This window comes from Pagrus major, chromosome 5 (genome assembly GCF_040436345.1).
Source record: "Pagrus major chromosome 5, Pma_NU_1.0".
Classification (NCBI taxonomy): Eukaryota; Metazoa; Chordata; class Actinopteri; order Spariformes; family Sparidae; genus Pagrus; species Pagrus major.
The window spans coordinates 42018277-42088238 of NC_133219.1; the positions used below are offsets into that span (position 1 = coordinate 42018277).

At 46.8% G+C, this 69962-nt stretch overlaps 6 protein-coding genes across 11 annotated transcripts in view; 4 read left to right on the plus strand and 2 right to left on the minus strand.

Moving 5' to 3' along the window:
• plekho1b (pleckstrin homology domain containing, family O member 1b) overlaps positions 1-1080 on the minus strand; it is a 17040-nt gene extending 15960 nt beyond the window's left edge. The window contains exon 1 of the mRNA XM_073466821.1: positions 796-1080. Coding sequence (XP_073322922.1) covers positions 796-822 — 27 coding nt within the window. The 5' untranslated portion in view covers positions 823-1080. The remainder of the gene's footprint in view (positions 1-795) is intronic.
• A 4395-nt stretch (positions 1081-5475) lies between these two features.
• Positions 5476-11413, minus strand: LOC140996423 (retinol dehydrogenase 13). 2 transcript variants are annotated; one of them, XM_073466830.1, is made up of 8 exons: positions 11357-11413; positions 10230-10500; positions 8390-8524; positions 7673-7864; positions 7387-7548; positions 6875-6994; positions 6575-6779; positions 5476-6359 (listed from the first exon to the last, which is right to left on the minus strand). In XM_073466830.1, the coding sequence occupies exons 2-8, from the start codon at positions 10378-10380 to the stop codon at positions 6251-6253; spliced, it is 1074 nt and encodes a 357-aa protein (XP_073322931.1). In that variant the 5' UTR covers positions 10381-10500; positions 11357-11413; the 3' UTR covers positions 5476-6250. The 2 variants fall into 2 exon arrangements, with proteins under 2 accessions (XP_073322931.1, XP_073322930.1); XM_073466829.1 differs by having other exon boundaries at positions 10230-11413.
• A 230-nt stretch (positions 11414-11643) lies between these two features.
• On the plus strand, positions 11644-30663 carry pogzb (pogo transposable element derived with ZNF domain b). Of its 3 annotated transcripts, none has more exons than XR_012178802.1 (20): positions 11644-11716; positions 15167-15285; positions 17913-17993; positions 18129-18340; positions 18480-18564; positions 18646-18837; positions 19184-19324; positions 19589-19796; positions 19972-20126; positions 20216-20316; positions 20399-20545; positions 20643-20777; positions 20859-21052; positions 21230-21379; positions 21870-21929; positions 22423-22535; positions 23604-25232; positions 25500-25536; positions 25746-29129; positions 29192-30663. XR_012178802.1 is itself a non-coding variant. In XM_073466782.1 (19 exons), exons 2-19 carry the CDS (start codon positions 15171-15173, stop codon positions 27682-27684), a joined length of 5694 nt encoding a protein of 1897 aa, XP_073322883.1. In that variant the 5' UTR covers positions 11644-11716; positions 15167-15170; the 3' UTR covers positions 27685-30663. The 3 variants fall into 3 exon arrangements, 1 of the variants encoding a protein (XP_073322883.1); XR_012178801.1 differs by having other exon boundaries at positions 25746-29117; XM_073466782.1 differs by having other exon boundaries at positions 25746-30663.
• Positions 30664-32448: 1785 nt separating this feature from the next.
• selenbp1 (selenium binding protein 1) lies at positions 32449-43013 on the plus strand. Its single transcript, XM_073466816.1, has 12 exons — positions 32449-32501; positions 34434-34487; positions 34685-34797; positions 34921-35106; positions 36779-36899; positions 37114-37296; positions 37960-38141; positions 38602-38680; positions 38827-38948; positions 39029-39121; positions 39442-39560; positions 41988-43013. The coding sequence occupies exons 1-12, from the start codon at positions 32498-32500 to the stop codon at positions 42148-42150; spliced, it is 1419 nt and encodes a 472-aa protein (XP_073322917.1). The 5' UTR covers positions 32449-32497; the 3' UTR covers positions 42151-43013.
• Positions 43014-44461: 1448 nt separating this feature from the next.
• pi4kb (phosphatidylinositol 4-kinase, catalytic, beta) lies at positions 44462-60989 on the plus strand. Of its 3 annotated transcripts, none has more exons than XM_073466793.1 (12): positions 44462-44647; positions 47526-48198; positions 48329-48694; positions 51080-51307; positions 55572-55799; positions 56708-56817; positions 57457-57561; positions 58934-59057; positions 59155-59420; positions 59497-59629; positions 59967-60087; positions 60186-60989. In XM_073466793.1, the coding sequence occupies exons 2-12, from the start codon at positions 47545-47547 to the stop codon at positions 60365-60367; spliced, it is 2517 nt and encodes an 838-aa protein (XP_073322894.1). In that variant the 5' UTR covers positions 44462-44647; positions 47526-47544; the 3' UTR covers positions 60368-60989. The 3 variants fall into 3 exon arrangements, with proteins under 3 accessions (XP_073322894.1, XP_073322895.1, XP_073322893.1); XM_073466794.1 differs by having other exon boundaries at positions 47529-48198; XM_073466792.1 differs by lacking the exon at positions 44462-44647 and having other exon boundaries at positions 46588-48198.
• A 3952-nt stretch (positions 60990-64941) lies between these two features.
• myo1eb (myosin IEb) overlaps positions 64942-69962 on the plus strand; it is a 21633-nt gene continuing 16612 nt past the window's right edge. The window contains exons 1-7 of the mRNA XM_073466791.1: positions 64942-65138; positions 66817-66954; positions 67305-67394; positions 67517-67611; positions 67725-67812; positions 68122-68211; positions 68315-68446. Of these exons, the coding sequence (XP_073322892.1) occupies positions 65136-65138; positions 66817-66954; positions 67305-67394; positions 67517-67611; positions 67725-67812; positions 68122-68211; positions 68315-68446 (636 nt within the window). The 5' untranslated portion in view covers positions 64942-65135. The remainder of the gene's footprint in view (positions 65139-66816; positions 66955-67304; positions 67395-67516; positions 67612-67724; positions 67813-68121; positions 68212-68314; positions 68447-69962) is intronic.

Genomic DNA, 69962 nt, shown 5'->3' on the forward strand with positions numbered 1-69962 from the left:
CTCCTTTAAACTACAGACGGCTCCTTTAAACTACAGACTGCTCCTTTAAACTACAGACTGCTCCTTTAAACTACAGACTGCTCCTTTAAACTACAGACTGCTCCTTTAAACTACAGACTGCTCCTTTAAACTACAGACTGCTCCTTTAACACTTTATACTTTACTTCATTTTGTGGTTCAAACATTAATATTTAGTCTTACAACACTTGAAGGTATAAATCATATTATTGATATATTTATATGTGTCTGTTAATAAGTTGATACAATCTGAGACGACGTGTAATTAACATGGTTCAGATGAGTTTAATAAAGATAAACTTTAATAAGTCTACAGATCAGCTGTGACCCAGAAATCACCTGCACATCCATGAATCCACCAGAACCATCAGCATGTACACGTTATATAAGTGGTGTGTGTGTGTGTGTGTGTGTGTGTGTGTGTGTGTGTGTGTGCGTGTGTGCGTGTGTGTGTGTGCGTGTGTGTGTGCGTGTGTGTGTGCGCGTGTGTGTGTGCAGATTCCCGCTCATCGTTTCGTCCTTTAATTCTCAGGATGACGTCACACTCCTTCATCTTATTATTTATTATTTCATGTTTTTAAATCAACTTCACGCTTTTATTGTGAAACCCGGAAGTGGAGTCTTAAACCAGCTCGCGGCTTGTGTTGCCTTCAAAATAAAGGCTTAAAACTAATCCTTGAGGCTTTTGTTCCTCGAGCTTCTCTTTAACGTCATGAACCGGACCGACCCGGACCGCCGCTGGCCCGGCTCGACCCGGCTCGGTCCGCTCTCACTCACCCGTTTCCCGGAGTTGTTCTTCTTCATGCTGAGCGTCGGGCTGCGGCCGGACGCGACTTCACGGTAACTCCGTTATCCGGCGGACCGGCGGAGGAGCGCAGACTTCAGCCGCTCAACACTGTTCAAGTCCGGCAGGGAGGACCGGAGCCTCCGCCGCAGCTCCGCCGCTCCTCAGCTGTTGATCCTCGGCGTGTCTCTGCTCGTCGCCCCGCTCCTCGCTGCTGCTGCTGCTGCTGCTGCTGCCGGGCTCCGCTGCGCTGTGACCGGCCAGGAGCCGCTCTGTGGGTCGGTGTCCGGTTACTCCTCCCCCCCACCCCCATCTCCTCCCCCTCCTCCGGACTCCCTGCTGCTCAGCGGCTCCTCGGCAGCCCTGCAGCGCCCCCCACAGGCGGACCCCGGCCTGCTGCTCAGCGGCTCCTCGGCAGCCCTGCAGCGCCCCCCACAGGCGGACCCCGCCTGCTGTCTCCTTTCTTCTATTCTCATGTATCTTAGTACTGATTCAGACCGTCACAGTGAAGTACTCGAGTATCCTGTGATCACGTGTTTAAAGGACCAGTTCACTCTGAGGACTGCTGCTGCAACTGGATACATGACAGGTAAGACCTTATTGTTGTTGTTGTTGTTATTGTTGTTATTGTTATTATTGTCATTGTTGTTCTTAAAGCAGCTGAGGAGAAGTGTGAAGTGATGAGTCATTTTAGTTGATTGTCTGACTGTGTGTGTGTGTGTGTGTGTGTCTGTGTGTGTGTGTGTGTGTCTGTGTGTCTGTGTGTGTGTGTGTTAATCTGGATGTGGGCAGATGTTTCAGTCTGATCTGATCTGGAGTCAGTTTCACTCTGAGCTCAGATCATCAAACTGGGTCAGACTGAGAGAGAGGCTGATCTGCAGATTATCTACTGACGCGCTCCATGAAAGGCCCGACACGGCCCGAAATACACAGTGAGGACGACAGCGACGACAACACAACAACAACAACGACACAACAGCAGCAGCAGCAGCAGCAACAACAACAACAACGACAACAACACAATGACATCACAGCAGCAGCAGGTGAGTCCTGCAGGTGACGTCTAAATGTGATCCAGGTCCAAACACAGACCCAGTTCCCATGTTCACATCACTGTTCTTTCATTCTTCACACTTTGTGCTTCTGTCTTTGATCTAAAGTCTCTTTATGTTCATTAATTCAACCCTCATTAACGGCTCCACACTGGCTCATAACCCACAATAACACAACAATAACACAATAACACAACAGTAACACAATAATAACACAACAATAACACAATAACACGACAATAACACAATAACACAACAATAACATAATAACACAACAATAACACAACAATAACATAATAACACAATAATAACACAATAACACAACAATAACATAATAACAATAATAACACAACAGTAACACAATAATAACACAATAACACAACAATAACATAATAACAATAATAACACAACAGTAACACAATAATAACACAATAACACAACAATAACATAATAACACAATAACACAATAATAACACAACAATAACATAATAACACAATAATAACACAACAATAACACAATTATAACACAATAACACAACAATAACACAATAATAACAATACTAACACAATAACAACAATAACACAATAATAACACAATAACACAATAATAACACAACAATAACATAATAACACAATAATAACACAACAGTAACACAATAATAACACAATAACACGACAATAACATAATAACACAATAATAACACAACAATAACACAATAATAACACAACAATAACATAATAATAACACAACAGTAACACAATAATAACACAATAACACAACAATAACACAACAATAACACAATAACAACACAACAATAACACAACAATAACACACCGTCGTCTCAATATAAACTCAATATAAAACAACCTCACACAGGCTTTGAAAAGAAACAAGGACAATTATTATTATTATATTCAGGGAAACTTGAAGTCTTGAAGGAGACACGTGCTCATGTTCAGGTCCATCAGGATGTTCAGGTCCATCAGGATGTTCTGGTCCATCAGGATGTTCAGGTCCATCAGGATGTTCAGGTCCATCAGGATGTTCTGGGTCACTTCTTCAGCACCGGTCCTCTGCTGCCTCCTGCTGGTCCGTCAGTAAACTGTGTGTTTGATGATGTTTGCAGCAGATCAGCTCTGTGAGTCTGTTCAGGTCCAGACAGACCACAGCTTTTATTTGTTCTGAAGAAATGTTTCCAGAGACAGATCTGATCCAATCGGATCAGATCCGGTCTGAGACAACCTTCAACTGGTTGTTGTCTCTGTGTACATTAAGCTGGTATCAGTAAACCTTCAGTCAGATTTTGGATGCAGGACTTGTACTTGTACAAGTGTAGTACAAGTACTCACTACTACTCTTACTGTGGTAGAGGATCACAATACCTCCTCTCATCTGTCCTCACCTCCTCTCCTCTCCTCTCCTCTCCTCCTCTCATCTGTCCTCCTCTCCTCTCCTCTCCTCTCCTCTCCTCTCCTCTCCTCTCCTCTTCTCCTCTCCTCTCCTCTCCTCCTCCTCTCCTCTCCTCTCCTCTCCTCTCCTCCTCCTCTCCCCTCCTCTCCTCTCCTCTCATCTGTCCTCCTCTCCTCTCTCCTCCTCCTCTCCTCTCCTCTCCTCTCCTCTCCTCTCCTCTCATCTGTCCTCCTCTCCTCTCTCCTCCTCCTCTCCTCCTCTCATCTCCTCCTCTCCTCTCCTCTCCTCTCCTCTCCTCTCCTCTCCTCTCCTCTCCTCTCCTCTCCTCTCATCTGTCCTCCTCTCCTCTCCTCTCCTCCTCCTCTCCTCTCCTCTCCTCTCCTCTCCTCTCCTCTCCTCTCCTCATCTGTCCTCCTCTCCTCTCCTCTCCTCTCCTCCTCTCATCTCCTCCTCTCCTCTCCTCTCCTCTCCTCTCCTCCTCTCCTCCTCCTCTCCTCTCCTCCTCTCCTCTCCTCTCCTCCTCTCATCTCCTCCTCTCCTCTCCTCTCCTCTCCTCTCCTCTCCTCTCCTCTCCTCTCCTCTCCTCTCCTCCTCCTCTCCTCCTCTCCTCTCCTCCTCCTCTCATCTCCTCTCCTCCTCCTCTCCTCTCCTCCTCCTCTCCTCCTCCTCCTCTCCTCTCCTCCTCTCCTCCTCTCCTCTCCTCCTCCTCTCCTCCTCTCATCTCCTCCTCTCCTCTCCTCCTCCTCTCCTCCTCTCCTCTCCTCTCCTCCTCCTCTCCTCCTCTCATCTCCTCCTCTCCTCTCCTCTCCTCTCCTCTCCTCCTCTCATCTCCTCCTCTCCTCTCCTCTCCTCACCTCTCCTCTCCTCCTCTCATCTCCTCCTCTCCTCTCCTCCTCCTCTCCTGTCCTCTCCTCTCCTCTCCTCCTTTCATCTGTCCTCACCTCCTCTCCTCTCCTCTCCTCTCCTCCTCTCATCTCCTCACCTCCTCTCCTCACCTCCTCTCCTCCTCTCATCTCCTCCTCTCATCTCTCATCTCCTCCTTTCATCTCTCCTCTCCTCCTCTCATCTCCTCCTCTCATCTCTCCTCTCCTCCTCTCATCTCCTCCTCTCATCTCTCCTCTCCTCACCTCCTCTCATCTCTCCTCACCTCCTCTCATCTCTCCTCTCTCCTCTACTCTCCTCACCTCCTCTCATCTCTCCTCTCTACTCTCCTCACCTCCTCTCCTCTCTCCTCTCCTCCTCTCCTCACCTCCTCTCTCCTCTCCTCCCCTCCTCTCATCTCTCCTCTCTCCTCTCCTCTCTCCTCTCCTCCCCTCCTCTCTCCTCTCCTCCCCTCCTCTCATCTCTCCTCTCTCCTCTCCTCTCTCCTCTCCTCCTCTCCTCACCTCCTCTCTCCTCTCTCCTCTCCTCCCCTCCTCTCATCTCTCCTCTCTCCTCTCTCCTCTCCTCTCTCCTCACCTCCTCTCCTCACCTCCTCTCATCTCTCCTCCCCTCCTCTCATCTCTCCTCTCTCCTCTCCTCTCTCCTCACCTCCTCTCCTCACCTCCTCTCATCTCTCCTCTCCTCACTTTTTCAACACAAAAGATAAAACACATTATTATCATATATTATATATAAACATCTGGCCGCTCATACGGAACAGAACCTTCTATCGCTCATATAGAACCTTATATCGCTCATATAGAACCTTATATCGCTCATATAGAACCTTATATCGCTCATATAGAACCTTATATCGCTCATACAGAACCTTATATCGCTCATACAGAACCTTATATCGCTCATACAGAACCTTATATCGCTCATACAGAACCTTATATCGCTCATATGGAACAGAACCTTCTATCGCTCATATCGAACAGAACCTTATATCGCTCATATAGAACCTTATATCGCTCATACAGAACCTTATATCGCTCATATATAATGATTATCTTTTTTTCTCCTTGTAATAAGCAAACTATCCAGTCTGATCTCAATTTTGTGAAAGACACAGTTATATTGTCAAGCACTTTCAAGCACTTAAACTAAAATCTTCCTTTTCAGACCTTGAAAACACAACATTGAAATTCACTCACTTTCAAGGATTTCAAGCACCCGTACGAACCCTGCTTATATGGCTCGTACAGAACCTGTGGACAGTCTTGGTCTAAAGCTTAAACATGTGAATATCACTGCTGATGAGGAAATAAGAGACTTTATATGAAACATAAATCAAACCTTTTATTCAGAAAATAAAATAATATCATCTCCATCACAGTACAAACTAAAACATCACACTTTGTTTCATTAAAGCAAAACTAACCTTTAATTAACTGTAATCTGATTACCTGAGAACAAAACAACAAACTGTCATTCATCTTCTGTCTTTCATTAATAAACCATCATACAGCAAACATATAGCAAACATACAGCAAACATACAGAAAACATACAGCTGAAGACAAACATCCTCAAATATCAACCACTGAGGAGGAGGAGACAGAACGGAGAAGACAGAAAGGACCTCGTTATAGAAACATTAAGGAAACACAAAGGGAACATCCCAGAAATGTAAAGGGAACTGAAGATAAAACATAAATGGAACATTAAAGGAACATGTTGATATTTCTCTGGAGGAAACGGTTAACCAATAAAAAGCAGGTGTGACATCACTGCAGGTCAAAGGTCAACAGTGAAACAGCGTCCAATCAGAAACAGTGTTGTTCAAACGAGCACCATGGTTTATTTTTTGTCACGTCCTGTTTTACAAACTTCACTTCCTGTTCTCATGAAACAAACTGACCTCCAGCTGAAAAACTAAATGATCATTCATTATTATCTTAATGTTTTTTTCATCCACTCTGAACTCTGATTGGCTCCTGTCAGCTGTCAATCACCCTGAGTTTGTCAATGATGCTCATCCGTCTGACCTGATGGGGGCGCTACAGCCTGTGGACTGGACTTCACTTCCTGTTTCTGCCTCACACAGACATCAGGGCTGAGGTCAGAGGTCAGTATCCTTTAGTCCGACCAATCGGGTGCTCTCCTCCCACAGCTTCCTCGCCACCTCGTCGTCCCGCCCCTCTGGAGCCGCCTCCTTCTCAGCACAGTCACTGAAAACAAACACGTCATGATTTAAATGACAGCAGCTGAAGTGAAGTGAGTCATGAGCCCAGTGAGCGGCGTGTTGATGTCACCTCATGAAGACTCATGAACCACCTTCATGACGTCTGTGAGACAACCAGCAAACTTCAACTGACAGTATAAAGAGTTTAACAGGAAGTGGCATGAGATCCAGAACATCCACAGCCCGCCCTCCTCCCCATACCTGAAGTATTGCCCCGATCGATCCTCCAGGCCGGGCGTCAGGGCGCAGTACAGCGTCGTCTGACTGCCCTGAGTTGGAGTCTTCATCAGCAGCAGAGAGGGGAGGCTCAGCAGCGCCCCCAGCAGGGGGAACCAGCCCTGAACATGGCGACCCAACTCAGTCCGGATCACACCCGGGTGGAGACAGAACGCCGACACACCGGAGCCTGAAAGAGACACTGAGGTCAGGACCGGCAGGTGGGAACAACAGGTGTGTGTTTACTACAGTCATCTGACCAGCCAATCACAGCCCAGCTCTGACCTCTGAGTCGTCGGGCAAGTTCTCTGGAGAACAGGACGTTGGCCAGTTTGCTCTGTCTGTAGCTCTCCAGAGAACTATACGACCTCCTGCTGAAGAACAGGTCGTCCAGGTCGATCCGTCCTGAAGAGTCACAGACGCAACAACACCAATCAGAACATCATCATCAACAGAGGCCAGGGGTCAGAGGACAGGGGGTAGAGGTCAGAGGAGGACAGGGTCAGAGGACAGGGGTCAGAGGACAAGGGTCAGGGTCAGAGGAGGACAGGGTCAGAGGACAAGGGTCAGAGGACAAGGGTCAGGGTCAGAGGACAAGGGTCAGAGGACAGGGGGTAGAGGTCAGAGGAGGACAGGGTCAGAAGACAGGGGTCAGAGGACAAGGGTCAGAGGACAGGGGGTAGAGGTCAGAGGAGGACAGGGTCAGAGGACAGGGGTCAGAGGACAAGGGTCAGGGTCAGAGGACAGGGATCATGGTCAGAGGACAGAGGTCAGAGGACAGGGGTCAGAGGTCGTACCCCCACGGTGGGCGATGGACGACACGGTGACCACTCGGCTGGGGACGGAGCTCTTCAGCTTCGGCAGCAGCAGATTGGTCAACAGGAAGTGACCCAGATGATTGACAGCCAGCTGAGTCTCAAAGCCGTCCTCTGTCAGCCATCTTGGACACATCATCACTCCTGCAGACAGACAGGTGAAGGGAGAGAGACAGGTGATCAGACAGACAGGTGGAGGGAGAGAGATAGGTGCAGTGACAGACGGGTGAGCAGACTGACAGGTACAGAGACAGACAGGTGAGCTCACCTGCGTTGTTGATGAGGATGTCCAGTCTGTCTTCACTGTCCAGGAAGTCTTTGGCGAACTGTTTGACGGAGTAAACGGAGGCGAGGTCCAGGTGTCTGATCACCACGTTACCGTTTCCTGTCGACTGCCGGATCTCCTCCGCCGCCTGCTCCGCCCGGGTCAGGTCCCTGCACGCCATCACCACCCGGGCCCCTGCAATGAAGCAAACACACCCATCACTACCCGAGTGCCTAAAGCTACAAATCAAACACACCCTGTCTCCACCCGGGCCCCAAGAACTACAAATCAAACACACCCTGTCTCCACCTGGGCCACTAGAACTACAAATCAAACATGGCTGGGGCTCCTAGAACAGCAAAACAAACGCACCTTGTTTCAGTGGCCCGGGTGGTGACAGGGTGCGTTTGATTTAACACACACAGGAAGTATTAATCCTTGTAATCGGCTCAGATGGTTTGAGCCTTTCTGAGCATTACTATGACCTCTGACCCCTGGTGATGTCACCACGATGTCAAAGTGTGTGTGTGCGTGTGTGCGTGCATGTGTGCGTGCGTGTGTGTGATCTAGAATCAGTAGATTTTTGGGTTAAGTTGGTGGAGATGTTCTGTACTGGCTCAGAAAACACAAACATCAACTAACAATAAAGAACTGACCCACACACACACACACACACACACACACACACACACACACACACACACACACACACACACTGACCTCTGCGTGCCAGGTCTCTGCTCGTCTCTTTGCCGATGCCGGTGTTGGCTCCGGTGATCAGAACCGTCTTCCCGTCCAGACGAACAGAACAGCGACACACTCCACCTGAAATCCACTTCCTCAACACTGCCAGACCTACACACACACACACACACACACACACACACACACACACACACACACACACACACACACACACACACAATCACTGTCATCAGAGATGTTTACAGATGAAAAACAGTACTAGAGTAAATGTACTTAGTTACATCTCATGCTGCAGATATCTGAATATTGTGTGTGTGTGTGTGTGTGTAAATATGACAGTAAATCAAACAGTTACTAAACAAGGCTGAGAGAAAAGAGACGAGTCAGCAGAACACAGGAATGTTAATCAGCTGTAACACACTGCACTGTGTGTGTGTGTGTGTGTGTTCAGGCTGTGGCTCAGGGCCAGCGTCTTGTTATCGGAAGGTCGCTGGTTCGATTCCCCTGGTCTGCATGTCGAAGTGTTCCAAACTGCTCCTGATGTGTTGGTTGGCACCTTGAATGGCATCACGCTGTCATCACACTGTCATCACGCTGACATCACGCTGACATCACGCCGTCATCACGCCGACATCACGCTGACATCACGCTGACATCACGCTGACATCACGCCGACATCACGCCGTCATCACGCCGACATCACGCTGACATCACGCTGTCATCACGCTGTCATCACGCTGACATCACGCTGTCATCACGCTGTCATCACGCTGACATCACGCCGTCATCACACTGTCATCACGCCGTCATCACGCTGACATCACGCTGACATCACGCCGTCATCACACTGTCATCACGCTGACATCACGCTGACATCACGCTGACATCACGCCGTCATCACGCTGACATCACGCCGACATCACGCCGTCATCACGCCGACATCACGCCGACGTCACGCTGACGTCACGCTGTCATCACGCTGACATCACGCTGTCATCACGCTGACATTACGCTGTCATCACGCTGTCGTCACGCTGACATCACGCTGTCATCAGTGTATGAATGAATTACTGTAAGTCACTTTGGACAAAAGTGTGTGTGTGTGTGTGTGTGTGTGTGTGTGTGTGTGTGTGTGTGTGTGTGTGTTCATTGATCTTCTGTTTGGTTTCAACTGAACACACTTCCTGTAATCCTGCACATTACAAGTACATTTACTCTTGTAATGTTCTTTAGTACAATTTTGAGGTACTTGTACTTGTTGAGTATTTCCATCTCCGATTACTTTATACTTCCACTACATTTATCTGATTACTGTGGTTACTAGTTACTTTACAGATTACATGCTGAATCATTTTTTAATAGATAAAAACAGATTGATGATGATCAGCTGACTCAGTTTATACATGTAATATATGGATCAGTTCCTTCACTGATACTTTGAAACTTCAGTACATTTAACATACTTTATTTACAGTGTAATATTTAACACTATCTTTACTTTTACTTCAGTATGACTGTTGAGTACTTGTAATCCTGGAGAACCAGTGTGATGAACACGACCTTTTGTAATGGATTACATTACATCTCACACACACATGAACACAGTGTGTACACAGTCATTAACACACACACACACACACACACATGAACACACACACACATGAACACACACACACATGAACACACACACAGTTAATGATGAAGTTAAATATAAAAGCAGGACTGGAGCTGATCAGCCAATCAGACCACACCAGTGCTCCACCTGCTGATGGAGCTATAAACACTGTGTTCTGTGCAGATGATAAGTTATTGATCATGATAAGTTATTGATTATGAATCAGAGGTAAAGTCTTACAGATCAGAGCGACTCCCAGCAGAGCTCCGGCTCTCAGCAGCAGACCCCCCCGGCCCTCCTCCTCCGGCCCCTGCTCCGTCTCTGGCTCCGAGCTGACGCCGCCGCCGGGCCACGGCAGCACCAGGAATCCTCCTGGAGCTACGTCTCTCATCCCTGCAGGTCAGAGCAGACTGAAGACAAAGTGGGCCGAGCCGAGCGGAGCCAGGACAGACAGCGGGGGGAGGGGACAGATTAAGTGAGATTAGAGCAGATTATGAGCACAGAGCTGCTCCTGGATCAGTTAGAGAACACAGACAGGAGGGATCAGTGCAGCCCAACAACACGTCACAGCCCAGCACAGCCCAGCCCAGCACGCACACACACACACACACACACACACACACACACACACACACACACAACATGGTTCTGACTGCAGGATTAATGTCTGATCACCAGTTATTGATTATAGATCATCTGATAGAAGGAATGCAGCCAGCTGCAGCAGACATGACAGAGAGGCTGAAGGCAGCAATGTAACAAGTACTCAACAGTCATACTCGAGTAAAAGTAAAGATATGCTGTTAAAATATTACTTTGGCCAAAGTAAAAGTCACCCATATGAATATTACTCGAGGAGAAGTCTTAAAGTATGAGTATTTAATGTACTTAAGTATGAAAAGAGCTGACTATTACATTAATGATGAACATGTAATCAGCAGAGTAATCAGTAATCAGTAAAGTAATCGGTAATCAGTAAAGTAATCAGTAAAGTAATCAGTAATCAGTAAAGTAATCAGTAATCAGTAAAGTAATCAGTAGTCAGGAGGGTAATCAGTAAAGTAATCGGTAAAGTAATCAGTAATCAGTAAAGTAATCAGTAAAGTAATCGGTAAAGTAATCAGTAATCAGTAAAGTAATCAGTAAAGTAATCAGTAAAGTAATCAGTAATCAGTAAAGTAATCGGTAAAGTAATCGGTAAAGTAATCAGTAGTCAGGAGGGTAATCAGTAAAGTAATCGGTAAAGTAATCAGTAATCAGTAAAGTAATCAGTAATCAGTATGGCATTTTTGTGCCTCTGCTCCTGACGTCACTGTCTAGCCCCGCCCCTCTTAAACCAACAAAAACAAAATGGCGCCTGCCCTGACAGTGTGCTGCAGTTTTGGCGCCTCTCTGCCTCCATGTTGGCGCGTGTGTGTTTGTTAGTCTGGATGCGGGTGTAGTCTCGGTCGGGCCGGTTCACCGGAGCTCTCCAGCCTGAAGACCCGCAGGTCCCCGCAGGTCCCCGCAGATCCCCGCAGCTGGACGGACTCAAGTTCCTCCAGAAACATTTACACCAGCCAATCAGAGACAGCGTTGTCTCAGAGGGAAGTGACGTACAACCACTGTGGGCCAATCTGCTGCTCTGACACCGACAGCAGGAGGAAGACCCGCCCCCCGCGCGCCTGGAGAAGAACCGTACGAACCCGTCCGTGCTCCGCTGTCCCGCTCCGCAGCTCCAGAAGCAGGTAAGACCAGCACGGCTCGGTCCGGCTTGGCCCGGGTTAGCACGCAGGCCGGTCCCGCTGGCCCGGCAGCTACATTCAGGGAGCGCTCGGTGTGTTACTGCTGCCGGAGGGGCGGTGCAGACTCAGTTACCCAAACACACCGCGGCTGGTTGTGCGCGCGGCTGCGGGCTGAACTGGGTCTACAGTCCGGTTCTGGTTCCACAGTCACCTGAATGCAGAGTTAACTGGTTTAACTGGACTCTGTAGTGATCCTCTACCCGCCCGGACTGAAAGTTTCCTCCTGCGGGGAAAGAAACGAACAGTGCGGGGTGGAGGAGGTGCAGCAGCGCCCCCTGCGGCCGCAGCGGGGCGGTGCACGGCAGTGTTTACTGTGCACTGCTGCACAACTTTATTTAAAACACAAACCGATAACAGACAGGATGTAAACATTACAATAACAACAACAATAATAATAATAATAATAATGAGTCATTACAGTGTTTATTTTAATGAGTTGGAGCTCTAATAAACAGCTGTTTACAGTCTGTCTCTCAAATTCAATTCAAAGGAGCTTTATTGGCATGAAAGTTTAACAACAATGTTGCCAAAGCATCAAAACACAACTCGTCCAAACACTCGGACAGAACACAACAAATAACAACACAAACACAACACCAAGATTGATTTACATCAATTATATATACAGTATATACAGTGTGTGTGTGTGTGTGTGCGTGTGTGTGTGTGTGTCTCAGGTGTGCATGGTGACACATATTGGGCAGCAGGTTGCCCTGTCTCCTTCTCCCAGGAGTATTTTAATGTTGAGAGGTGGTTCAGCTCTTTGAACTCTGAGATTACAGAGTTGAACTTGTTAAAATAAATGTTCCTGCTTTCGTTGATGCTTTACATTGTAGGAGAAAGTGCATCTCTGTCTCAGCCTCACCTGTCCAGCAGTGACCACATGTTGTGTTGTCTTTTGGTTGCCGTGATTGTTTGTGTCTTCCTGTTTGGATGGTCAGTTTGTGGTCACTGAGCCTGTACTTGGTGAGCATCTGTCTCTGCTTCCTATCTCTGACAGCAGAGAGATGTTCTGCTCTTCATCGTCTCTTTTTAGGGCGAGATAACGTTCTGATCCACTTTGGCTTTTAGTTTCTTCTTCCCAATGTTCCAGGCAGGTTTCTTTACATTGTGTTATAATGTGCTTTACTCTGATTGGTGTTTGGAGAGCAGTGTTGTTGTGAGGCTGGTCAGACTGTCTGAGAGGGGGCAGTCAGCCTCAGTACCAGCTGACATAGGGGCTCTTTTCTGGGCTCAGCTCTTGAGTGTGGAGGGCTTTGGAGTGGAGGGCGTCTCTGGCTGGATTTCAGCTGGTTAAAAGTTGAGCGTTGTCTGTTGGATGTTAATTATCAGCGGGTATCTGCCTCATTCTGCTCTACATGCATTTGTTGGTGTGTTTCTGTGTGTGTAAAATGTGTCTGCTGAACTCTGCATGTAAAGACTCTGCTGGATGTTTGTCCCAGCGGGTTCAGCTCTGATGACTGAGTGGACCCAGACTTCACTACCGTACAGCGCAGTGGGCTGGATGACACTATCAAATATGTGAAGCCAGATTTGGACTGGAATTTGGAAATGATAAAATGTTCTCTTAATTGCATGTAGGGCTCTTCCAGCTGTTTCTTTTAGTGCGTTCACTGCCATGTTGAAACTCCTGATGCTGTAATGGTTTTACCAAGGTAGCTATAACTCATGCTGCGTTCAATGATACGATTATTTATGGTAAATTGGTGTTTGTTCTCCTGACTCTGGGGCGTTTTTGAAAGATCATGACATTAGTTTTCTTCATGTTTACTGCCAGGGCCCAGTTCTGACAGTACTTTCCTACTATGTCCAGCTGCTGCTGTAGTCCTTGTTCAGTAGGAGACAGTAGAACAAGGTCATCAGCATAAAACAGAGACTTCACCTCTCTATCTAGGAGGGAGAGGCCAGGAGCAGCACATGGATCCAGCTCACCAGCAAGTTCATTTATATACACGTTAAATAAAGTCGGACTTATATTGCAGCCCTGGCGTACTCCTCTTCTCTGGGTGAAGAGTTCAGTCTGTTTGTCTTAAATTTTAACAGCACACATATTTTCCAAACACACTGATGTAACCAGATGGTTCATGTTGCCCCCTGTACCACAGTGCAGGAGCCTGTAGTAGAGCCCTTCATGCCAAACAGAGTCCAAAGCTTTCTTGAAATCAATGAAACAAGTGAATATTTTACCACTTTTTGTTTGGTGAACATGTTTGTTAATTAAAGTGTGAAGGGTATATACATGGCGGTGGTGCGGTGTTTTGGGAGGAAGCCAGTTTGACTTTTACTCAAGATGGAGTGTTCGTCAAGGAAATCCAGTTTCCTTTTATTCAGAATACTCCAGAATAATTCACCTGGAGCTGCTGACACAGAGGCCACGGTAGTTATCAGGGTCTGATGTGTCCCCACTCTTATGAATGGGGGAAATGAGCCCTTTGCACCAGATGTCAGGAAACATCCCGACTGTAACACAGTATTGAACAGCTTTAACACTGCACCCTGCAGCTCTGGGCTGCTGCATCTGAGCATTTGGTTTTTAATGCTGTCTGGACCACAAGCTTTCCTCGGCTGGAGACATTTTGTCTGTGTGGTCAATTCTTCCCAAGTAATTGGGAAATCAAGCGGGTTTTGGTTGTCTTTAATTGTTTCTTCTAATGTTTGGAGTTTTTCTTGTATAATACACTGATCTGAATTGATTTGATTTATTGGCGTGTCTTTGTACAGATTTTCAAAGTGTGCTCTCCAGATGTCTCCATTTTGGATGAGTAGTGTCTGTTGCTTTGTGTTGAGCTTGTTCCACATATCCCAGAATTGATTTTGATTAATGGCATTCTCAATATCTTCAAGTTTCATGTGGGCATCATTTTGTTTTTTGTTCCTAATTGTACATTTATATTTCTTTAAAATGTAATTGTATCTAATGCGTAGGGCTGGGTTGTTTGGTTGGCGATGTTTTTCATTTGTTATATTTCTCAGGTCTTTTCTGATGGTCCTGCATTCTGGATCAAACCATTTGTCAGCGTTTTGCCTTTTAACAGGCTTCTGTTTTTGTTTGATGAGGTCAGCTTCAATAGCTGCCCTATGAAATATGACATATATATATTATATATATGTGTATATATATATATATCCCTCTCTGTCTGTCTCTCTGTCTGATGAATCTGTCTTCACTTCCTGTTGACACGTGTTTACATATGTATATTGATAACTATATAAAGCTTTACAATCATAAACTCTATCAGAATAATGTAAATGTAAACATTTTGGATTGACAGCTGAGCAGCTCTGTTCAACCATAAACGGTCATGATGATGATGATGAAGATGAAGATGGGTGAAGGTCAGAGGTCAAACACATATCATGTTGATGCTGACATTTTTTTTCTGGTTTCCATAGCAACATGGATACAGAGTTGTTTATGGAGTGTGAGGAGGAGGAGCTGGAGCCATGGCAACAGGTGGACGACAGCGTGGAGGAGGACGAGATGGACTTCATCGACAACTACTGTGAACCAGGTGAGAACCACACACACACACACACACACACACACACACACACACACACACACACAGAGGCCCTGTTCACACCTGGTATCAACATCAATCAATCAATCAATCAATCAAAGCTTTATTGTCATTTAGCTGTACCAACAAAAGCAGTGCAGCAAAAATGAGATTGTGTTTCTCCAGGATCAATAACACAAACACAATAAGTAACTATAATAACTTAAAACTAAAACTATGACTGAGGCTCATGAAGTGCAGCAGTGCTCATGCTCCTGATCAGCTGTTCAACAATCTAACAGCTTGTGTTAGGAAGCTGTTGATTAGTCTGTTTGTTTGACTTTTTAGACTCCAGAACCGTTTTCCTGATGGGAGCAGTTCACAGAATGTGTGGAGAGGGTGGAAGGTCCCTGACGATGTTCAGGTCCCTGCTCCTGCAGAGGGGAGGGAAACTCCGATGACCCTTTCAGCTCCTCTAACTTTTCTCTGCAGGGCGTTTTTTTGTCTTACATACTGCAGCTGGAGTACCATGTCGAGTATAATATGTCAGAGCGCTCTCCACCACACCACTATAGAAGGTCCTGAGGATGCTGATGGGGAGAGAGGCTTGTTTCAGCTTCCTCAGGAAGTACAGTCTCTGCTGGGCCCATTTCGTGATCCCTGAGGTGTTTTTATTCCAGCTTAGGTCCTGTGAGATCTGCACTCCGAGGAACTTGATGTTCTCCACTCTCTCCACTGTGCGGCCACTGATGCTGAGAGGAGCGTGCTCGGGCTGAGACTTCCGGAAGTCGATAATCATCTCCTTCGTTTTGTCCGCATTGAGCATCAGATTATTTTCTCTGCACCAACCCTCTAGGTGTTTAACTTCTTCTCTGTACATTGATTCCTCATTTCTATGAATTAGTCCCACCACTGTGGTGTCATCCACGAACTTGATGATCTGGTTCCCCTCGTGTCTGGATGCACAGTCGTGAGTTAGCAGTGTAAACAACAATGGACTGAGTACACAGCCTTGAGGAGATCCAGTGCTCAGCGTGATGAGTTGGAGGTGTTATTTCCGACACGGACAGACTGAGGTCTCTCCGTCAGAAAGTCCCGGATCCAGAGACATGTGGCGGTGTTCAGGCCGAGTAGGAGGAGTTTCCCCATTAGTCTCTGGGGGATGATGGTATTAAATGCTGAGCTGAAGTCAATGTACAGGATTCTGGCATAGGTGTCTTTCTGGTCCAGATGGGTGATGACTGAGTACAAAGTGGTGGATATTGCATCCTCTGTTGAGCGGTTGGGACGATAAGCAAACTGCTGTGGGTCATGTGATGCAGGGAGGCTGGCTGTGATGTGTGGTTTGACAAGCCGCTCAAAACACTTCATCACAATTGGTGTCAGTGCGACAGGGCGGTAGTCGATCAGACAGGATACAACTGATTTCTTTGCTACTGGTATTATAGTGGATGTTTTAAAGCATCTAGGGATGATGGCCCGACTGAGGGAGATGTTGAAGATGTCAGTCAGGACATCTGCCAGCTCACCAGCGCAGGTTCTGAGCACACGTCCCAGGATGTTATCCGGGCCTCCCGCTTTCCTTGGGTTGACCCTGGTTAGGGTCCTGCGTGTGTCTGCTGCGTTGATGGTGAGGGCTGGCCCGATAGATGGTAGAGAAGGACCAGCCCACCCTCTGTCGGGTTCGGTGCTTCAAAGCGTGCAAAGAAGTTGTTGAGCCTGTCTGGAAGAGAAGCATCGTCGTCGTTGACCCCCTGCCTGGACTTGTAATCCCTCAGCGCTTGGACTCCCTGCCACATCGCCTGGTGTTTCCTGTGTTGCAGAGGTGTCCCTGGATTTTCTCTGCATAGGTGCCTTTCACAGCCTTGATTCCCTTTGAGAGCGCAGACCTGGCTGAGCAGAGAGCAGTCATATCCCCGTCCTGAAGGCTGCATCTCGGGCTGTCAGCAGCAAGCGCACCTCCGTAGTCATACAGGGTTTTCAGTTGCCATGTGCAGTGAAGGTCTTAATTACAGAGACATCCTATGTGCACTTTGCAATGTAGCTGGTTACAGCCTCAGCATACTCTTCCATGTCTATCTGATCTCCCTGTGAGGCTGCTGTCTTAAAAACCTCCCAGTCGGTGTGCATGAAACAGTCCTGAAGTGCTGAGTCTGCCCCCTCAGGCCAGGTCCGTATTTGTTTTTTCACTGGCCTGCTGCGCTTCAGTAGTGGTTTGTAAGCAGGCACCAGCATAACAGATACATGAATCTGTTGAAACATGAATCTGTCCTGAGTGATCTGATCACACCTGTACAGCTCTCAGTACAGGTGTGAACGGACACATTCACTGTGATGTAAATGACATGTTTGCTCTCTGAACCTGATGATGTCAGCAGTGAACACAGCGTCTGTTAAACTGATCCAACCACTGAACCAGTAACACAACACACCAGACTCCCTTTACAAATGTAATGATTTTAAGAGTTGTTGAGTTCAAACAAACTTTATAACCTCTGTGAAACTCTGACTGTGGCAGATTTTAAATCACTGGAGCTTCTTGTAAATTCAGCAAATGCTCCACATGAACTTCTTTCTGTCTCTGTCCGTCTCTCTGTCTGTCTCTCTGTCTGTCTCTGTCTGTCTCTGTCTGTCTCTAGTTGAGGATTCTATGTCACCTCTTCCAGCCTCTGAGACTCCGCCCCCACAGATTCCCCAATCCATCACACCTGCCCGACCAGGTAACAGAACTAAAATAAATCTATCGTCAGACATTAATCCCAGAGGCCTGAGGGTCACAGTCTCTGTTTGAAACGTCTCTTAACGTTTCTTTGGACTCATCAAAAGTTCTGATTTCAGTGTCTCTTGTCTCTCAGCTTCCTCTCCTGTACAGATCATCTCCTCTGTGATTCGTCCTCCTCCCTGCGTCATCACCACCTCCTCCTCTGTCTCTCGTCTCCCCGCCACAGCCCCGCCCATGATGGCTCAGGCCCAGCCCCTCATCCTGACACAGACAGCGAGTGGAACGTTTCTCCTCCCAGCAGCCACCGGGACAGGCAACGCCCCGCCCATCCTCCTCACCACACAGGTACAGAAAACAAACACACCCTCTGCTAATGTGAGGGGTGAACTGTTCCTTTAAGATGTTTGCTTCACTCTGCTCGTGCCTCTGCTCAGTGTCTGTGTTGTCACTGTGATGTCACTGTGATGTCATGTGTTTACTTCAGGGTTTCCCGATGATGAACCACGGCGCTCCTCTGCTGCTGAACCTGCAGCCCGGTCAGACAGTGCAGCCGCTCACTCTGATCCAGTGTAAGACGACTCATCAATCAATAATAAGTAAGAGATCCAATCAGATTATTGATCCCAGCTCACTGCTTCCTGTCCCCACAGCCCCGTCGTTGGGTCAGTTAGTACGGCCCAGTGTGGGCGTGTCCCCCGTCCTCCCCCAGGGCCAAGCCAGACCAGGCCCCGCCCCCTCAAGAGGCCCCACCCAGCCTGGTTCCGCCTTCACCGCCATGCAGCTTCCTGCCACACTGACCATCCGCACCAGCACGCCAGGACCTGGTCAGTCCCCCTGCACAGGTACATCTGATCAGAAGGGAGCTGATTGACTGACTGATTGATTGATTGATTCATCTCATCTCATTATCTGCCACTTTTTCCGTGAGGGTCGAGGGGATGTTACCCCCCTCTTATCCCCCTTTCAGGGGGTTGCGGAGGTTACTGGAGCCAATCCCAGTTACTCTATGGGCGAAGGCCAGGGTACTCCCCTGGACGAGTCGCCAGCTCATCACAGATTGTTAATTCACTGATTGATTAATTCACTGATTGATTTATTCACTGATTGATTTATTCACTGATTGATTGATTCACTGATTGATTGATCTGTTTTTATTTTTTTATTTTCTTGTTTGTTTGTTTTTCCCAGTTAACCTACAGATGACCCAGGTGGGCGGGGCTAACTCCCTGAAGCTGGCAGGTTCCCCCGCCCTCCCCTCCGGCTCGGCTAACGGAGTCACCAGAATCCCTTCGTTCAGCAGCAGCTCGGGTCGATCAGTTATCAATACTGGTACCAATCCTTCCTATCAATACTTATTTAATCAAAATGGTTGTCCGAGCGAATGGAGCATGTCGGTCACGTGATGCCAGCGTGTGACCCGCCTCTTTCTGCAGCGCTGCTCTAAAATCAGAAGCTTTTAGTTCATTATGAGCTGCTGGACTTTTATTGTGAAGGAGCAGCAGGAAGTCTTGAGTTTAGAACATGAAGGTGTGACTAAATTGTGTTGCCATGGTTACTGCACTGTGTGTTTCTTTGTGTCACCTGGTCTGGCAGCTCCTGGCCACTCCCCCTCTGTCGTCATGATGCCCAGTGTGACCTCGGCGCCGACCTCCGACCCCACGAGGGTGGTGATGAGCGTGGAGGAGTTTTACTACGGCACGTATGACGGCGACCTGAGCCTGAGGAAGCCACAGCCACTGGGCATCAAAACATCCACCTTCACCTGTCAGATCTGCTCTCACCTGGCCGAGAACAACCTGAGGTGGGATCACGAGCACCTGAACACACCTGAACACACCTGAGAATACCTGAACACACGAAAACACCTGAACACACCTGAACACACGTGAACACCTGATTTGTGTGGATACATGTGCAGTGGTGAGTATGTTTACCTGTGTGTGTGTGTGCGTGTGTGTGTGTGTGTGCGCACGCAGGTTGATGCAGCATATGCTCCAGCACTCGGAGCTGATTGGAGGAGGAGGAACAGGTGACGACAGGAAGTTCTGTAAGTTCTGTTACCGACAGTTCTCGTCTCCGGCTCAGCTGCAGAGTCACCAGGAGCAGGTGCACGGCCCCGTCCTGTCCTCCTGTAAGAGTCTCACCTCACACACACCTGGAGCACATAGAACTGATGTGTCCTCCTGGACTCACCTGGACTCACCTGTCTCTGACTCTCAGGTATGTGTCGTATCTGTGAGTGGGCGTTTGAGAACGAGCCGGCGTTCCTCAACCACATGAAGTCCAACCACAAACCAGGAGAGATGCCCTACATCTGCCAGGTGAGTGTGACCCCTGACCCCTGACCCCTGACCCGGCTGAGTGTGTGTCCTCAGGCCTCGTTAACTCAGGTGTGACTTGCAGGTGTGTTCATATCGCTCGTCCTTCTACTCGGACGTCCTGCAGCACTTCGCCAGCTTCCACAGAGACTCTCGCTTCCTGCTGTGTGTCTTCTGCTTGAAGGTTACCAGAAACCCAGCCAGCTACCAGCAGCACCTGCTGCGACACCAGGTAACACACACACCTGTCTGATGGATGCCATGGATCAGGTGAGCTAACGAGCTAACACGTACGTGTTAAGACTGTTAATCTTCTCCTGTCCTCTCAGATCAGTCAGGCCTTCCACTGTAACAGGTGTCGTCTTCAGTTCGTCTTCCTCAAAGACAAGATGCAGCACAAACTGGAGAACCACCGCAGCTTCCGGCGCCCTGTCCGTCTGGAGGGCCTGCCCCCGGGGTCAAAGGTCAGACCACTTCCTGTCCCTCACACTGTGAGTCTGCGTCATATCTCTGCCTCGTCACTTCTTATTGATCCGTGTCTCCAGGTGACCATCAGGACCTACGGCAAGTTCAGGCCGCTGATGACATCATCAGGAAGTCGGCTGCTCCAGAGCCCCTCCTCCCACATCCAGCCAATCATCATCAAGACCGAGCCCAGGACTCAGAGCCAGAGGAGCCCCATGAAGTCCCTGCGGTCCCCAACAAAGAAGCCCGTCAGCCGCAGAGTCCACGTCAGCAGGTCAGACTGAAGACATGAAGTTTTTTCTGAAGGTGGAGACGCTTCAGTTCTCATCATGTCTGTCCTCTCCTGTCTCCTGTCTCCTCATCTCCTGTCCTCATCACCTGTCTCCTTGTCTCACGTCCTTGTCTCCTGTTCTCACCTCCTGTCCTTGTCTCCTGTCCTCCTGTCCTGCAGGATGTCCTCGTCTGACGGAGACCGGTTGGTGTGTCTTGAGTGTGGGACGGACGCCTCAGACTTTGCGGCTCACTACCCGACTCACGTCCACTGTCTGCTGTGTCCCTACAGCAGCTGCTGCTCCAGAGCCTACGCTGCCCACATGATCCAGTAAGAGTACTGCATCACAGTAAGAGTACTGCGTCAGTACTGAGTCACAGCAAGAGTACTGCGTCAGTACTGAGTCACAGCAAGAGTACTGCATCAGTACTGAGTCACAGCAAGAGTACTGCGTCAGTACTGAGTCACAGCAAGAGTACTGCGTCAGTACTGAGTCACAGCAAGAGTACTGCGTCAAAGTAAGAGTACTGCGTCACAGTAAGAGTACTGCATCAGTACTGAGTCACAGTAAGAGTACTGAGTCAGTACTGAGTCACAGTAAGAGTACTTCGTCACATAAGAGTACTGCGTCAGTACTGCGTCACAGTAAGAGCATTGCGTCACAGTAAGAGTACTGCATCAGTACTGAGTCACAGTAAGAGTACTGCTCAGTACTGCGTCACAGTAAGAGTACTGCGTCACAGTAAAAGTACTGCATCAGAACTGCGTCAGTGCTGCGGTGCTGCTCTGTTGATCATTGTTTGTGTGTTTGTGTTTACAGCCACCACGTGCCGCGCTCCTCGGACACAGCGGTTCCTCTGCACAGACTTCCTCCTCCCTGGTGAGACTCAGCTGACTGATGAAGTTACTGTAATAGTGCTGCAAAGTAACTGAGTACATTTATCTGACGGCTTTAGTTACTAGTTACATTACAAATAAAGCTTATTACACACAAACATGTGAAGAGTTTATTATTAAACAGCTGAACAACAGACTCCATCACAGAGTGTACAGTAGATCTGACCAGAGGACAGCAGAGATGTTTGTGTGCTGCAGTAAGTGTGTCTGACCTGCAGGTGTCGCTCTTCATCATCACAACTGATGAAGATGAATACTTGATGTGAAGTGACTCACATGTTTTTATGAACATTAAAACGTGTGCAGCAGCAGATCATCAACAATATTTCACCCAATCAGAATGTACTCAGTTTACAATTGATTTATCGTTGGACTGATCGATCAATAGACTGATAGTTGGAGCTCACAGAAACATCACAGCTGTCTTAACGTATTTAATTGATCCTGTTAACGACTCCGTCCTCGTGTCTCCTCAGTGTCTTCCTGCTGCGCTGCTCTCACTGTGACTTCAAGCCTCAGTCTGCTGATCAGATGGCCGATCACCTGCTGATGAACCCCGAGCACCACAGCGCCACCTGTCGCACCAGGAGTAAGAGCTCAACACACACACACACAAATGTTTCTATAAAGACGTTGTTATGAAGATATAACAGACCTGTGGACCTGTTTAACTTTTTATAAGGACCATATGAAGTAATTAAAACACCAAAATTCATGTTGTGGTCGGATCCTTCATGAACCCAGATACGCTTCCATATTTAACCTTTATCATATCTCATTCAGAACATTTCCTGTTTCCTGATCCGATCCTGATCCATTTTATTTCAGTCCTGATCATCAGACTGAACGTTCAGGTCCACTCCTCTGTCTGGTGTTCAGTCTCTCTGTTCTGGAGCTTTAACAACCTGGAGTCAACTGTGAGCCAAGCTGTTAGCGTTTAGCTCATGAGGTCAAAGTCAACCTGTTACTCTTATGTCTATTTGTTGTCATTGCATTATGCTCCTGTAAAGTGATGTTTGACTTAATCCACAGATATGAAACCGACACAAACCTGTTCAGCTCTGGAGCTTTATCACCAGTAAATATGTGAACCAGTAGCTAATGTTAGATGGGACCTGCTGTTACAGTTTCACTGCTGCTCTGATAAAACCAGCACAGATAAAATCTGCAGATATGAATCAGTGAACTGAACTTTGTGTTGGGTCACAGCTTGTCTGTCAGTTCCAGCTTTTCTTTGTGTTCATTGTGTAAATAAAGTAACAGCTGTCGTCTCCTCCTCATAAATCAAACTTTTCTCAAGGAGGTCCGGAGGTTTCCACAGATCTGTTGCTCCACTGGTTCTGGCTCCACCCGCAGCCAAAGAAAACAAAACTGACTCAACTGACGGTTCACAGTCTGCACTAGCTTCCTGACAGCAGGAAGTAAAGTGTGTTTATCAGGAATTATGTGTTTACATGTCATGAAGTCTCCCTACACAATCTGTCCACAATATACGGAAGAATCAGCCTGTAAACTAGAAATGTTGAACAACTTTATAGCCTGACCTGTTTTTAACTGTTTTGTTTTGTTGAACTGAAGATCACTGTTTGATTTTGTTCTGATACTAATGTTTCTAGAAATTAAAGTAAATAACTATTTCATTGTCACTTCTTTTCAGCCTACACCGAACCTGACATCCAGTTCTGTCACAATGAAGAAGAGAAGGAACCAGCCCAGAACAAGGACTTGCCTGATCCTTCCTGGACGTCAGCTGATTGTTGGAAACATCCGACAGAGAATGACGGCACCTCCATCGTCACCTTCACGCAGGGCAGCGGTCCTCGTCACTGCCTGTCCAAAAACAGCGACGCCATCGACTTTTTCAACATGCTCTTTCCTGCAAAACTCGTGGAGCTGATCACCGAGGAGACCAACGCTCATGTCAAGACCTGCCAGTACCTGGGCTCCAGCTTCCCCGACTGGGTCCCCGTCACCAGCCATGAGATCAAAGGTTTCATGGGCCTGGTCATCCTGATGGGGATCCAGAACCTTCCCGACCCATCTCACTACTGGTCCTGGAGTCACTACGACAACAGCTACACCTTCTACAGGGCTATGAGCTTCAAACGCTTCAAGCAGATTGCTGCTAACATCCGCATGGGCAGCTTCACCACAGACGAGTACCGTGGCACCAGCAGGTCCAGTGACTCACTGCACATCTTCAGGCCGATGCTAGCCATGATGGGCAGAGCGATGTGGAACACCTACCTGCCGAACTGCTCCCTGTCCATCGACAGGGCGCTGCTTCCCTGCCTGGAGGAGGAGAGCGACCACGCCAAGGGCAGCCCAAAGACACAGCCTCAGGTGTGGCTGCTCTGTGACTCCAAATCCGGCTACTGCCACCGCCTCTTCATCCAGGTCGGGGCGAAGATGGGCGAGGAGCTGGGCTTCACCGTGGTGCCGGAGCTGGTGAAGGGTCTGGAGGACAAACGCCACCATCTTTACCTGGCCAGCTCGCTTACATCTGTCCCACTCATGCAGAAGCTTCTGGATCAGGGTATCTATGCCTCCAGCTCCTTCCCTCCACCCAACCCCATCCTGCCCAGAGAGCTGTGGGAGGAGGGCCAGCTGGAGAAACCCGGGGACTTCCTGCAGAGGCAGTATGGCCCTCTGCTGGCCACCAGGTGGAGGGACATGAAGGAGATGGGCTGCCTGTCAACTAATGCAGCTCCAGGTGAACGGGACACTGTTTGGAGGCGGTCTCAGACCAAAGTGGGAGAGCTGGACCCCATCGACCGCCCTCAGGCCTTCCGCCTCCTACAGGAGAACATGCGAGGGGTCGACATTTGCAAGCAGCTGCTGGCCTGCAACCCTCTGGGAGGAATCCCCCTGGACCGACACTGGCGCAGCCTCTTCTGGTTCCTGGTCAACCTGAGCATCGTCAATGCCTTCATTGTGCTGCGGGAGAGCCGCAAAGAGAACCCGCCTGCCTGGGTTCAAGATGGCCTCTTTACTCAGGTCAACTTTCGTAAGCGTTTGGGCAACCAGCTCGCCAAGTGTGCTCAGAAATACTTTGAGACGATGGAGATTGCCAGCTCCCGTGCTACAAGGACGGGGGTGGCAAACGAGCCAGTGAAACAAAGACACAGGATGGCGAAGATCAGCAGCATCTCCAAGAGGTGCAAGAACTGCAACTTAAAGAGCATCCGCCATGAGAGCGTGTACGGCTGCATCATCTGTAAAGTCAACCTGTGCAAACATCCAAACTGCTTCTGGGAATATCACAGCCTGTCGCCTCTGAACAAAGGTCAGTGTTTCACACGTTACTCAAAGGTTGTGGTCGGTTGTGTAACTGAGAAGTTGGTTTATTATTGTTAAACTTGGTAGCTGAATGGTAACGTTGTATGTTCAACACTATGTTACCGGTTTGATCCCAGTTTGTGATCTTTGTTGCATGTCACCCACGTCTCTCCCCTCTGTTTCCTGTCTGCCGCTACTGTCATATAAAGGAACATGTAAAAAAAATCTCTAAAAATCTGCACAGTTAAAGATTCATGTTTGATGTTTTTAACAGGGTCAGCAAAGGTCGGATTTCTCAAGGACAGAATAAGGTAATTATTTCAGATATATGTACGTTTTTTTTTTATCTCTAATTGTTTTAATGTTTAATTTTGGATTAATTTTGTCTTCTAGTTTTACATTTTTGTGTCTCATGTTAGTGGAAGACTAGTTGAGTTTATAAGTTGAGGTTGAAGCCTCCTCTGTTTTGTCAGATGTTGCTGCTGTGTTTGATTAACATATGTTTGTGTCTGTGCTGCAGCGGCGCTATTGAGGTGAATGAGGTGAAGGACACCGTGGACGGGGCGATGGCCCCCGTGGAGGACTTGGACTTCTCTGATGATGAGAGACTCGAGGATCTGGATGACATCGATGAAGAAACTGAAGATATTAAGGATGAATTTCTCAAAGAAGAAAAACGTCCAACGTCTCACCTGCCATCAACAACGAATGGCCACGCCCAATCAGAAACCATGTTGCCTGTGTCTAAAGATCGTGATGACTTCCTCAGTGCCCGTCAGTTGAGGATCACCCTGTTCGCTCTGTGTGACGGACTCCAGCAAGCCTCAAGGGTCTTTTCCACTGACACGCAGCTCATCCGGTCGTGGCTGAAGGAGGCCAGGAAGCGTTTGAAGCAAACTGAGCAGAAACAGAAGGTCCACTCTGACGGCGGCGACCGTATGGTGGCCTGGGTGATGTCCATGCGCGAGCAGCAGCTTCCGATCACGGAGAGCAACCTCTTCCACAAAGCCTCCATGCTGAAGAAGAAAGGTGCGTTCAGCGACTCCTTCCGCATCTCGTATGACTGGGCGGTGAGCTTCATGCTGCAGTATCGGCTGGGTGTAAGGAGCATCGGCAGGGAGGCCACACTATCTCGCACACTACCACCTTCCCTGGAGGCCAAGATCAAGTCCTTCAGGGAGTTTACCCACAAGGTTGTCCAGGCCAAAAAGCTATCAGAAAAAACTGTGGCTGCCATGGATGAGCTGTGTCTCTTTGTGGATCTGAGGTTAGTTCAGGACAAGTCTCGCCGCTCTGAGGCCCTGGAGCTCACAGGGTCTTTACCTCTGGTCACTGTGTACCTGACTGTGCTAGCTGATGGTGCCATGCTGCCATCTCTGGTGCTAGCCAACAGGCAGCTGGCTGAGAAAGTCCTACCGGAGTTTGTCCTGCTGGAGGCTGGCCCAGAGAGTCTGTTAGTAGAAGAAGCCTTGGATCTCTGGACCAACAAGGTTTGGCTCCAGCACGTGTCCAGTCTGGCTCAGCCCAGTAAGTCAATGCTGGTCCTGGACCGACACCGGGAACACTTAGGGGATCCGTTCCTGACTTCCATCAGCGGGTTGGGTACTCTCCCGGCCGTGATACCTGGAGGTTGCTCCCTCCATCTTCAGCCCCTGGAGGTTTGTGTGAAGCCAGTTCTGCAGCGCTTCCTGCTGTCACGCTGGGCGAAGTTCACCTCCGGAAACCCGGAGGAGCTGGAGGAGTCGTTACCTCAACGGCTCCAAGCAAATGTCGCCCAGCTGCTTGTTGATTGGGTGGTCGAAGCCCTGACACACCTGAACAAACTCCCACAGCTGTGGAAGAAGTCGTTCCACCTGACAGACCTTCTGCCCGAGGAGGGGGACGAGAAGGAGGGAGAGAAGATATGTCAGAAACCAGAGGAGATCCAGTCGGACCTCCTCAGGAACCTGACAGAGACCCTGCTGGGAACGGAAGCTTTGGAGGACAGTCCTCCTGAGCTGCTGGAGCTGGAGGAGGACACCGAGGAGGACCAGGAACAAGGAGAAGAAGAGAAACATGAGGACAAAGAAGAGGAAGAAAAGGGGTTGAACAAGGAGAGGGAAGAAACAGGGAAAGAGATGAGGGAGGACAGGAAGGAGATGGAGGAGGAAGGGAAGGAAACAAAGGAGGGAGGGAGGCTGGAGGACACAGACAAGGAAGGAAAAGACACAATCGAAGGTGTTGAAGACAGCAATGAGACAGAGGAGGACAGGAAAGACGAAGTTCAGAAGCTGGAGGAGGACAGCGAGGAGGAAGGAAAGGAGACAGAGGAGGACAGAAAGGAGGTGAGCAAGGAGAGACGAGAGACAAGGATAGTGATAGGAGAGGAGGTCGGTGATGAGTGGAAGATAACGGTGAAGAGCAGGACTGAAGGAGTGGAGGCTGATGGAGAGGATGCGGACAGGATGCACCAAAGCTGAACCAATGATGAAGACGTGGATGAAGGTCCATAGACTGTAAACACCTGAACGAGTCGTCTAAGTCGGCTCACCACCAGATATCATCCTGACATTTACTGAAAATACAGAAAGTCGTTCTCTTGGTGGAGGGTGGAGCAGTGGTGGTAAAGTCGAGCTCAGACGGGAGAAGCAGGACGCGACCAGCACAGCTGAGTGCGAACGACTGCATCACCTGTCAGTCAGAGCAGACTCACCCTTAAACATACCTGTCTTAGTGCGGACTCAAAGCTCCAGTCCACCACAGGTGAATTATACCATGTGATCTGGCTCAGACTGTGAGGTAAGCAGTGAAATTCAGAATCTGCCCTCAGACTGACACAGGAGCTGAACTGATTTTGTATTAGTATGGAGAAGCTGTAGGTTTTCCTATTCACGTCAATTCAGTAGCTACAGCAGCGTCTAGTGGACATGAGAGGAACTGCAGCTCAACACACTGCAACTGTGCTGGTTGCTGCTTGTTTGGGAGAAACCAGCTGGACTGAGTTGTCGTTGGTTTGTTCTGATTTCCAGATGAGGCCATGAACTCACCACTGGATGTAAAACCTGATTCGGTTCAGTCAACGAGTAAATTTCTGCCTAAACCCTGCAGAGACGCCATGTTTGATTTTTACAGATAAATTCAGAACCTGAAGACGGTCCTGTGGTTCAGGCTGCTTCACTGATCGCAGGATATTTACAGATGTCTTCAGTCTCGTGGTTTTTCACGGCCACATCAAAGTACTTCTCAACCTTCAAGTCCCTCCTTCCTCCAGACCAGCCAATCAGCTCAGATCCAGCTGTTAATTAGACATTCAGCGTCACATACAGTTATGAATAACATCATTTTCTGTGTGGGTCTGTAGAGATATTCATGAGCACAGTTCAACCATTAGATGTTTAATTCAACAGCCAAATTAAAACTTCTTCAAACAAACAGTTTCTGTTTATACCAAAGTGACTGAGTGAGTCGACGTTAATGGACTACAAACAAACATCGTCCTCAGACGATCCTCGTAGCTTAACACGTTTAATGAATTATCTGAGCTTTATGGTCCACTGTGTGTTTCAACTGATCCAACCATTGAGCTAGTAACCACAACATCCCCAGACTCCCTTAACAAATGTCTCAGTTTAGTGAGTTGTTGAGTTGGAGACACTTTATAAACTTTGTGAAACTCTGTCTCTGACTAATTCTTCATTATTTGTTCCTTCTTGTAAATTCAGCAAATTTTCTACATGAACTTCTTTCTGTCTTTGAGTAGAAACATGAGCCCCATTCACACTGCCGTTTGCATGCGGGGATCCTGCACCAATTCTCCGCATCCGCCTCTGCGTGAAAGTCTCAGATGCGGCAAGGGGTGAAATTTCCCTCCGCCTCTGATGCGCCTCCGGAGGTATCAGAGGTAGTGTCAGAGGTAGAGTCAGAGGTAGAGTCAGAGGCGTAGTATCAGAGGTAGTATCAGAGGTAGAGTCAGCGGTAGAGTCAGAGGCGTAGTATCAGAGGTAGTGTCAGAGGTAGAGTCAGAGGTAGAGTCAGAGGCGTAGTATTGGCAAACCGAACTAGTGTGAACGGATAAGCCGGCGGCGCGGAGCGAGGGCGTGTTGGTCTGATGGTGTTCACTGTCTGATAACTAAACAGGTCCATCACTCAACAAAATATAAAGAAATGTCCCACAAAGCAACGTTACAGGACCAAACAACAGTAACGTAGTAACCGGTCGTGTCTTTGCCAACTTATATGAGAAAAAAAATACTGCAGTTATAAGCGGAGAAGTGTCTGTCCCCGGCAAAAAACTTTAACTCACCAACTGTGTGTCGCGGTGAAAAAAATCACTGCGACGGTCAGTTACTGTTGTCATGGTGACAGTCAGCCCTCCACCGAGACTTCAGTGAACTTTCCCCCAGAAAACAGCCTCCCTCCCCGCGAGTGACAGAGTCAGACAGCGTCCAGTTTACTGATGGCGATTATGTAATTATGTAATTTAGAGAAAAACGTGACTTTGTCACTTTCCAGGGTGTTTGGTGGGTCAGGATCTCATCACAACACATTATAACTGCATCATATGATGATAAACAGTCAGCAGGTACATGTTTAGATTAACAGGAGGACACCGGGAAACACGTAGAAAAAAACACGTCATCACCATGACGCGTACCGTCACGCCTCTTTTGGATCCGCAGCGCCGGCTTGCTGTGTGTTTTACACACTGGTTCGTCTTTTACGCCGGAGCTGCTCGGTTCTGTGTGAACAACCAACGGCGGAGAATCGGCGAACCGCCGCTGCGGCGATAATGCGACGTCTCTGTGAAAAGGGCTTTGGAGTCTGTTCCCTGGTGCTGATGGTGACACTTGGTCTGAATATGAAACACTGTAGGGAACCACAGTGCAGACAGACTGAGTACAAACGCTTTAATAGATGTGCACATTATTTTTTATTATCTGTTGATTGTCTGTTGAAGAAACTTCCAACCAGTGAAAAATGTTCATCAGTTTCCTAAAAGCCGTCTCGACCTGCAGACAGATTCAGAGAACGCTGGAGAACCTTTTGAACCAGAAATTCATTTTAAAACTAGTTTCTGATGAATGTCCTTTAGTTGCAGACGAGATGTTGACCGACTGACTGTCTCTGAACGCTCTGCAGCAGCTTCCTGTTGTGACGGAGACGATCTCTGGAAGCTGATTGGCTGGTCTGAAGATGTGGACTAATTTGATGTGATTCAGTTTTCAGGACTGGAACAGACGTGTGTCATGAGAAGCTGGACCTGAGCAGACAATGAAGATGAATGTTGTGGGAGTTTTCTGTGTTTATTGAACTGTACAGATGATTTTTATTGTGTCCATCTGATAAAAGATGATTTCATGGTGTCTGAATCTGATCGTGATCCTGCAGAACTCATGTTATCTCGGTGCTGAAGACTTCAGATGATCTTCCTCAGAAATAAAATTAAAAAAACATCTTCACATCTGGTTTGTTTTTCTCTTTTAATGTTTATTTGTCAGAAACATTTATATGAATCTTTGTGTTTGATCAGCACGTTGCAGTGGAAATCCTCCTTTGTGAGGTTGAGTTACTAATTCTCAGAGGAATGTTACTCAGCGTGATAATCAGATCTTTAATACCTGCAGCTTGGAGAGAAGATGCAGTCTGTAAAATGTTTCTGACTTAAATACAGAGGTTACAAACTTCACGACAGTCATGAATCACTTCTTCCCAAAACAACGCCCCCTGGTGTTTGTGTTGATCGTGTCTTTCAGGACGGTGTAAATGTCATCATATGATCCTTCCTGTAACACCTGCACCTCATGACTTTCTGACACTTACACCTTAAAGGGGAATCTCCTCCTCTCACATCCTGACATGGACTTTACAGTTCATTGATCAATGAATGGAAAACTATTTAATTTCTCACAACATCTGAGATCAGTGAAACAAACAAGGTTTATCAGCGGACGTATTGATGAGGGAATTTCTTTACTCGATCGTTCCCACAAATCAAGTATCTGTCGGCTGTAAAGATTTTTTTTATAAAATCACAAACTAATCAGACATCATGAATTAAATGATGATGAGCTCCTGATCATGTTTCTTACTTTAGACCACAAAGATACTGAATGACTGACACACTGTATTTCTATATAAACTCATGGGATTGTTCGTGTTGAACACTGAGAATCAGAAGACGGTTTTTATCTGCGGATCATTTTCAGTCTAAATGATTTTCACTTCCTGTTTCTGACTCGAGAACTGGTGGAAAAACAAACGGTCTGACAGGAACATTTCTTCATTTCTTTCTTCATGTGTGAAACCAAGTAAAACACGTTTCCACAGATGTAAACAGTCAGGAAGCTGCTTACAGTCCGCGGTGTCTCCGCGTGTAGCAGCAGTCCAGATAAAGACAAAGTCGTGACGCCTTCACTCAGTTTAAACAGGTTAATGTGAGAAAATGAAGTCAGTGTTCAGACATTTTGTCCTTCAACAGTGGACTTTGTGTAGAATGGCTGTCAGGGAATCCTCCTCGTTGAGGTCGAGAGTTGCTAATTCTCTGAAGAATCGACTCAGTGATGAATCCGATCTTATTAAACACGGAGAGAAGAAGCGTGTCTGTCGTCTTCACGATGTTTCTGACTGAAATACAACAGATCAGAGGACACAAACTTTACGACAGTTGGTAATTACTCCTTCCCAAAACAACGCCCCTGATGTTTGTGTTGATGTCTTCAGGACAGAGACACTGATGTGTTGTTGGACAGTAAATATCCTGAGGGGAAGTTAATCTCCTCCTCTCACATCCTGACATGTTCTCTACATCACATTGATTACTGAATTCAGAACTATTTAATTTCTCACATTCCGTCTTCATCATGTAAATTGTCCAGTACTTGTTTCCTCCCACTGCTACCAAAGAATCCGTTTCCTCAAAAATTACACTCAGAATTACGAGAGGTCACGACTATAAACTGGATCTACGGACACGTCAGCATCACAACACAACCTGGAAATACACACCAACAATAAACTCTACAATCAAATATTAATTAAATAAGAAAAAAACATTAGTAACATGAATCTGAATGAACTGACTGAGAGCTTCACCCTCTAACTAAACATTTGTGGGTAAAGCAGATTTATATATATATAAAGGGTTAATATGTGGAATGTGTGGCCACAGTGTAAAAACTGCCCCTCGTCTCTGATTGGCTGTGTGCTGATATGAAGCAGTCAAACTCCGCCCTCTCAGTTCTGTTTAGTGGACCTGTTCTGAGAGAGTCCAGACCGTCAGGATCAGCCTCAGACATGGGTGAGCTCATTTTCATTATTTTCATTATTTTCTCCCCCCTCCCTCCCTCCCTCCTGTCACTCGGCCTCTCTTCAGCTTCTGTTTGTCTCAGCTGCTTAAATCTCACGTTTTTCTCATGAAGTCTGGTTGGAGCAGAGCTGCAGCTCTCAGCAGGTCTCTGCTGTTGACCTTTGCTCTGGTTCCTGAGCTCTGTGTGAGAGAGAAAAGGTGTTTCCTGCAGCTGCACAGTCTCAGTCAGCTCAGGAACACAAACTAAAGGTGCAGTGCGTGAAATCTAAAGGACAGTTAAAGATTTAACCGATGAACTTTTTTTTCTGTTATTTTTTTCTTTGTTGCCAATAAAAGCAGAGACTTTATTTACACGTCTGTCAGAATAAATATGAATTATCCTGCAGGAAATGTAACATTTACAAAATATCAAAGTGAAGTTGTTGATTTTTGGAAACTTTAATCATGTTCATCAGTTTGTGTGCAGAAACATTCACATCCTGCGTGAATCCAATGCACAGATGAAATATTGTTGCCACTGAGTTTGTTTCTGCAGGAAACATGAAATCACATGAAAATGAACATCTGGCTTCAGGTGCTTCAATCAATAACTGATCAGAGCCGCTCAGGGTCGATTCAGCTCAGCTGTTCTGGCTGCAGGAATATAATCTGCTCACTATCAATTGTGTTTGATTAATAACTCTTGTTTTAAATTAAATCTGTGGCGCTGCTTCTCCTCGTCACTGCCCTGAACCAGTTTGAGTTTATTTCAGTTAATGATTACATTTCAGCAGGTCAGTGGGCTCGTGTGGTGACTCTGTGTCTGCTGTCACAGTTTAATAAATCACTTATTATATATAATACACTTGATTTACAATTAAATCATTTCAGGAAAAAATTAAATAGAAACACAACAGAATAAAAAGAAGAAACAGTGAAATAATTAGCAGATGACACGTCAGAATACAGACTGCTGCAGTGATGTCAGAGGCTGGCCGAGTGTGTCGTCTCTTCTCATTGGATCATTTTCAGCTTCAGTCTCAGTAAACATTTGTTTTATTCTTTAAAAAGAGAAAGTTTGAGACAAAAAGACCTTTTAAATGCGGCTGTAGATCATTTTCCAACAGTGTTTTGTTCACATCTTCAAATAATTTAGTTTATGACTGAATTGAAATCATTTTTATGTTTTCCATATTTTGGTGTGTTCAAGGACTCTTTGACAAACAGGAGTTGAGACTTTTCTGTCTATAAACCAACTTCGAGCTGTGCAAAGGATCATGGGAACTCAAAACTGTTTCTGTCTCTCAAATATCCGACAGTCCTTAAATGCAGCTTCAGGGAGGGTTTTCAAAATAAAAGATGGTTCTGCCAAAAATTAATAATTCAAATAGTTTTTGATTAATTTTTTTATCCAAACTGAACTGAGAGCAGAAAAAACAGCAGTCTCCTTAAACTGGCAGTCAGAGAGAGAGAAAGAGTGTGTGTGTGTGTGTGTGTGTGTGTGTGTGTGTGTGTGTGTGTGTGTGTGTGTGTGTGTGTGTTATATAACAGTGTAGGTTACATTAGTTCACATGAATCTTCTCGGTCTGATGATGAAACCTTTTTTTGTTTGTTCCAGCTGTTGAATCGTTTCACTCACATAAATCATGTTAATAATCATAATAATCATTACTGACATGATTTTAACTCTTTGTGTTCAGTGATTATAGATAAAAACCCGTCAGATCACATCAGTCCTGTTGGTCTGAAGATGTTTTAAAGCTCCTCCTGGTTCAGTTCTGTCTGGTGCCCCTCTGTGAATCAGGACTCTGCTGGCTGGTCTCCAGTCCTGGTTCAGGACTAAAGGAGTGACTCAGCTGACAGGAAGAAAAACAGTCCAGCAGAGAAACTGTGACCTCTGACCTCTGCGACCTCTGACCTCTGTGACATGTTGTGTTTTCTCAGCCAGCTGTTCAGGATGTGGACCAGGATACCGCAGCCCACTGGACGCCATGAAGGGTGAGTGTTTGTGTCTGTGTGTGTTTGAAATAACGCTTCAACATTTAGCGATTTCACTGAGTCGTGATCAGATATGAAACCCTGGCAACTCATTAGCTTAGCTTAGCATAAAGACTTGAAATGGGGGGAAACAGTTAGCCTGTCTCTGTCCACATGAACTCACTCTACAAGAGTTTTACTTGTTCTTCCTGTTTAAGGTCCTCGGGAGGAGATCGTCTACCTGCCCTGCATCTACCGCAACACCGACATCCTCAAACCTGACTACCTCGCCACCGTCGACGTGGACCCGAAATCCTCCACCTACTGCCAGGTAGAACGAGTCAACCAATCAGCTGCGAGATGACCTTCTGCTCCAGTTTACTGTCTTCTTTGAGTGTAAATCAGTGATTTCTCTACTTTCACCTGTGGTGACCTTTGACCTCTGCCCTCGCAGGTCATCCACCGACTGTCGATGCCAAACCTTCGCGACGAGCTGCATCACTCCGGCTGGAATGCCTGCAGCAGCTGCTTTGGTGACGCCTCCAAGAAGAGAAACCGTCTGATTCTGCCATCGCTCATCTCGTCCAGGATCTACGTGATCGACGTCGGGATGAATCCCCGAGCGCCGCAGATCCACAAGGTACGGACAGCATGCCACCGTTGAACACAGGTCAGCCAATCAGAAACAATGAAGTAATCACTGCATACATGAGTGAGTGTAACGCCGACCTGATGACACTAAACTGACGCAGGATCAGAAAGTCAACTGATTATCAGGCTTCTATAAAAATCCAACCTTCAGCTCGATGTTAGAGGACTGACATGAAAACATTCGGCTCAGTGAATCTGAAGGTCACTGCTTGTTTCTATGATGAATCTATTTTTTAACCTGGACGTGAATCACTGCCAGAAATTCCAACTTCACTGTTTACACAATGGAGATGGAAACCTCACCCGTGAGTGATGGACTCCAGATTCACTGTGTCGTTATGTTCGTTGTAGTGGTCTGATAAATAAAATCTGTTCACAGAGGAGCAGAGAGACTGAGGAGGAGGAGGAGGAGGAGGAGGAGCAGGAGGAAGAGTCCTGAGTTCAGACTGGATGATAAACACTCTAACAGCTGCTGTTTAAAAACTTGGACTTGCTGATGTGGAAAAAAAAAATGTTGCTCTGTCCGATAAATCAGAAAGCAAACATGTCAGCGTTTATTTATCAGCCAATCAGATTTTAATAAACCATTGAAGAAGAGAGGACGGTTACTTGTTGTGTCCTCTGATGCAAACTGGGAAATTTTACAGCAGGATGTGAGTCAGCATTGCCCAGTCGGACCTCATGGTACTCCCTTCAGGTCAGTACGAGATCACAGCTGAAGGAGTTCAAGTATCTCAGAGTCTTGTTCATCAGGCTGGGATCATCCAGCAGATCTGTACCACGTCAGCACAACAGGGCCGTTGTTTCGGACTATCATCGCACAGAGACCACAACCTCAGTCCTCAGCTGAGTTTCTGGTCTTGGCTCCAGTTTGCTTGGTGGGTGGAGGAGCTCAGATATCTGTCCTCCTGGACAGCCCCTTGTGGACTTTAAACTGAACAGGTCCAACCAGAAGGAAACTTAACTATATATCCCATCTGGTCTTGGAACAACTTTGGGTTCGCCAGAAAGAGGGAAAGGAAATTTGGGTGACCTTACTTGCTTAGCTGCGAACCTGAGCCAGTCTTCAGCCAGTACCTCATGGTTCTAGGTTCTGATCCCAGTAAGACTGCCAGTAAGTAACACAAGATTCTTGATTCCTATCCTAGTAAAACTCCAGTGAGCAGCAGTTAAGATCTGGAGTCTTAATTGGGGCAGAACTGAGGATCCTAATTTACTTCCTGGAGTCTTCCCTGAGTCTGGAGCTTTGTTTGTACTGGGAAGACATCAGGGTTCTTAGTTCTGATGGCTGTAGGACTTAAGTCAGTAATGCAAGTATCACAGTGCCAATCCGAATAAAACTCAAGCCAGCACGGAAAGGTTCTAGGTTTCAATCCTACCAAGGCTCCAGTCAGCACAGCAGTTAAGGTCTGGAGTCTTAATGAAAGCAGAACCCAGGACCCTGATCAAATAACTTAATGATTACATGATTCTTGTGGAAAGACCTCAGGGTTCTTTTTTTAGTAGGACTTCAGTCAGTTACACAAGGGTCATAGTACCAGTCCCAGTAATTGTCCAGCCACTACCATAGGGTTGTGGGTTCTTATCCCAGTAAAAATCAAGGTGAGCAGCTGAAGCTACTGCTGATTACTTGTGTTGATGTTATATCACTGTGTCTTCAGATGGTGGAGCCTGTTGATCTGTACTATAAGTGTGGCCTGGCAAACCCTCACACCACCCACTGTCTGGGCAGCGGTCAGATCATGATCAGCTGTATGGGAGACCCTTCCGGCAACGGCAAAGGTGAGACAACCAGCAGACTGGATCATAAATCAGCCCACCTGTTCAGATTGACCAGCCCTTAAGTAAAAGAATGTCAAAGGAACAGTCGATGATTGTAAAATCCTCTTGTTCAACTAGTCATGTACACTATGAGTGACAAACTTTCCCTCTTCATTGTTGTCGTAGCGTCCTCTAGTGGACAGTTGATGTGTTAGACCTGCTGTCGTCCTCCCAGGTGGTTTTGTCTTGCTGGATGGTGAGACATTCGACGTGGTGGAGAACTGGGAACATCCGGGTGAAGCAGCACCCTTTGGGTATGACTTCTGGTACCAGCCTCGACATAATGTGATGATCAGCACTGAATGGGGGGCACCCAAAGCTCTTGTTGGTGGATTTAATCCAGTCCATGTCAAAGAAGGTGAGTCAGGAGGAACATTTCAACGTCATTCCTCTTATGATGTCACAGAAATATCATCGACACGCTGTTATCCCAGACCCTCAAGGTTTTAGGTTCTGAACCCTGTCAGACTTATTGATCACAGTAACACAGGACACAGGATTATGATCCCAGTAAGACTCCAGTCTGTCACTGGGGCACGAGGATCTGATCCTTTTCTTTTCCTCTTTAGTCTATGTCCACAAGATTTTGAGTTTCTTTTTCACTAAGACTCAGTTGTACTGCAGGTTTTAGATCTCAGTAAGATTCTGGTCAGGAACACAGGGCTCTACTTTATCATCCCACTAAAACTTCTGACAGTACCATAGGGTTCAGGGTCTAATCCCAGTAAGACTACAATTAATGCAACGGAATTCTAGGTTGTTCTACCAGGAAGATTCTAGTTGGTATCGCAGGATTCAAGATCCCAGTAAGACTTGAGTCTGTACCACAGGGTTCTCTGTTCCAATTCCAGTAAGACTGCAGGGTGTTCATTAACTGAGAGAACTTCATGTGATACAGGAAAGTAAAAGACATTCAGCACATAGTTCTATACCTGCCCAGAACAATGTCCAGCTCTCTCTTGCACCTTTGGACAAACATCAGACCTCAGCTCATACGAGTTCACTGTTGTTGGTTTCCCAGGTCACTACGGCAGCTCCCTCCATGTTTGGGACTGGACTACCCACAGGAAGCTGCAGACGCTCGATCTGGGTGAGGAGGGTGCGATTCCCCTGGAGGTCCGATTCCTCCATGACCCCAGCGCCACCGAGGGCTACGTGGGATGTGCTCTGCGGGGAACAGTCTTCAGATTCTACAAAACACCCGTCAGTATCACAGGTTCCAGATCCCAATAAGACTGTCCACCAGTGTGCTAGGGGGGTAACTGGGTAAACGATTATGGGTGATACTTCTGGTGCTTGGTGGAACAAACATAAGTAACAAAGTATGATTATAACTGACGCACCGGCATAACTTTCAAGGCTTTAGAAGTGTTAGCAATGTAGGCTAAGCAATAGTAATAGGACTGTTTGTTGTGGACTCTGGGTCTTCATAGAGCTCTGTTGATTCGTGATCAGTTGGATCTTTCTCTGAAAAAAAAACAGTTGTGATAATAAGCTATAAAACTAAATTATCTTGAACTTTAGACTGGTTTCCCTCAGCCAGGTGAGAGGACCTAAGTACAGGTACAACCCAGAGAAGAACTGAATACAGGTAGAACCCAGAGAGGTCCTGACCTCAGAGTGACCGACAGTCTTTGAAACCAAGGAATCTGTGTGTTCTCAGAAAGGTGACTGGACTGTAGAGAAGGTGATCAGTGTTCCCTGTAAGAAGGTGGAAGGATGGGTTCTGCCAGAGATGCCAAGTAAGACTGTCTGTCTGTCTGTCTGACTGACTGTCTGTCTGTCTGTCTGTCTGTCTGACTGACTGACTGACTGACTGACCGACTGACTGTCTGTGTGTCTGTCTGTTTGTCTGTCTGTCCGTCTGACTGTCTGTCTCTCTCTGCAGGTCTGATCACAGACATCCTGATCTCATTGGATGACCGTTTTCTCTACTTCAGTAATTGGCTGCACGGTGACATCAGACAGTATGACATCACGGACAGGAGGAACCCACGATTGGTCGGCCAGGTCTGAATGTTATGACATCATTCATGCTATGAACAGGTGAGAGCTCAGAGTGAGACAGCTAACCTGTCTGTCTCCTCCAGGTGTTCTTGGGAGGAAGTATCATCAGTGATGGTCCAGTCAGAGTCCTGGAAGACCCAGAGAACCAGCCGCAGCCCCGCCCACGCATCATCCAGGTACCAGGGACAGGAGGCAGTGAGACAGACAGTGAGACAGTAGGCAGTGAGACAGGAGGTAGAAAGACAGGAGGAGGTGAGACAGGAGGCAGTGAGACAGGTGGTAGAAAGACAGGAGGAGGTGAGACAGGAGGCAGTGAGGCAGGCAGTGAGGCAGGAGGCAGTGAGACAGGAGGTAGAAAGACAGGAGGCAGTTAGACAGGAGGAGGTGAGACTGGAGGCAGTGAGACAGGATTATTATTATTATCTATCTGATTTATTATTGATCTGTCTCTCTCTTTCTTCACCTGTCTGTCTCTCTCTACCTGTCGCTCTCTCAGGGGAAGCGTGTCCCTGGTGGTCCTCAGATGTTACAGCTGAGTTTGGACGGTCGGAGACTTTATGTGACGACGTCTCTCTACAGCGGCTGGGACAAACAGTTCTACCCCGACATGATCCGGTCAGTACTCTCACTACTGCAGTACTCTCACTACTGCAGTACTCACACTACTGCAGTACTCATACTACTGCAGTACTCTCACTACTGCAGTACTCTCACTACTGCAGCACTCACACTACTGCAGTACACACATTACACACTCTACTGCAGTACTCACACTACTGCAGTACACACACTACTGCAGTACTCTCATTACTGCAGTACACACACTACTGCAGTACTTTCACTACTGCAGTACTCACACTACTGCAGCACTCACACTACTGCAGCACACACATTACACACACTACTGCAGTACTCACATGAGGTCTTTAATAAGGTCAGCAGGAATTTGTACACTGACAAAACTTCAAATAGCAAAACAGGTCATCTGAGTCTGTCTGTCTTTCTGTCCTCCTGTCTGTCTGTCTGTCCTCCTGTCTGTCTCTTTCTCTGTCCTCCTGTCTGTCTGTCTCTCTGTCCTCCTGTCTCTCTGTCCTCCTGTCTGTCGGTCTGTCTCTCTGTCCTCCTGTCTGTCTGTCCTCCTGTCTCTCTGTCCTCCTGTCTGTCTGTCTGTCTGTCCTCCTGTCTCTCTGTCCTCCTGTCTGTCGGTCTGTCTGTCTGTCCTCCTGTCTGTCTGTTGGTCTCTCTGTCCTCCTGTCCGTCTGTCTGTCCTCCTGTCTGTCTCTCTGTCTGTCTGTCTCTCTGTCCTCCTGTCTGTCTGTCTCTTCCTCTGTCCTCCTGTCTCTCTGTCCTCCTGTCTGTCTCTCTGTCTGTCTGTCTCTCTGTCTCTCTGTCCTCCTGTCTGTCTGTCTCTTCCTCTGTCCTCCTGTCTCTCTGTCCTCCTGTCTGTGCTCTGTCTGTCTGTCCTCCTGTCCGTCTGTCTGTCTGTCTGTCTGTCTGTCTGTCTCTCTGTCCTCCTGTCTGTCGGTCTGTCTGTCTGTCCTCCTGTCTGTCTGTTGGTCTCTCTGTCCTCCTGTCCCTCTGTCCTCCTGTCCCTCTGTCCTCCTGTCTCTCTTTCCTCCTGTCTGTCTGTCTGTCCTCCTGTCTGTCTCTCTGTCCTCCTGTCTGTCCTCCTGTCTCTCTGTCCTCCTGTCTGTCTATCTGTCTGTCTCTCTGTCCTCCTGTCTGTCTCTTCCTCTGTCCTCCTGTCTGTCCTCCTGTCTCTCTGTCCTCCTGTCTGTCTATCTGTCTGTCTCTCTGTCCTCCTGTCTCACTGTCCTCCTGTCTGTCTGTCCTCCTGTCCCTCTGTCCTCCTGTCTGTCTGTCCTCCTGTCTGTCCTCCTGTCTCTCTGTCCTCCTGTCTGTCTCTCTGTCCTCCTGTCTGTCTGTCCTCCTGTCTGTCTGTCTGTCCCTCTGTCCTCCTGTCTGTCCTCCTGTCTCTCTGTCCTCCTGTCTGTCTCTCTGTCCTCCTGTCTGTCTGTCCTCCTGTCCCTCTGCCCTCCTGTCTGTCTCTCTGTCCTCCTGTCTGTCTATCTGTCTGTCTCTCTGTCCTCCTGTCTCACTGTCCTCCTGTCTGTCTGTCCTCCTGTCCTCCTGTCTGTCTGTCCTCCTGTCTGTCCTCCTGTCTCTCTGTCCTCCTGTCTGTCTCTCTGTCCTCCTGTCTGTCTGTCCTCCTGTCTGTCTGTCTGTCCCTCTGTCCTCCTGTCTGTCCTCCTGTCTCTCTGTCCTCCTGTCTGTCTCTCTGTCCTCCTGTCTGTCTGTCCTCCTGTCCCTCTGCCCTCCTGTCTGTCTCTCTGTCCTCCTGTCTGTCTGTCTCTCTGTCCTCCTGTCTCTCTGTCCTCCTCTCTGTCCTCCTGTCTGTCTGTCTGTCTCTCTGTCCTCCTGTCTCTTCCTCTGTCCTCCTGTCTCTCTGTCCTCCTGTCTCTCTGTCCTCCTGTCTGTCTCTCTGTCCTCCTGTCCCTCTGTCCTCCTGTCTGTCTGTCTGTCTGTCTGTCTGTCCTCCTGTCTCTCTGTCCTCCTGTCTGTCTCTCTGTCCTCCTGTCTCTCTGTCCTCCTGTCCCTCTGTCCGCCTGTCTGTCTGTCTGTCTCTCTGTCCTCCTGTCTGTCTGTCTGTCTGTCTGTCTGTCTGTCCTCCTGTCTGTCTCTCTGTCCTCCTGTCTCTCTGTCCTCCTGTCTGTCTGTCCTCCTGTCTGTCTCTCTGTCCTCCTGTCCCTCTGTCCTCCTGTCCGTCTGTCTGTCGGTCTGTCTGTCTGTCCTCCTGTCTGTCTGTTGGTCCCTCTGTCCTCCTGTCTCTCTGTCCTCCTGTCTGTCTGTCCTCCTGTCTGTCTCTCTGTCCTCCTGTCTGTCTGTCCTCCTGTCTGTCTGTCTGTCCTCCTGTCTGTCTGTTGGTCCCTCTGTCTGTCTGTCTCTCTGTCCTCCTGTCTGTCTGTCCTCCTGTCTGTCTCTCTGTCCTCCTGTCTCTCTGTCCTCCTGTCCCTCTGTCCTCCTGTCTGTCTGTGTGTGCAGGGAGGGCTCAGTGATGATGCAGATCGATGTGGACCGGGTCAGTGGAGGTCTCTCTGTGAATGAAAACTTCCTGGTGGACTTCGGTAAAGAGCCCGACGGTCCGGCTCTGGCCCACGAGGTCCGATATCCTGGAGGAGACTGTACGTCCGACATCTGGCTGTGAGAACATCCGAGTCCACACTGAGGAGACCGAGTCCAATCACACACAGAACCAGAAAGTTTCAGGTCCAGCATCTGTTTCAACTTATCAACAATGTTATTATTAATGACTCACTGACACATTATTGATTATCATTAATGACTCACTGACACATTATTGATTATTATTAATGACTCACTGACACATTATTGATTATTAATGACTCACTGACACACTATTGATTATTAATGACTCACTGACACATTATTGATTATTAGTGACTCACTGACACATTATTGATTATTATTAATACTGCATTCAAAACGTAGTAAAAGTACAAAGTATAATTCAATATATATTCTCACAGAACCAGAAATAAAATTCTGTATTTTATAATAATTTTTTTATGTTTTCATCTCTTTAATGTTTCTCTTTTAATTTCTTTATCGACTGAAGCTTTCAGCAGCTGAATCTAATAATAATATGATTATAATAATATAATACATAATAATGTTCTTATAAACTATTTGTTGATTCATATTTTGCATTAAGAATCTAAACTTGCAGAGTAACTGGAGAATGTAATGGAGTAAAAGTATGAAGTAGCAGAAACTGGAGATATTTGAGTAAATACCTGAAAGTTGTACAGTATAGTACTCGAGTAAATGTACTTAGTTACATTCCACCTGCTGTGTGAAGTGAGGTGACATAAACGTTCCTGTGAGTGAGATTCAGGTAACGAAGGGACCAATCAGCTGTCAGCCTGACGCTCAGGTGCATCATGACCCACCTGTGACTGACCTGCTGTGACCCGTCGGCCTCTGTAGCGCCTCCTGCTGGTCAAACTGTCAACTCACCATGTGTCAATAAAGTTCACCTTGATTCTGCGTCTGTGTCGTCTCACCTGCACATCAGAAATGTTGCTTCAGTCGTTTGATGCCAAGAAAAGTTTCCACTTCAAAGCAGCATATTTTATTTGATTGTTGTAGTTTTCTTTACGTCTCGTTCATGAAGGAAATGAATGAAACAAAACAAAAGTGAGACGTTTGTCAGCTGATCATATGAAAACGCCACTAAATGAACCTCGAGTTAAGATTTCTTATTTTCTCATCGGCATCTTATTGATGAACAGTAAAGCAGAATATGTATTGATCCTCAGGCTGTCAGGCAGACTAATCAATAAAAACACCTCAAAACAAATATCAGAAATAAATTAATGATATTTTACAATATCTCAGCTCAGATCCATAAACTCTGAAGGTCCGACTGATAACTGAAGGTGAACAATCATTAATATGTTAGAACTTATTGATTATGATCATCAAACATCTGAACTGATCTGAAGTCAAATCGTCAATTGAGGAAAACATGTTTGATAAAGTAATCTGATTCTTTACTTCAGTGAAAGTAGAAATACTTCATCACAGGTAAAACTCATAATGTTCCCTGAACAGTAGAATCAGAAGTAAAAGCACTCTCGCTGCAGGAAAAAGACCTGTATTGATCCTATTTATATATCTGTATTATTATTATTGATCACAAAGTTGTGATCGGTGTGAAGCTTCTTATATTTTAACTGATCAAATGTTTTGTATGTAAAATCAGAATGAAACATGAAACATAAAGAACAAATGTCTGAAACACACCGAGAAAAGAATCAATAACATAATAATATGTTTTCAGTTCCTCCAGCTGTCACATCGAGGCAGGAAAAGTACGACAGTTTACTGCAGCGACACATTTTACAAAGTCTCCAAAAGTAAAAGTACCTCGAAAAAAAGACAGTCATTTATTAATAAACAACATATACATGATGTACATATTTATGTCTCTGTCAGCATATATACATACATATATATGCTGACAGAGACCTATACATATATATCTATATCTATATATATACATATATATATATATATATATATACATATATATGTATATATATAGATATATACATATATATGTATATATATATATATATATATACATATATACATATCTATGATATGTATATATGTATATATATATATGTATATATCTATATATATACATATACATATCATAGATATGTATATATGTATATATATATATATATATATATACATATATATGTATATATCTATATATATACATATACATATCATAGATATGTATATATATATATATATATATATACATATCATAGATATGTATATATATATATACATATATACATATCATAGATATGTATATATGTATATATATATATTATATATAGATATCAGTAATGAAATACATTTAAGCTGTCCTAAAGAACAGCAGTAACTAAAGTACAAAGTGTTCCTGACAGTAATCTGATTCCTTTACAGTCCAGCAGGTGGCGGGATTACACCGGAAACTGACCGGAAACAGCAGAAGAAGAAGGAGCGGGGGCGGGCGCCCCCTGGTGGATGTTCGCTGTTGTTGACATGACGGTCAGAGAGTATCAATGGAGACAAAGTGGGAATAAAAAATCTTTTCAGAGCCGCTAAACGGTCACCAGGTAAGACCGACTCACCTGAGAACACACACGTCACTGCACCTGAAGAACCAACATGTGACGGTGACGGGGCTGGTGTTAGCTTAGCATCCAGCTTTACAAACAGCTGAGAGGAGTTGGCAACAGTTGGCCTGATCTCTGCCGGCTAATGCTAATGCTATGCTAACGTTAACGTTCACCAGCCGGGCTGTCTCTGTTAAAACACCGAAACTCGAGCTAACAGCGCGGAGCTAACGGGGGTTTCATTTAGCTTGTAGCCAGTTAGCTTCAGAGTGTTCCGGTTAATGTGTGAGCTGACCGCTACAGGACGATGCTAATGTTTATTGAGTCGGTTAACGGTAACTGCGTCTGAACTCACAGCCTCATAAGTTTACATGAATGCTAAGCTAACAGTGTGAACTTTAAACTGTCTGAGCTAATGCTAACGCTACGGCCGCTTCTCCGCCACATGCTCCCTTTAATACAAAGCTGACAGCAGGTGTGAGAGTCAGAGGCGTTATTCTCCATCTCGGTCCGGTCCAGACTGAGTTAGCTTCGTGCTAACATAAGCTAACATCAGCTGACTGAGGACTTAACAACCGCAGTGTGAACGTTAAACTGTAGCATCAGAGACACTCAGTCATCAGCTGAGGGTCCATTTAAAGGACACATCCACAGTTTTATTAGAGTCAGGCTGGAACAACACTGAAGACACTGACGTGCACACGTGCTCAGATTGTGACTCAGAGTTTCTTCTTACATCAGTTTGAATACAGAGACAGACAGAGAGAGACAGACACAGAGAGACAGACACAGAGAGACAGACACAGAGAGAGACGGAGAGACAGACAGAGAGAGACGGAGAGACACAGACAGACAGAGAGAGAGACGGAGAGACAGACAGAGAGAGACGGAGAGACACAGACAGACAGAGAGAGACAGAGAGACACAGACAGACAGAGAGAGACGGAGAGACACAGACAGACAGAGAGAGACGGAGAGACAGACGGAGAGACACAGACAGACAGACAGACAGAGAGAGACGGAGAGACACAGACAGACAGACAGACAGAGAGAGACGGAGAGACACAGACAGACAGACAGACAGACAGAGAGACGGAGAGACACAGACAGACAGACTGACACAGACAGACAGACAGACTGACACAGACAGACAAACTAACACAGACAGACAGACTAACACAGACAGACTGACACAGACAGACTGACTGACACAGACAGACAAACTGACACAGACAGACTGACACAGACAGACAGACAGACACACAGACAGACACAGAGAAGATGGAGGCGACTAAACGATCAGTCAGTTATCAGGATGAATGAAGTTATTAAAGTATTAATAGGAATAATAAACTTTATTTTGTGTCATCGTCTGCAGCTCGAAGTGTTCGAGAAGAAACAGCTTTAAAATATAAAGAGAGTGTGTGTGTGTGTGTGTGTGTGTGCACAGTGAGTGAGTGTGTGTGTGCACAGTGAGTGAGTGTGTGTGTGCACAGTGTGTGTGTGTGTGTGTGTGTGTGTGTGTGTGTGTGTGTGTGTGTGTGCACAGTGAGTGAGTGTGTGTGTGCACAGTGAGTGTGTGTGTGTGTGTGTGCACAGTGAGTGTGTGTGTGTGTGCACAGTGAGTGTGTGTGTGTGTGCACAGTGTGTGTGTGTGTGTGTGCGCACAGTGAGTGTGTGTGTGCAATAGTTGGATCACTGTGTGAATGTGAACAGCAGCCTGTCTTCACTCCCTCCTCCCTCTGACTGTAATCTGTAATCTGCTCAGAGGGATTACAGATTACAGATTACAGCCCGGCTGACTGAGGCGCTGACTGACACTTGGCCCGGTTGCTCAGTACTTCCTCCTGCTTGCCGGCACTCACATTGCTCCGGCTCAACCGGGCCTGATCACGGTCACCTGCTGTACACACAGTACGTCATCACGTCGTAGTGTCGCAGCACAGAGAACATGGCTGACTGTACTGACTCACACCACACACACACACACACACACACACACACACACACACACACACACACACACACACACACACACACACAAACACTGTACTGACTCACACCACACACACATTGTGTAACAGCTGCTGTGTGTGTGTGTGTGTGTGTGTGTGTGTGTGTGGTGATTTGATCTCTGAGAGACGGCGTGTTGTCAAATTCAATCACATTTTAATTCAATTCCTCTCTCTGACCTCTGTCTCTGACCTCTGTCTCTGACCTCTGTCCCCTGTCTCTGTCTGTCCTCTGTCTCTGACCTGTGTCCTCTGTCTGTCCTCTGTCTCTGACCTCTGTCTCTGACCTGTGTCCTCTGTCTGTCCTCTGTCTCTGACCTCTGTCTCTGACCTGTGTCCTCTGTCTGTCCTCTGTCTCTGACCTCTGTCTCTGACCTGTGTCCTCTGTCTGTCCTCTGTCTCTGACCTCTGTCTCTGACCTGTGTCCTCTGTCTGTCCTCTGTCTCTGTCCCCTGTCTCTGTCTGTCCTCTGTCTCTGACCTCTGTCTCTGACCTGTGTCCTCTGTCTGTCCTCTGTCTCTGACCTCTGTCTCTGACCTGTGTCCTCTGTCTGTCCTCTGTCTCTGACCTCTGTCTCTGACCTGTGTCCTCTGTCTGTCCTCTGTCTCTGTCCCCTGTCTCTGTCTGTCCTCTGTCTCTGACCTGTGACCTCTGTCCTCTGTCTGTCCTCTGTCTGTTCTCTGTCCTCTGTCTCTGACCTGTGTCCTCTGTCTCTGACCTGTGTCCTCTGTCTGTCCTCTGTCTCTGACCTCTGTCCCCTGTCTCTGTCCCCTGTCTCTGTCTGTCCTCTGTCTCTGACCTGTGACCTCTGTCCTCTGTCTGTCCTCTGTCTGTTCTCTGTCCTCTGTCTCTGACCTCTGTTTCAGCAGAGGAGGGCGGAGCTTCATGATGGAGGACACAGAGCTGGAGGTTTCCCCCGCCCCCTCTGATCAGAACAGCCCCTGCCCCTCCCCCTCCCTGTCCATCTCGTCCTCCCCCTCGCTGTCCCTCCCCTCCACACCTTCGTCCTCCTGCGGCGTCCCCCCAGCGGTCACTCCCCCTCTGGGCGTCATCAGTGAAGGTCTGGGCGAGCTCAGCCTGGTGATCGATGCTGCGGTGGCCCACCGGGCCTGTCAGGAGGTGCTGCAGAAGGTGAAGCTGAAGCAGGACGACGGTGAAGTCACCGGCGTGCAGAACGGGGAGGGGGCGGAGCCTCAGGTCCCCTCTGTCACTCTGAACTCTGTGGTGAAGCCACTGAAGATCCGAGAGGAGGACGACCCCGACGGCCCCGCCCCCGGCTCGGTGAAGAGTGCCCGGCGGCGACAGAGACACAATCCCTCCAAACAGTCGTGGCTGCTGCGCCTGTTCGAGTCCAAGCTGTTTGACGTTTCCATGGCGATCTCCTACCTGCACAAGTCCAAGGAGCCCGGCGTCCAGGCGTACATCGGAAACCGCCTCTTCAGCTTCCCCCACGAGGACGTGGACTTCTACCTGCCGCAGCTGCTCAACATGTACATCCACATGGACGAGGACGTAGGGGACGCCATCAAGCCATACGTGGTGGGTGTGCCGTGGGCAGGGGGCGGGGCTTAGCAGCATCTCATCATATGATCGTCCAGCTTTGTATCGGCTCAACCAACCCTCATTAAATATGCAGTCATCAGCGTTAACCCTGTGTGTCGTCTTGCAGGTTCACCGCTGCAGACAGAGTATCTCCTTCAGCCTGACGTGTGCCTGGCTGCTGGGAGCGTACTCCTCAGACATGCACATCTCCACCCAGCGGCACTCCAGAGGAACCAAACTGAGGAAGCTCATCCTGTCTGATGAACTGAAACCTGCAGGGCCTCGAGCTCGCAGGGACCCTCTGACTCTGACGCCTTTCTGTCCCGTGGCGGTCCCCGCCGCCGGCCCCGGGCCCCTTGGAGGAGAACACGGCCTGTCGCCCTCCAAGCGCACACATCAGCGCTCCAAATCAGATGCTACAGTCAGCATCAGTCTGAGCAGCAACCTGAAGAGGACGGCTAGTAACCCGAAGGTGGAGAGCAGCCAGGACGAGGTAACACCAGCAACACCAGCCACACCAGCCACACCACTAACACCAGCATCACCACTAACACCAGCAACACCACCAACACCAGCAACACCACTAACACCAGCATCACCACTAACACCAGCAACACCACCAACACCACCAACACCAGCAACATCAGCAACATCAGCAACACCAGCATCACCACTAACACCAGCAACACCAGCAACACCACTAACACCAGCAACACCACTAACACCAGCAACACCAGCATCACCACTAACACCACTAACACCACCAACACCACCAACACCACCAACACCAGCATCACCACTAACACCAGCAACACCAGCAACACCAGCAACACCAACAACACCACCAACACCACCAACACCAGCAACACCAGCATCACCACTAACACCAGCATCACCACTAACACCAGCAACACCAGCAACACCACTAACACCAACATCACCACTAACACCAGCAACACCACTAACACCAGCAACACCAGCATCACCACTAACACCAGCAACACCAGCAACACCACTAACACCACTAACACCAGCAACACCAGCAACACCAGCAACACCACCAACACCACCAACACCACCAACACCAGCATCACCACTAACACCAGCAACACCAGCAACACCACTAACACCAGCATCACCACTAACACCAGCAACACCAGCAACACCACTAACACCAGCAACACCAGCAACACCACTAACACCAGCATCACCACTAACACCAGCAACACCAGCAACACCACCAACACCACTAACACCACTAACACCACCAACACCACCAACACCACCAACACCAGCATCACCACTAACACCAGCAACACCAGCAACACCAACAACACCACCAACACCACCAACACCAGCAACATCAGCAACACCAGCATCACCACTAACACCAGCAACACCAGCAACACCAGCAACACCACTAACACCAGCAACACCACTAACACCAACATCACCACTAACACCAGCATCACCACTAACACCAGCATCACCACTAACACCAGCATCACCACTAACACCAGCAACACCACTAACACCAGCAACACCACTAACACCAGCAACACCAACATCACCACTAACACCAGCATCACCAGCAACACCACTAACACCAGCATCACCACTAACACCAGCATCACCAGCAACACCACTAACACCACTAACACCAGCATCACCACTAACACCAGTAACACCAGTAACACCAGCAACACCAGCAACACCAGCAACACCAGCAACACCACTAACACCAGCATCACCAGCAACACCACTAACACCAGCATCACCACTAACACCAGCATCACCAGCAACACCACTAACACCACTAACACCAGCATCACCACTAACACCAGTAACACCAGTAACACCAGCAACACCAGCAACACCACTAACACCAGCATCACCAGCAACACCACTAACACCAGCATCACCACTAACACCAGCATCACCAGCAACACCACTAACACCACTAACACCACTATCACCAGCAACACCACTAACACCAGCATCACCACTAACACCAGCATCACCACTAACACCACTAACACCACTATCACCAGCAACACCACTAACACCACTAACACCACTAACACCAGCATCACCACTAACACCACTAACACCAGCATCACCACTAACACCACTATCACCAGCAACACCACTAACACCAGCATCACCACTAACACCAGCATCACCACTAACACCAGCATCACCACTAACACCACTATCACCAGCAACACCACTAACACCACTAACACCACTAACACCACTAACACCACTAACACCACTAACACCACTATCACCACCAACACCAGCAACACAATAATAAAAAGTTCTGTTTGTGAGAAGCGGGCTGTAACTACGGCTCCATGAGAGGGACAAACTTTGTGTCTTTCAGAGGAATATTAGAACAGGAACATAAATGTTTCGGTCACATTCAACATGTTTCTGTCGTGAATCATTTAAACTACAGTTCCTGAATGTAACATGGTTGACCTCTGACTTCCTCAGGACAGCAGCTCCAGCTCCGACAGTCTGGAGTTTGAGACTGGTCCCGTAAGTTCCTGTCCTCCCTGCAGGGTGCATTGTGGGAAATGAAGTGTTGGAGGCTGTGGGTTGTGGTCCTGGTTCTGGTTCAGTCTCAGACGGTTCAGCTTAAACCGAGAAGCTGCTCGTCCGTAGACTCGACCGTCACTTCCTCATTCTGTTTCTGTTGGAGCCAATCAGCTGTTGATGTTGTGGGGGAACCAATTAAGACTCAAAGTGATCTGTCATCATGTTTCCTCTCTGAAGGTCGTCCTGAAGAGACGTCAGCCACAAACACTGAGTCCTCTAATAACGTCCTGTCTGTCTGTCTCCCTGTCTGTCTGTCTCCCTGTCTGTCCTTCAGCCGGTGCGTCTGGCCCCTCAGAGGGAGTTCATCAAGTCTCTGATGGGCATCGGGAAGCGTTTGGCGACTCTGCCGACTAAAGAGCAGAAGACTCAGCGGCTGATCTCAGAGCTGTCGCTGCTCAACCACAAACTGCCGGCTCGAGTCTGGCTGCCGACCGCCGCCTTCGACCACCACGTGGTCCGAGTGCCACACACACAGGCTGTGGTGTTAAACTCCAAAGACAAGGTGACAGCACACACACGCACACACACAGACACACACACACACACACACACACACACACACACAGACACACACGGACACAAACACACAGACACAAACACACACGCACAGACACAAACACACAGACACACAGACAAGCAGACACGCACAGACACACAGACACAAACAAACGCACACACAGACACACAGACACACACAGACACACAAGCCCTTTTCACACAGAGACGCTGCATTATCGCTGCAGCGGCAATTCGCCAATTCTCCGCCGTTGGTTGTTCACACAGAACCGAGCAGCTCTGGCGTAAAAGACGAACCAGTGTGTAATTCACACAGCAAGCCGGCGGTGCGGCTCCAAATGAGGCGTGACAGGACTTCCGGTTTGCAGCCAGCGAGGGAGGACATGCAAGCGTGCAAGCAACAGTTGCTTTTATTTTCCGTTAAACTTTTCAAAACCATGATACTAAAAGCCTAGAAAAGAATTGTCTCTTTGCAGTGGCGCATAGCACAGTATAACTTAAGGGGTATTAAGGATATTACACCGCTGTCTAAGCGAACAGCCAGACCCCTGCACACAACCAAAATGGCGACCGGCTCTCCTAAAGGTGGAAGCCCTACTCTTGATGCAGTGATGGCAGCAAAGCAAGGAAAAGATAACAAGACAGATGGATGCTAAAACAACTTCCATCCAGTCCTCACTCTCTAAAATTGAAACGGCGATGTCAACACTAGCTGAACAAGTCGAAGAAATGGAGGGACGCATATCAGCAAATGAGGACAACATTAAAGATGCCACCACGCACATTGGGAGACTGGAGAAGGAGGTGCAGTCCCTCAAAGATAAAGTGGACAACTTAGAGAACAGGAGCCGACGTAAGAGGAGGACTCCCACCTGGCTGCTCCTCCTGCACTGCTGTGACACGGAGGGGAGGATGCGCGTAAGTTAATATGCGGACTACAAAAAGGCCTCATACATAACTTTTGAGATATCTGTTCGCTACTGAGTAGGATAGAAATTATCGTTTTAAGAACCCCGCCAACCTTCCTTACTATTTACAATGACTTTGTCCAATAGCGGTGACAAATGGACAGTCTAAACTTGCGTGAAGCTGTTTATCGTAACACAAAGTGACTCTGGCTAGATATGTGTTCGACTCCTGCATTACATCTGTTCTGCTCCTGGTCCCACTTCAGACATGTGGACAAAAGACGGTCCCACTCCCGGTTCCGGTTGGACATTTAGACTTTTGTTTAATACAGTAGTAACTAAAATAGTGGCTGTATTCATCTGACCTTCTGAAACATATGTTCACTTTATTTTTATTTTTATTTATTTATACCTCTTTTTCTCGCTCCCCTTATTTCTCATATCCACCAACATTTACTTACTTCGACCACCCTTCTTAGTTATTTGTTGGCTGTTGGTGATGTTGATTATAGTAATTATTATTATTTCATTTACTTATCTTTTTACTTGTGTACCTTTAGTGGTATTATTTACTTATTTGTTTTCTTTATTTCAGAAAAATATATTGGGGGAACTATTCTATTCTAGGAGTACAAACATAAGAAAAAAACACTCCTTTTAAAATCTCTTATGTAACGTTAACACTTTAAAGTCATATAGCAAAATAAAAAAGAAATATGCTGCTTCAAAAGATTAGCATAGACTCTGGCGGGTTTTCCTCACACTCGCATGTAGCAGTTCACTAAGTTAAAAGCTGGGGGATATACTCACATACCTACAGCCAGGGTGAGTGTGATACTAATGGTTAGCTGTAGTAAGTAAGCTGCTCCATACCAGCTGTGGTCTGATCGCCGAAATCGTATAAGGCAGTGGCCAGAGTAAAGGATAGCATGTTAGCGGTTGTAAACAGTCAGGCATAGTCATCAAGCAGTCGTTTACGGTTAAGAGATGGAGAAGGAAGGTCATCGATGTATTTCCGCGCCTCATCGGTCGAGCGTAGCCACTTCTTGTCTCCGTCGGGAAGTGTGATGCGGAGCCGTGCAGATCCGCTATGACTTCTCTGTACTCAGCTCGCTGGCTCAAAACTTCGGGGCTGTAGTCTTCGACAACTCGAACTTGTTGGCTGCGGTACTCCAGCTTCCCTCTATGACGGGCCTCATGGATCAGGAGATCCTTGACCTGACGGAGAATGACGGGGCGCGGTCTCTGTCCGGGGGCCAGTTTTGCTGTTGGGCTCTGTCAATCTTGGGCGGAGATGGGAGCGTCTCCTTTCAAAAAACCTCGCACAGCAAATCGGAGAAAAAAGCTGTAGGTCGCTCACCTTCAATAGACTCTGCTAGGCCCAGGATGCGAATGTTTTGTCTTCTGCTGCGACCCTCTAAGTCGATGACTTTAGCCGTTAGCTTGGTGTTGCTTTCCCGTAGGCTAGAGCAGACATTTTCTAGCTCACTGACACACTGGCTCACGTCCTCCACGCCGAGCTCGAGAGAAGAAAGGCGCTGGCCATGCTCGTCAACTGTGGAGCGGACCTGGTCGAATTTGTTTTCCAGCTGGTTGAAAGAAGTTTTAAAGTCGTCGGCTAGTGCCTGCCTGTGCTGGTTAAGTAGCTCAGAAATAGCCTCCATGGTCAAGCTAGTGGCTTGGTCGTCTTTTTTTCCCTGACTTGCCGCAGTGCGAAGTCATTTCGAAGCAAACGTGGGTTAAAGAAAAGTTAATAGCACAATATGAATTGTCCAGTTTGCAAAATAAAGGAGTGAATGAGGGGGAAAAAAAGCAGAGTAGGCAGGAGCTCTCGCACGTTGCGTCTACTCCATGCGGCAGCCGACCGGAAGAGAGCGCTACATTTTAACACCCTCGCCCACCTGCCCCTCTTAGCCAAATGCTTTGCGCGTTCAATTCAATTCAGTGCCTCAAGCAAGCCAGGGTGGCCGGATAACCGATCCCTCTTCGCCCACTTGCTGTCACTTGCTGGGTTTGTACTCATAAAATTTCTTCAAGGTTGGCAGGTCTGCAAACAGTTGGTTAGTTAAAGTTTTTTGCCGGGGACAGACACTTCTCCACGTATAACTGCAGTATTTTTTTCCTCATATAAGTTGCCAAAGACACGACCAGTTACTACGTTACTGTTGTTTGGTCCTGTAACGTTGCTTTGTGGGACATTTCTATATATTTTTTTGAGTGATGGACCTGTTTAGTTATCAGACAGTGAACACCATCAGACCGACACGCCCTCGCTCCGCACCGCCGGCTTATCCATTCACACTGGATCGGTTCGCCAATACTACGCCTCTGACACTACCTCTGACACTACCTCTGATACTACCTCTGATACTACCTCTGATACTACCTCTGATACTACCTCTGATACTACGTCTGACACTACCTCTGATACTACGCCTCTGACACTACCTCTGACACTACCTCTGACACTACCTCTGACACTACCTCTGATACTACCTCTGATACTACGTCTGACACTACCTCTGACTCTACCTCTGACACTACCTCTGATACTACCTCTGATACTACGTCTGACACTACCTCTGACTCTACCTCTGACACTACCTCTGATACTACGCCTCTGACACTACCTCTGACACTACCTCTGACACTACCTCTGACACTACCTCTGATACTACCTCTGATACTACGTCTGACACTACCTCTGACTCTACCTCTGACACTACCTCTGATACTACCTCTGATACTACGTCTGACACTACCTCTGACTCTACCTCTGACACTACCTCTGATACTACCTCTGATACTACCTCTGACACTACCTCTGACTCTACCTCTGACACTACCTCTGATACTACGCCTCTGACACTACCTCTGACACTACCTCTGACACTACCTCTGACACTACCTCTGACTCTACCTCTGACTCTACCTCTGACACTACCTCTGACACTACCTCTGATACTACCTCTGATACTACCTCTGACACTACCTCTGACACTACCTCTGACACTACCTCTGATACCTCCGGAGGTAGTATCAGAGGCGCAGTGAAATTTCACCCCTTGCCGCATCTGAGACTTTCACACAGAGGCGGATGCGGAGAATTGGCGCAGGATCCCCACATGCAAACAGCAGTGTGAATGGGGCTACACACACATTCACACACAGACAGACACAGACACACACACACACACACATTAACCATTTAGTTTTATTTCATGAGGTTTCAGAAATGATTTGATGTAGAAGAAGAAGAAGATGTTCTCATGACGTCACAGTCTGCTGTGAGACAATGACCTCAGCCAGTCATGTGACCCATTTTGACCTCTGACCCCTCAGGCTCCATACCTGATCTACGTGGAAGTTCTGGAGTGTGAGAACTTTGAGACATCGAGCGTTCCGATCCGGATCCCAGAGAACCGGATCAGGAGCACTCGTTCTGTGGAGAACCTGCCAGACTGTGGCATGACTGCGGAGCAGCGTGCCGGCAGCTTCTCCACCGTCCCCAACTACGACAACGATGACGAGGCCTGGTCAGTGGACGACATCGGGGAGCTGCAGGTGGAGGTGAGAGGACGCTCACAGGATGTGATGTCATCACAGCTGTTCTCACAGAGGATGTGATGTCATCACAGCTGTTCTCAGAGCATTATTACAGGATGTTCATTAAATCTACTTAGACAATGTTCTTTTCTCCTCCTGTCCTCATTTCCTCGTCTCCTTCTGTCCTTGTCTCCTTCTGTCCTCGTTTCCTTCTGTCCTTGTCTCCTCCTGTCCTCGTCTCCTTCTCTCCTCGTCTCCTTCTGTCCTCGTCTCCTCGTCTCCTTCTCTCCTCGTCTCCTTCTGTCCTTGTCTCCTTCTGTCCTCGTTTCCTTCTGTCCTTGTCTCCTCCTGTCCTCGTCTCCTTCTCTCCTCGTCTCCTTCTGTCCTCGTCTCCTCGTCTCCTTCTCTCCTCGTCTCCTTCTGTCCTTGTCTCCTCCTGTCCTCGTCTCCTTCTGTCCTTGTCTCCTTCTGTCCTCGTCTCCTTCTCTCCTCGTCTCCTTCTGTCCTCGTCTCCTCCTGTCCTCGTCTCCTTCTCTCCTCGTCTCCTTCTGTCCTCGTCTCCTCGTCTCCTTCTCTCCTCATCTCCTTCTGTCCTCGTCTCCTTCTCTCCTTGTCTCCTTCTGTCCTCGTCTCCTTCTCTCCTCGTCTCCTTCTGTCCTCGTCTCCTCGTCTCCTTCTCTCCTCATCTCCTTCTGTCCTCGTCTCCTTCTCTCCTTGTCTCCTTCTGTCCTCGTCTCCTACTCTCCTCGTCTCCTTCTCTCCTCGTCTCCTTCTCTCCTCATCTCCTTCTGTCCTCGTCTCCTTCTCTCCTTGTCTCCTTCTGTCCTCGTCTCCTTCTGTCCTCGTCTCCTCGTCTCCTTCTGTCCTCGTCTCCTTCTCTCCTCGTCTCCTTCTCTCCTCGTCTCCTTCTGTCCTTGTCTCCCTCCCTGCAGCTGCCAGAGATCCACACCAACAGCTGTGACAACATCAGTCAGTTCTCAGTGGACAGCATCACCAGTCTGGAGAGTAAAGAGCCAGTGTTCATCGCAGCCGGAGACATCAGGTCTGTAACACACAGTACATACAGTACATGTACACACAGTACATGTACACACAGTACATGTACAAGCAGTACATACAGTACACGTACAAACAGTACACACAGTACATGTACACACAGTACATACAGTACATGTACATGTACATACAGTACATGTACACACAGTACATCCAGTACATGTACACAGTACACACAGTGCATGTACACACAGTACATACAGTGCATGTACACACAGTACATACAGTGCATGTACACACAGTACATACAGTGCATGTACACACAGTACATGTACACGCAGTACATACAGTACATGTACATGTACATACAGTACATGTACACACAGTACATGTACACACAGTACACACAGTACATGTACACACAGTACATACAGTACATGTACACACAGTACATGTACATACAGTACATGTACACACAGTACATGTACACACAGTACATACAGTACATGTACACACAGTACACGTACACGCAGTACACACAGTACATGTATACACAGTACATATAGTACATGTACACACAGTACATGCAGTACATGTACACACAGTACATGTATACACAGTACATGCAGTACATGTACACACAGTACATGTATACACAGTACACACAGTACACGTGATGTTTCAGGCGCCGTCTGTCGGAGCAGTTGGCTCAGGCCCCCACCACCTTCAAACGGGACCCTGAGGACCCGTCAGCTGTGGCCCTGAAGGAGCCCTGGGAGGAGAAGGTCCGGTAGGTGAAGTCACTGTAGTTTCTGACTGCAGTTTTGTTTCTGACTGTAGTGTATAGTTCTGACTGTAGTTTATGGTTCTGACTGTAGTGTATGGTTCTGACTGTAGTGTATAGTTCTGACTGTAGTTTATGGTTCTGACTGTAGTGTATGGTTCTGACTGTAGTGTATAGTTCTGACTGTAGTTTATGGTTCTGACTGTAGTGTATAGTTCTGACTGTAGTGTATGGTTCTGACTGTAGTGTATAGTTCTGACTGTAGTTTTGTTTCTGACTGTAGTGTATAGTTCGGACTGTAGTTTATGGTTCTGACTGTAGGGTATGGTTCTGACTGTAGGGTATGGTTCTGACTATAATTTATGGTTCTGACTGTAGTTTATAGTTCTGACTGTAGGGTATGGTTCTGACTATAATTTATGGTTCTGACTGTAGTTTATAGTTCTGACTGTAGTTTATGGTTCTGACTGTAGTGTATAGTTCTGACTGTAGGGTATGGTTCTGACTGTAGTGTATAGTTCTGACTGTAGTTTATAGTTCTGACTGTAGGGCATGGTTCTGACTGTAGTTTATGGTTCTGACTATAGTTTATGGTTCTGACTGTAGTTTATGGTTCCGACTGTAGTGTATGATTCTGACTGTAGTTTATGGTTCTGACTGTAGGGTATAGTTCTGACTATAATTTATGGTTCTGACTGTAGTGTATGGTTCTGACTGTAGGGTATAGTTCTGACTATAATTTATGGTTCTGACTGTAGTTTATAGTTCTGACTGTAGGGTATGGTTCTGACTATAATTTATGGTTCTGACTGTAGTGTATAGTTCTGACTGTAGTTTATAGTTCTGACTGTAGGCTATGGTTCTGACTACAGCTTATGGTTCTGACTGTAGTGTATAGTTCTGACTGTAGGGTATGGTTCTGACTGTAGTGTATAGTTCTGACTGTAGTGTATAGTTCTGACTGTAGGGTATGGTTCTGACTGTAGTGTATAGTTCTGACTGTAGTTTATGGTTCTGACTGTAGGCTATGGTTCTGACTGTAGTGTATAGTTCTGACTGTAGTTTATGGTTCTGACTGTAGGGTATGGTTCTGACTACAGTTTATGGTTCTGACTGTAGTGTATAGTTCTGACTGTAGGCTATGGTTCTGACTGTAGTGTATAGTTCTGAATGTAGTTTATAGTTCTGACTGTAGTTTATAGTTCTGACTGTAGGCTATGGTTCTGACTACAGTTTATGGTTCTGACTGTAGTTTATAGTTCTGACTGTAGTTTTTGGTTCTGACTGTAGTTTATAGTTCTGACTGTAGGCTATGGTTCTGACTGCAGTTTATGGTTCTGACTGTAGTCTATATTCCTGCCTCGTCTGTGTCCTGTAGGAGGATCAGAGAAGGATCTCCGTACGGTCACCTTCCTCACTGGCGGCTGCTGTCTGTCATCGTTAAATGTGGAGACGACCTGAGACAGGAGCTGCTCGCCTTCCAGGTGCTGCAGCAGCTCAAGGTAACGCTGTGACATCACCACCATCACGTGATCAGAACACACTGAGATTGTCTGTATTGATGGGGTCCGGTCTAACGTATGAACCCTTTGCTGTCAGTCAATCTGGGAGCAGGAGCGTGTCCCCCTCTGGATCAAGCCCTATAAGATCCTGGTGCTGTCGTCGGACTCTGGGATGATCGAGCCGGTGGTGAACGCTGTCTCCCTCCACCAGGTGAAGAAACAGAGCCAGCTGTCTCTGCTCGACTACTTCCTGCAGGAACACGGCGCCACGACCACCGAGGCTTTCCTGTCTGCTCAGAGAAACTTCGTCCAGAGCTGCGCCGGGTACAGCCTCATCTGTTACCTGCTGCAGGTCAAAGACAGGTGAGACCACCAGGTCACAGTCAAACCATCGCTGCTGTCCTTCAGAATGTTCTAAACCTCTGTTCTGACCTCTCAGGCACAACGGGAACATCCTCCTAGACTCTGAAGGTCACATCATCCACATAGACTTCGGCTTCATCCTGTCTAGTTCTCCCAAGAACCTCGGCTTCGAGACGTCTGCCTTCAAACTCACCACGGAGTTCGTGGATGTGAGTTCATCTCTTCATCTGCAGCAGGTTTCATCAGTCAAACGATCAGAGAGGTCACAAAGAGTTCCTGAGGTTCCTTTAACAGGTTCTGTTAGGCAGAAATGGGCTTCCAGAGGCCCACACAGTGAAAGAATATATCCTTTAGGTCGCTAAGGGGGTTCTAGTGGTCACCGAGGGGGTTCTAGTGGTCACTGAGGGGGTTCTAGTGGTCACTGAGGGGGTTCTAGTGGTCACTGAGGGGGTTCTAGTGGTCATGTAGATAAATGAGGAGTGACATTTATTGATGTATTATACTGTAATCTGTGTGTGTGTGTGTGTGTGTGTGTGTGTGTGTCAGGTGATGGGCGGTCCAGACGGCGACATGTTTAACTACTATAAGATGTTGATGCTTCAGGGTCTGATCGCAGCCAGAAAACACATGGACAGAGTTCTGCAGATAGTGGAGATCATGCAGCAGGGTGAGCGCGCACACACATACACACACGCATGCACGCACGCACGCACTCTCACACTCTCACTCACACACACACTGTACTGACGGTCCTGCCCCCTACAGGCTCCCAGCTGCCCTGTTTCCATGGGTCCAGCACCATGCGAGGGCTGAAGGAGCGTTTCCACATGAGCCTGACGGAGGAGCAGCTGCAGCTGCTGGTCGACCAGCTGGTGGACGGATCCATGAGGTCACTGACCACCAAACTGTACGACGGCTTCCAGTACCTCACCAACGGCATCATGTGACCTGTGTGTGTGTGTGTGTGTGTGTGTGAGTGTGAGTGAGCAGCAGTGAACAAAGACTGTCTACAGACTGAGGAGGACGATGATCCTCCTGCTTTTATAAGTCGACAGCAGAGACGATGAGCCTTTCTCTGTCTGTCCTCCTCTTCCTCTTTTTTACTCTATAATTCCACTGTCTTCTTCTTCTTCTTCTTCTTCTTCTTCTTCTTCTTCTTCTTCTCCGTTTGTTGAATGTTTTTGTTTTCTCGTCTTTTCATTGGAAGAATTCTGTTTTCTGTTCATCTTGTTTGGTTCCAGCTCTCTTCTTCTTCTTCTTCTTCTTCTTCTTCTTCTTCTTCTTCTTCTTCTTCTTCCTCTTCTTCTTCCATATTTGGGCACATTTCCCTGATTGGCTCCTCAGCTGGACTCTAAGCCAATTAGATAGCTGCCCAGTTTTAGTTTGAAATGTGAACACTCAGCAGGTGGGCAGTTTTTACAGGTAGGAAGCAGGAAACAGAGACTGTTGCCATAGAAACTGAAGCTGATGATGCTTTAAAGGACCATCCCGGTGTTTTTTCATGTTTTAACTGACTGTTAACCAGTTTGTCCACTTTGACCCATTAAAACAAACCAGTGTCGACCTGCAGCACCTCGTCACAGCTTCATGTCTGTCCCATCAAACTAACATTTGTTCCTGGAGGTTCAGATTTCAGCCTGATGATGAGACTGTGACACTAAGACTGAATCTTCAGACTGTAGGAGGCGTTTTAAAACTCGGTTATTCCTGTAAAACAGGTAAACATCCGAAACAGAAGAAAATCTTCAACAGATTAAAATATTTTCAGCTTTTGTTTTGTCACATTCGTCCTGAGCTGAACTCATGAGGGGGAACAGCTTTACTAATTGAGATATGAATATTAATAATATTAAGATGATGATGATGATGGTAGAAGTCAAGCAGGACTGCATCAGCAGGACCACCATCCACGGGAACCTGCGAGACGAGAGAGCACTGAGACTCGAGACATGAATGTGTACAGATAGAGAGAGAGGCGCTCAGTGCGTCATGGGAAGTCCCCCGGCAGTCGCAACCGATGGCAGCACAGCTATGAGCCTGTGCAGGCGCTAACTATAGGCTTTATCACAAAGGGAAGTTTAAAGTGTGCTCTTAAACATAGAGGGCGTCTGCCTCCTGAACCCACACTGGACCATGGTTCTACAGGAGAGGAGCCTGATGGATGAAGGTTCTGCCCCTCATCCTACTTTTGGAGACTCTAGGAACCACAAGTGACCCAGCACCCTGAGAGTGCAGTGTCTGTATGTGAGGAGGAGGATTTTAAATTAAATTCTGGATTTCACAGGAAGTCAGTGCAGAGAGGCTAATATGGGAGAAATATGTTGTCTGAGTTCTTGTCAGAACACGTGCAGCAGCATTCTGGATCAGCTGGAGAGTCTTTACAGAATTATTAGTGCAGCCTGATAAAAGGACATTACAATAATCCAGCCTGGAGGGAACCAAAGTGTGGACGGGTTCTCTGCATTGCTCTGAGACGGGATGTTCCTGATTTTTGCAAAGGTCTGAAGGTAGAAGAAAGCAGACTGTGACATTTGCTTTATGTGGGAGTTAAAGGACAAATACTGATCAAAGAAAACTCCCAGATTCTTCACTGTGGTGCTGGAGGTCAGAGTGATGTCATCCAGAGGAGCTGTGTCATTGGTTAATGAGTCTCTAAGGTGTTCGGGGCGCAGCACAATAACCTATCTGAGTTTAGGAGCAGAACATTGCAGGTCGTCCCGGATTTTATGTCATCGGGCTTAATGGAGAAGTGTTACTGTGTATCATCTGCAGTGTTTCTAATGAATCCTCCAGGTTAGTCTGCAGCCGCCTGACTTCATCACATCAGAGATCCATCATCATCAAGTTGTCAGGTTTTCAGTGTTCCTGCTGCTGAAGTCACGTCGTGTCGGAGCAGCAGTTTCACCTTGATGAGATAAAAATAAATGTCATGTGATAAAGTGTTTCAGCACTGAGGCCAAGTGACAGGAAGGAACAATAACGTTCCTCAACAGAGTGTTCGATACAGAACGCAGCACTTTGTGTTTGTCTGGTGCAGATTACAGAGCCGAGCCGAGCCGAGCCGAGCCGAGCCGTGGGCAGAACGACCAAACTAGAAGAATGAATTTTCTAATTGAACAGTCATTAAGTTGGATACATGAGAAACGTCTCTGTGCTTTAATGTTAAATTATAATACTGTTTGTGTTTGTTTGTGTCTTGTTTTTTGTTTTTGTTGTGTTGTTGTTGTTTGTCAGGAAACAGACCTGAACATGCTGGTGTTTGATTTCCTGTGTTTTATTTCCATTTCACTTCCTGTTGGTCAACAAATTAAAGCTATACTTAATATCCTGTAAAATAAAAGCATGACTAAAAAAATAACTGGAGGAACTGTGTGATGAAACTTCAACAGTCAGTTTAATTTTCTGTCTGCAGAAGAAACTGACCAAAGTTCATCATCGTTTCACAGATAAAGATCAAATCATCTTTTTTATTAACTTTAATTCAATTAAAGCTGCAAGCAGTGATGAACGGCCCTCGCCCCACATACGTCGGGCTGTGGCGCCGTCGGAGGCTGCGCGCCCAGATGTGTGCTCGCCCGTTGCCTGTGGAAAGGTTCCTACCTAAATGGGATACGTGTCACACAAAACACAACAGTGACATCTTCAGTGACTTCCTGTGTCCAGTGGGTGGCGCTATGGATATGACGCAGTATTGGTGCGTAGAAGGATTGAGGGTTAAACCCTCTACATGTGTGAGCAATTTGGTGTAGATGGGAACTTGTATGTTGGAAGTTGTAAGGACTTCCTGCTTATGGCGAGGGATCAAAATTGAACACCCCCCCCACCACGCCCATCAGGTGTAACGGAGGTGAAAGCTGTTGACAACACATCATCTTCAAGGTCTGAAGATGATCCTGAGTGAATATGAAGTCTGTGGTGTGAAATCTGTGGACCAGTTAGTAAAAGTACGAGGCATAGAAATTGGGTTTGTACAGAATGGGAAAAGCCATAAGGGGGTCATCGAAATTGACCGCACTGCCACGCCCACCAGGTATATCGGAGGCGAAAGCTTTTGACAAGGTGTCATCATCAAGGTCTGAAGATGATGTTTAGTGACTGTAAAGTCTGTGGCATGAAATCTGTAGGACAAGTTAAATAAAGTACGAGGCATAGAAATGAAAAAACAACAACATGGGAAAAGCCATAAGGGGGGCGTTAGGGGGCGCTACTGAGCAGTCGTGCTGCGCATGAGGGCAGTTGTGGTATCGCATTAACGTACTCATGGGTTAGAAGCTACAGGCCAAATTTGGTGAGTCTGCGTTCATCCTAAAGTCTCGAAAACAGCGTCCGAAAAATGAAAATCGCCGCACACCATTCAAGGTGGCCGACTTCCTGTTGTGGCAAAAATTCCCACAAAAACATTTCCTGGCTGAATCGATGAGACCCACGAGTCCTGCGAATTTCATGACGAGAATGTTTTCGCGTGGACAGAACGACATTAGGAGGCGCTATGGAGTCCCATGGCCACCCCCACCCCCAATCACGTTGAATTATCAATTTTTTCACCACATGTGACGTATGTTCCGAGTTTGGTGAGTTTTGGGGCATGTTCAGGCAGTGAAATATGAGATCTCGGAGGCAGGAAGAATAATAAGAGAAAGAACTCTGCCTACAGACACAACGGGGCCTCGCAGGGTTCTGCTCGGGCCCTAATAATCAACCAGAACCCTTCGACAGACGTGGATCTGACCTTTAGACTGACGGTCTGCAGGGAAACAAGAAGTGTCAAACTCAAACTCCCATCATGCACTCTGAGCTCCTCAGAAGGAGGTGTTCAAGAACAACATGATCGACATGTTGTGACGTTATGTTCTGATTATTGATCAGCTGATCTGAAAGAGAAATGTTTAAAGTTCTGAAACTGAATCAAATCAAAGGAACAAATCTGAGTTTCAATTAATCTTTTACAAAAACAAACAAACACGACAGCTATCAATAATCAATCAATCAATCAATTAAGAACATTAATAATGTCAGAATATTAAAAATATTAACAGTTTAACATGCAGGAACAATCTTCCTGCAGCCGTTTGACAAACATTTAATATCTGATCGCCGTCACGTTTCACAGGTTTAACTTTCAATCGTGAAGTGAAGCGACAGAATAAACCGTCAGATCCTCTGAGAACATGGAAGAAGTCCCTGCAGAGAAGACTGAGCCTCACGGGCTTCATGGAGACCCTGGAAGGATCCACATGATCCGGGTGGACAGGACCAGATGAGTCAGTGTTAAAGAGCAGCGCTGCACCAGAGACATTGAGCTGCTATCTTAATCTGAGTTTAATAAATAAAACAAAATAACTTCCATAAAAATGTAAAATAATCCTCCTCACTGTGACCCTGCTGGTCTGTGTCAGCTGTCAGGACTACATTACCCAGAGTTCCACAGGCTGAAGAGGGAGGGGGAGGCGGGATTTTACCTGCCCACACCTGCAGACATTTGAGAGACTGAAGACTGAAGGAAGGAACAGACAGAAAAACACAGAGAGAAGAAAATGTTGAGAACGACTGAAACCGCCTGATTCTCTGACCTGAACCACCTGATCTGGACCCACCTGATCCAGGTTCAGTCTGAGCGCACCTGGATCCTGGATCCACCTGAGACTGACTCAAGATTTCTCAACTTTTACCTGAAGCAGGAAGTGAGAGCAGGAGGAGCCGCAGCAGCCAGCAGCCATGGTGAGTTTACTCTGATTACTTTAAACTGTAGAAACTCTGGTCCTGGTCCTGAACCTGATCATAGTCTTTGTCCTGTATCTGGTCCTGGTTCTGAACCAGTTCCTATTGATCCTGGTCCTGGTTTTGATCCTGATCCTGCAGGGTTCTGGTTCCTGAACACAAACTTGTTTTTAAACAAACAGAAATGTGAAGAAGTTTCATCAAACAAGTCGAATACAGAGAAGAAAAACTGTTAAACTGTTGTTGTTATTATTATTGTTATTGTTATTGTTATTATTGTAATTATTGTAATTATTGTTGTTGTTGTAATAGAAAAGTTAATAACTAAATAAAATAAGAATTAAATAAATGTAACAATATTATAATTACAAAAATAAAATACATGCAGCCTTGTTGTTGCCAGGGTAACACTGTAGTCTCTGCAGGATGTAAATGAGCTTTAGACACACAAACAAACAAACAAACAAACAAACAAACAAACAATCAAACAGGAAGTGTGGACACTCACATGACCCATCAGAACTTGCACAGAACAGTGAGCCTGTCAGTCAGATCATTAAACTCTTCTGGTCTTTTTTCCTCCAGCAAAATGCATGATGGGATATCATGTTTACTTAGTGATGTCAGTGGTACGCTCCTTTTCACAATGCATTGTGGGAAACTTTGAGTCAACCAACAGGGTTTAATAATGTCCCCTGTACATTGAGACAGACGAGTACAGGAAGTCAGCAGGGACAAAAACCTTCTCGTGTCTCTAATTTTGGATTTTAATGTCACATGAAGTCACTCTGAGTACTGCAGTAGTACTGCAGTACTCAGAGTACTACTGCAGTACTCAGAGTACTCTGCAGTACTGCAGTACTGAGGCCCTCAGCAGGTCGTATAAACTGTGTTAAAGCTGCAGCTATTGATTGCTTTCATTATCAATAAATATATTGATTATTTCCTTCATGAATTATTTGAGTAATAAAATCTCAGAAAATGTTTTTTATCTGAAAGTTAAAACCAGAAGATATTATTGATTATATCACTAATATAAATCAATACATCAATTTTACATTGATTGATTTATTGACGACTTGTTGCAGAGTGATTTTCTTTCACTGTAAACTCACTTCACTCACACACACACACACACACACACACACACACACACACACACACACACACTCTGCAGCGCTGTGTGTCGACATGTTGAGGCGTCGCCTCTCCAACATGATCCCACATGACGGAAGGAATTCTGGGAATTCAGGAGATCAGAGAGGACGACCTGTGGAGACACAATCCGACCAATCAGAAAGTCTCAGCACACACACACACATCCTGAGTATGTGTGTGTGTGTGTGTGTTAGTACTCTGATGTTCTCTCATCGACTCTCATTGATTATTGATATATATGTATATGTGTGTATATATATATATATATATATATATATATATACATATATATATATATATATATATATATATATATATATATATATATATATATATATATATATATATATATATATATATTCATCAATAATCTGAGTCTCTGGAGAAAATTAGTAAAGACAGCTGATCATGTGATTGGCTGACATGTTGCTATGGTTACAGACAGTTTGCTATTGTGATGAACATGTTAATGAGGTGTTAACCAATCCTGACTCTGTGTGTGTATGCCCCGCCCCCTCAGGGTAGCAAGGAGCGTTACCATTGGCAGGCTCAGAATGTGAAGGTGAGCGGCGTGGACGACATGGTGCTGCTGTCCAAGATCAACGAGGACGCCATCACAGACAACCTGAAGAAGAGATACATGGACGACTACATCTTCGTATCCTTACACAGTACAAGTTCTCCATTACAAGTACATCACCACAGAGTACAAGTACTCCATTACAGGTACATCACCACAGAGAACCAGTACTCCATTACAAGTACATTACCACAGAGTACAGGTAATCCATTACAGGTCAAAGTCCTGCATGTTATCATTAGAACTAGTCACTGAGAGCTGAGGAGGACTTCCTGTTCAGACTGAAGGACTCATGAAGAGCTGCTGGGACTCACAGTCCTGATTCTGGTGGTCCTGATTCAGCTCCTGATTCTGGTGGTCCTGATTCAGGTCCTGGCTCTCGTGGTTCAGGTTGTGGTTCTGGTCCTTGACCTGGTTCTTCTTGTCAGACGTACATCGGTTCAGTTCTGATCTCTGTGAATCCGTTCAAACAGCTTCCATACTTCACTGACAGAGAGGTGGAGCTCTACCAGGGAGCGGTGAGACACACACACACACACACACACACACACACACACACACACACACACACACACACACACACACACACATACTCATAATGTTTTGAATCGATAACTTTATTGATACGGACCTCCTCCAGGCTCAGTACGAGAACCCTCCTCACATCTACGCTTTGGCTGACAACATGTACAGAAACATGATGATTGACAGCGAGAACCAGTGTGTCATCATCAGGTGGGCGGGACTTCAACTCTCCTACATTAAATATTCAGGAGCAACAAGTAAAAACTTTATTGACTCAGCTGACGGTGACGGTCTCATGATGTTTCCTGTTTCCTGTCTGTCAGCGGCGAGAGCGGAGCAGGAAAAACTGTCGCTGCCAAATACATCATGAGCTACGTGTCCAAAGTGTCCGGAGGAGGAGGCAAAGTCCAGGTCAGTACTGCACAGTACTACACAGAGTACTGCTCAGAGTACTACACATACAGTACTACACAGAGTACTGCTCAGAGTACTGGTATTAAAGAAAGGTTTGGATTGGTGCAGGTTTACTGGTCATACTGTTGCCATGGTTTCAGTCAGTGAACTGTGGCCAGAAGACGAGTCTCTGACCGGAGAGACGCACACTCAGTTGTTCTGTCTCCAGGACTGGAAGTTTGTGTTAATGTGTGTGTGTGTGTGTGTGTGTGTGTGTGTGTGTGTGTGTGTGTGTGTGTGTGTGTGTGTGTGTGTGTGTGTGTGCAGCATGTTAAAGACATCATCCTGCAGTCCAACCCTCTGCTGGAGGCCTTCGGTAACGCCAAGACCGTCCGCAACAACAACTCCAGCAGATTTGTGAGTTTAGCTATATTCAGACTGACACAATATATAAAATATACACAACACATATAAAATATATACTAACACATGTACAAACACACTGTGCTCCTCCTGTCAGGGTAAATACTTTGAGATCCAGTTCAGTCAGGGAGGAGCTCCTGATGGAGGGAAGATCTCAAACTTCCTGTTGGAGAAAAGTCGAGTCGTCTCCCAAAATCCTGGAGAGAGAAACTTCCACATCTACTACCAGGTACTGCAATATTTACTACCAGGTACTGCAATAGTTACTACCAGGTACTGCAATATTTACTACCAGGTGCTGCAATATTTACTACCAGGTACTGCAATAGTTACTACCAGGTACTGCAATATTTACTACCAGGTGCTGCAATAGTTACTACCAGGTGCTGCAATATTAACTACCAGGTACTGCGATATGTACTATCAGGTACTGCAATATGTACTTCAATATTTGCTACCAGGTACTGCGATATGTACTGCAATATTGGCTACCAGGTACTGCGATATGTACTGCAATATTGACTAACAGTCACTGCAATATGTACTTCAATATTTACTACCAGGTACTGCGATATGTACTTCAATATTGACTAACAGGTACCTCAATATGTACTGCAATATTTACTACCAGGTACTGCAATATGTACTGCGATATGTACTGCAATATTGACTAACAGGTACTGCAATATGTGCTGCAATATTTACTCCTAGGTACTGCAATATGTACTGCGATATGTACTGCAATATTGACTAACAGTCACTGCGATATGTACTGCAATATTTACTACCAGGTACTGCGATATGTACTGCAATATTGGCTACCAGGTACTGCGATATGTACTGCAATATTGACTAACAGTCACTGCAATATGTACTTCAATATTTACTACCAGGTACTGCGATATGTACTTCAATATTGACTAACAGGTACCTCAATATGTACTGCAATATTTACTACCAGGTACTGCGATATGTACTGCAATATTTACTCCTAGGTACTGCAATATGTACTGCGATATGTACTGCAATATTGACTAACAGGTACTGCAATATGTGCTGCAATATTTACTCCTAGGTACTGCAATATGTACTGCGATATGTACTGCAATATTGACTAACAGGTACTGCAATATGTACTGCGATATGTACTGCAATATTGACTAACAGGTACTGCAATATGTGCTGCAATATTTATTCCTAGGTACTGCAATATATACTGCGATATGTACTGCAATATTGACTAACAGTCACTGCGATATGTACTGCAATATTTACTACCAGGTACTGCGATATGTAATTCAATATTGATTACCAGGTACTGCGATATGTACTTCAATATTGGCTACCAGGTACTGCGATATGTACTGCAATATTGACTACCAGGTACTGCGATATGTACTTCAATATTTACTACCAGGTACTGCGATATGTACTTCAATATTGGCTACCAGGTACTGCGATATGTACTTCAATATTGACTACCAGGTACTGCAACCAGGTACTGCGATATGTACTGCAATATTGACTACCAGGTACTGCAATATTTACTACCAGGTACTGCGATATGTACTGCAATATTGACTACCAGGTACTGCAATATTTACTACCAGGTACTGTGATATGAACTGCAATATCTACTGCTGCTGCTCACAAACGTTATCCACGGTGTTACAGGAGCTTCTGTCACCTGATGTTTGGGCCTCAGTGCATCACGTGATGAGGTCATTACCGTTTGGCTGCAGCTG

Excerpts from the sequence above, each read along its gene's own strand:
- LOC140996423 (XM_073466830.1), bottom strand. The coding sequence starts at position 10,380 with ATGAGAGACGTAGCTCCAGGAGGATTCCTGGTGCTGCCGTGGCCCGGC. Across the intron at positions 7,865-8,389 it reads CAGAGACCTGGCACGCAGAG|GGGCCCGGGTGGTGATGGCG; the intron begins GTCAGTGTGTGT and ends GCTTCATTGCAG. Across the intron at positions 7,549-7,672 it reads CATCCTCATCAACAACGCAG|GAGTGATGATGTGTCCAAGA; the intron begins GTGAGCTCACCT and ends GTCTGTCTGCAG.
- pogzb (XM_073466782.1), top strand. The coding sequence starts at position 15,171 with ATGGATACAGAGTTGTTTATGGAGTGTGAGGAGGAGGAGCTGGAGCCA. Across the intron at positions 20,317-20,398 it reads AGATGCCCTACATCTGCCAG|GTGTGTTCATATCGCTCGTC; the intron begins GTGAGTGTGACC and ends TGTGACTTGCAG. Across the intron at positions 21,380-21,869 it reads TACGCTGCCCACATGATCCA|CCACCACGTGCCGCGCTCCT; the intron begins GTAAGAGTACTG and ends TTGTGTTTACAG.
- selenbp1 (XM_073466816.1), top strand. Across the intron at positions 38,681-38,826 it reads GGTTCTGCCAGAGATGCCAA|GTCTGATCACAGACATCCTG; the intron begins GTAAGACTGTCT and ends CTCTCTCTGCAG. Across the intron at positions 39,122-39,441 it reads CCCGCCCACGCATCATCCAG|GGGAAGCGTGTCCCTGGTGG; the intron begins GTACCAGGGACA and ends TCGCTCTCTCAG.
- pi4kb (XM_073466793.1), top strand. The coding sequence starts at position 47,545 with ATGATGGAGGACACAGAGCTGGAGGTTTCCCCCGCCCCCTCTGATCAG. Across the intron at positions 48,199-48,328 it reads ACGCCATCAAGCCATACGTG|GTTCACCGCTGCAGACAGAG; the intron begins GTGGGTGTGCCG and ends GTCGTCTTGCAG. Across the intron at positions 59,421-59,496 it reads CTGCTGCAGGTCAAAGACAG|GCACAACGGGAACATCCTCC; the intron begins GTGAGACCACCA and ends CTGACCTCTCAG.